The sequence below is a fragment of the Oenanthe melanoleuca genome, chromosome 1 (genome assembly GCF_029582105.1).
Source record: "Oenanthe melanoleuca isolate GR-GAL-2019-014 chromosome 1, OMel1.0, whole genome shotgun sequence".
NCBI classification, from domain to species: domain Eukaryota; kingdom Metazoa; phylum Chordata; class Aves; order Passeriformes; family Muscicapidae; genus Oenanthe; species Oenanthe melanoleuca.
The window spans coordinates 83,298,028-83,362,531 of NC_079333.1; the positions used below are offsets into that span (position 1 = coordinate 83,298,028).

The 64,504-nt window shown below is 39.7% G+C and overlaps 2 protein-coding genes across 3 annotated transcripts; both read left to right on the forward strand.

The window, feature by feature from the left end:
- The first annotated feature begins 713 nt into the window (after positions 1-713).
- IL18RAP (interleukin 18 receptor accessory protein) lies at positions 714-14,331 on the forward strand. 2 transcript variants are annotated; one of them, XM_056502844.1, is made up of 10 exons: positions 714-1,460; positions 2,507-2,774; positions 2,889-3,063; positions 4,271-4,445; positions 6,107-6,175; positions 6,334-6,454; positions 8,192-8,346; positions 9,225-9,362; positions 12,813-12,983; positions 13,610-14,331. In XM_056502844.1, the coding sequence occupies exons 1-10, from the start codon at positions 1,337-1,339 to the stop codon at positions 13,978-13,980; spliced, it is 1,767 nt and encodes a 588-aa protein (XP_056358819.1). In that variant the 5' UTR covers positions 714-1,336; the 3' UTR covers positions 13,981-14,331. The 2 variants fall into 2 exon arrangements, with proteins under 2 accessions (XP_056358819.1, XP_056358826.1); XM_056502851.1 differs by lacking the exon at positions 12,813-12,983.
- A 1,887-nt stretch (positions 14,332-16,218) lies between these two features.
- SLC9A4 (solute carrier family 9 member A4) lies at positions 16,219-50,786 on the forward strand. Its single transcript, XM_056489400.1, has 12 exons — positions 16,219-16,740; positions 18,870-19,333; positions 24,406-24,665; positions 28,540-28,757; positions 30,728-30,930; positions 32,055-32,141; positions 33,317-33,387; positions 35,649-35,810; positions 41,424-41,520; positions 43,221-43,352; positions 44,046-44,133; positions 47,453-50,786. Exons 1-12 carry the CDS (start codon positions 16,464-16,466, stop codon positions 47,749-47,751), a joined length of 2,358 nt encoding a protein of 785 aa, XP_056345375.1. The 5' UTR covers positions 16,219-16,463; the 3' UTR covers positions 47,752-50,786.
- The last annotated feature ends 13,718 nt before the right edge of the window (positions 50,787-64,504 follow it).

The following is a 64,504-nucleotide window of genomic DNA, read 5'->3' on the forward strand; positions in this document are numbered from 1 at the left end:
CTCTCTCTAGCTCAGAGTGCCCTGGATGCTCTGCTGATGGTAGCCAGTATGAGTAGTGTGATTTGCATGAGGTGCCAGCAGACAAGGGACCAGTCTTTGCCCAAGCTCTCTGCTTTTCCCTGGGCTGACTCTGTGCCTCTCTGACAGCACTGCAAATGCAGAATCACTTTGCCAAAGGAAAGGGAAAAAACCCCTAAAGGCTCTGTTGCACAGTGCACAGCTGCACAAATTGAGCAGCAGCCGAGTACATGCCCTTTACTCCTGAACCAGGCACTCCATAGGATATGTCCTTACTAAATACCCAGGGTAAGCCATGGCTGTTGAGTATGCACACAGGGCAGCCTGCAGCTGAGAAGACTATGGGATGCAGGTCAGACTTCTTAGTAGAAGAGGGAAAAAATAACAATATGGTTTGGGGCTCCACCTTGTACAGGGTACTGTCATACAGGGGTCTGGATGCACCTGAGTGCTTTGTGGACCTGCCCCAAATCCCCTGGGTGTTCCCAGTCTCAGCTGAGAGAGAGCAGCCCACAGGGCTGGTCCCTTCTTGTGGTGTGGGTGTTATCCTGCTCAGCAGGGCTCTGCCATGCTTGTCCAAGCAGTGCAGAGCAGCATTGTAGTGAAAAGGTGAGGTCTGCACACCCAGGTACACCATGGAGGAGGAGAAGGGGCCCTAGCAGACATCCTAAGCATGTCCATTTGCTGGTACCAAAGCCCTCTGGGAGCATGTCCCTTGGATGAGAGGGAACCAAAGACTGGTGCTCACACAGAACAAGCTTTGAGGGCTTTGCTTCTGCAGAGTTCTCCAGCCTCAGGGGCTCAGTGCTGTTTGCAGCTGCAGCACATCTTCAGATTTGGTTTAATCCCAAAGAAATCAAATCAACTCACTCTGGGCCTATTGACCTTCAAGCTACAGCAGAGCTCCATGGATTTTGGGTGCCATTTATGCCTGTCTCAGTCTCTTGCTGATAAGGATCATGAGCTGAAGGCTGATAATATTTGGTGTCTTACCTCTCATCTTAGAGATCATGCTCCTATCAAGGAAGGAAGGATCTGCATTTCCACTCCAGAGGTGGAGTTCTGCATTGCTGTGGGTATGACCTGGAAATCCATCTGTAAGAAATTCTATGCAAGGTGTATTTAGAGAGACTGTTGAATAATCTTGTGTGTTATCCATCCTGTATTTCTGTGAAATAGTGTGAGCAGGAAAAGCACAATATGCAGGAAATAGTGTTTGCAAACTTTTATAGAGGTACATGATGAAATATGCAATTACCTGTTTTATTGGATTCTTATTTACCAAAAAAACCCATTTTCCTCTTCTACAGAAAGCAAGATGATTCCTAATGAAAATTTCTCAGAATGTCAACCAATATTGATACAGAAAGTAATGCTCATTTTGTGCTGGATACTAACACTACTTATCAGTGGGGTAGAAGTTAGAGAGATTAACTTGTCAGGTAAGAATGTGCTCCAGTGGTGTTTGGTATTTGTGCTTCTTTCTGAAAACTCAGAAAAGATCTTCATTTTTCCTTGCTCTTGTGAGTTTTTCCTGCACAAGTCCATGCTTGTGTCATACAAATAGCCTTTTTGCAACCTTCTGGAGCATTGGTAATACAGTCTACCCTAAATTTGACCCCAAAATCTGTTCCTCAGTAAAAAAGATAAATGCAAAGGAGAATCTCTGAGGCCCAAATGGAACAAACTAATTACTCCTGTGACTGAGGTCTCCAGCATTTGGTCTAGTGAGGCAGGGACTGGGGAGAAGGAAGACAAAGGCAGAAAGAGACAGATTTATCAAAATCTTCCACACACACAACATATCTGGAGGAGTTTGATCCAATTTAGTGTGCAGAGAGAAAATGAAACTGTGAAGAGTTTCCTGGGTGGGCAGGTGAGGAACTGATTTCATGACCTCCCTTCTGCTGGGGTGAAATCCTGCCATGCTTTCAAAAGTCACAACAGCCTGACTGGCAGGAGGGACAGTAGGATAGCTTACCACACTTTTCAGAATAAAACTGTTAGGGATAGTTACTGAAACATGGATAAATAGTTAAAAGCAGCAAGAAAATAATGTTTGTCAGTCTTACCTTAAAGAGGGCGTGTAGTGGGCAGGTTCTGCTTCCTCAGGCTTTTGTCAGTCCCTTCTCCATTAATACAAGGAGACAGAGAAGAGCTGCATCTGCTTTTCTACAGAGTTGAGGTTTAACAGGTCAGCACTCATGCAAAAGTCTACACATCACAAAAACTCTCCACATGAAGCTTTTGAAAAAAGGCCTAATAAGCCTTTGGAAACCTTTGAATAAATTTTCAATAACATTGGCAAATTACATATTCGAGAAAACCTATTTTTTATTAATCCATCTTTTGATCACAAAAAGAAATATTCCACACAAGAAAGGTAAGGTTCTGTTTCTGTAGTGTTCCTAATTTTTATATTTTTTTTTCTCCCCATGACTCTGCATTCTTTCAGATGGTACTGATATCTTGCTGTCCTGCTTTTCAGGATGTTCCCATGTTGAACCTCAGATATGGTATCGTGCAATTAATGGTGAGGAGTTTGTTCTACAATGTGCTTTACCAGGTAGAGATGCTACCAACATTTATAACAGCTCACTTCTAGACCAACATAAGGTGAAATGGTTCTGGCATCAGAAAGACAAAGAGACACTGATGGCTGTCAAGGAAAGCTCAAATCTGACTTTCCAAGGGGATGCACTTTGGTTTAAACCAATAAGGGACAGTGCTTCTGGAGTGTACATCTGTAAGATATGGTAAGTAATGGAGCAAAGGAGCAAAATGTTTCTATTTCTGTAGGAGAATTATTGGTTTGGTTTGGGTTATGTATTAAATGTTTAACTTTTTTTTTTTTTTTTTTCATCATTCAGGGGAAAAATCCCATGTCTCAAAATTGTTTTGGATGTTCAAACAAAGAAGGCAGCAAAATGTTCAGGTTATGACACAAATATGCTATATCTGCTTGCTGGCAGTGGGAATTCTATAACCTGTCCTGGGACTAAATGCTACAGCCACATAAAAAAGCCAGATGTGAAATGGTATAAGGTAAGTACTGAAAACAGCTGAGTGCAGGTGGAGCTTCAGGTCTAGTTAATGTCCATGTCCATGAGCTCTTGAACTCTTCCTTGGCTGGCAATGCAGCCTGAGAAATTCACAAAAAACCACAAAAAACCACAAAAGTAGAAATATTATATGAAACAGAAGCCAAGAAATGCTTTCTCTTCAGCTAAGCAACTGAAGTAATTGAGAATTAAAACAGGTTTTTTACAAAACGGACATGACTGAAATGTAACATTTTAGGTTTTATTTTGACATTTCAAATTTTGAACACATCCAATATAACAAAGTAAAACTGGCTTTGTTAAACACAAAATTATTTTAAAAATAATGTTTCAAATTATTCCTTCCAAGACTCCTGTTTTTAATGAAACTCTATTCTGAACTGCACTGAACCACTACTGACACAGTGTTTGTAAGGATGGTAATACAGCATCCAAGCCTGTATAAACAAGCAAAGGAAAATGACTAAAATTTGCAATTGTGGATCTTCCTGTCTGGTATTATTTACATTATTTTATTCTATCAAGTAGAATTGTGATCTAGTCATAGTCACTCTGCATTTGCTTTAAAATTTTAAATGAGGTTTATCTTTACCTACATCTTGATCTGAAGCCCACTGAAAGGAGCTTCTTCACATTTGTGTTACTGTGTTTTATCAGGAACTTTTTTTAAGGAAAATTCTTACTGGCCTTGATAGTATATGAATATATTAAGCTGAAAAATAGGTGTGCTTTTCAAAAATAGACCATTTTCATGCTTCTAAAAGGAGCAACAGTGTTCTCAACCTCAGGCAATCCAAACTCATGGTTTACTTTCCATAAAATAACTTGAAAATGTTTTCAAAATTATTTCTTTACAAAATAAAAGAAACCTAGTCCATCCAAAAAGTGATACTTTTTGTTGCTCTTTAGTAATATGAGTTTAATTTAGATTAGATTTATGATTTCATATTTTTGCATCAACCATAAATTTTAAGTAGTTTTTAAAAAGTCAAGTTTATTCACATATTTTTTAGTACAACTGAAAATGTCCTCAGACTCCTAATACATCCCTTTTTGGGCTTCAGTGGAAACTTTGTTTTAGCTCTACTGCCATGAAAATCCTGTGCAAACATATTAAAATATAATTTAATAACAGCAACAACAGCAAGAAAAAATACTTTAATTATTTGATATTCTTTTACTTTCACTAGGATGGTCACCAGATAAAATACAGGAAAAGCAGACCAAGCCTAAAGCTTAAGCAGAATGAAATCTACTTGAATCCAACCTATGACAAAGATGCTGGAATATATGTGTGTGATTACACTCTGCCTGACAACATTACCAAGTGGACAGTGAGAACAGCAGTAACAGTAGAAGTCACTGGTGAGTAATGTAATAACTCAGAATAAAATACCTGAAGTAAGGTATGTTTTCTTTATTATGTTTATTTCTGTCTTTTGTTCAGGCTCTTGTTCTGAAAAACACATAAACTGAATTAGCTACAGGATCATTAGCATCCTCTTCCAAGTATTCTGAGGGCATCTTTTGACACCAGCTAGAACATCCAATAGTAATAGCAGTAGCTCCTGTAGGGAAGTATAAATCTCTTCTCCATCCTGAACTGCATGGATGCAGTACAGCTGTTTCTGGATGGAAACAGCACAGGACTATTCTCACATCCTGGTGGAAGGGAGGCAACTCTGTGAGAGGGAGAACAAGATTTAGGGAGCAAAAGAAATGTGTCAAGTGAGGCAACCTAGTTCTATGGTCTAGTGAAGAAACCCTCCTCTGAAATTCCATGGTCTAATGAGGATAGTGCTTCTCTGAAATATGTGATCCTTTTTCCCCCAGGTATTTTTCACATTTGGTTCTAAGAATTCAAAGGAAAAATTTATCCATTCCATCAGGACAGGAAACCATGTCTTACCAACCTGTGAATTCTGTGTGGTGGCTTAAAATACCTCTTGCTCTTTCACTCTTTCTTCTGGCTTTATTCCCACAATATTCTCTGGGCAGGCTTGGACTAGCTCTGCTTTTATCTGATTGAGCTGACACGTTGTCCTTCTCAGTTCTTTTCCCTCACTTCCTAGCCCAGTCAGAAAATCACTTAAAAGGTGCCATATGCATCTATACTGCCCCAGAACCTTGCAGACTGAGGGAAGACCTTCCTGCAGTCACAGCTTTCACAGGAGGGGAAGAGAAGGGGCAGGCACTGATCTCTGCTCTGTGGTGACAGTGACAGGACCCAGGGGAATGGCCTGAAGCTATGCCAGGGGAGTTTAGGTTGGATATCAGAAAAGGTTCTTCACCCAGAGGGTGGTTGGGCACTAGAACAGGCTCACCAGGAAAATGTTCACAGCACCAAGGCTGGCAGAGCTCAAGGAGTGTTTGAACAGTGCTCTCAGGCACAGGGTGTGACTCCTGGGGATGGTGCTGTGCAGGGCTGGGTGCTGGATTCGACCTGTGGGTCCCTTCCAACTCAGCTTGTTCTGGGATTCTGTGATGTGTTTCTCTGCTGTGGCTTGGTAAAGAAAAAAACCACCACCAACAACAACAACAAAAAAAAGGTGTTATGTGACACCATTTCCTGCAGTATGGGACTTTCCTTGCATATCAGAGCTGTGGGTTTCATTGTGCAACCTGTGGGTATCATTATCTGTGCCCTTTGGCAGTCTGAGCTTCGAAAACAACACGGTTATTTTGGTACCAGCACCTTGTGAATGAGGTGTGCATGTTCTGTTTGTGGTTACTGGGCATGAAAAGAGGTTTGACAGGGAACTGATATGAGGATTGCACCCTTCAGGGGGTTTTGCAAGGGGGGTGTTCCTAATTTTTTAATCCTAAGTAATTTAAAGCACAAACTGAACTCCCTCAGTAAGAGGACAATGCCTCAGAGTAAATGAGATAGCAGGTGTTTGAGTAGCTACACAAGATTTTCTGTTCTCTTCTTGGACTTAGGTGTCTAAATTAAATTTTAAGCTATTTTCTTTGGTCTTCTGAACTGACAATAACTTTATACTCAATTATATTCTTGTTAATTGCAGCAAAAAACACTATTCATCCACCAAACCTTTTGTATCCTAATGGTGTTGTGATCCTTGAAGTAGAAGTTGGTAAGTTTCAATTCCTCCCCTAAAAGCAAATGAAAATATTTAAATGAGGTGTTGATAGATAATGATGGATCTTGATAAAGCAAACCAGCTTTTCTTTCTAGGCTATTTAAGAGAATAATATTCTACAGGCATGGTTATTTTGTGTTCATTTGTTCCAGGCAAGGCACTTGAATTGCAATGCCGTGTGCAGTTTGGGTTTGAAACAGTTTCTCCAGTGAGGGTAACATGGAAACGAAACAATGAAGAGAATGTAAATGAGAAATTGAATCAGGAAACGAGGTGAGAACCTCCTCCCCCAGCAGCCCAGTGACTGCCCCCACAAGCAACTGGAAAAGTCCTTCTATAACAACTTTACTGAATACATTTTATTGAAAAACCTTTGGAAGGCTTTTTTCCTCTCACCTAGTAATGTGTATGTCCATGACAGACACATCACCTTCATCTGCAGAAGGACATATTGATGGCCATAAAATCAAGAACTCAAACTCTGCACTATCTTACCTCTTTTTCTTAAAACTTTAGCTCATAGACAGCTTCTACATGAAAGGTTCCTGGTTGCCTCTCCCCACATCAGTGGTTTTCAAGTGTCCTTGAAAGCAGAGTCTGTGTTGTGCCTTGCTAGCAATTCACACAATTTGCCTTTGGAAGCTGTGTCTGAGTGGGGAATAAATCAGATCAGCAAAGCAGATCAGTGCTGTGGCCATTGAAAGGAGTTTGTATGTCTCACACTGGGGGTTACAAACCAGGTCTGAGGATTTGTAACACTGAATTTCAGGACACTGAATTTTGGGACTCCTCTCTGGTAAGAACTAACCAGACCCTGCAGAGATGAAACGTGTAGGGGAAAGGTTTCCTGTGACCTGGGGACAACCCCTAGAGTCATCACACTTCCCTTTCCTTCCTATTTTCATTCACTTACTCAGTGCTCAACTTGGGCAAGCAACAGAGTGAGGCAACACAGATAAGTGTCTTTTACCACACAGCTCTGAGTCAAATTTATGGGTAAATTTTCTCTACACTGGGGGAAGAAAAAGACCTGCTGTCACTGCTAAAATCAAGTTCATAATAGGAGTCATATGGAAAAAAAAAAGAATTATTATATCACTCACACACACTCATGCACACACTCATGAGGTAGACTGGGAATTTGCATTTTCTGAACTTTAGAATGTTTAGATTTGGAATATTCCTGTTAACAAGTTTTTACCTTCTTCATGGGTAGAGTTTCTATTTATTTTTAAAAATTCAAACAAATGAAGCATCCCCAACAGGCTTTGGTTGGATCCTTGCCTGTGCTCACTCCCACATATCTTGAGGCTGCAGAGGTGGAGCCGTGGGATACTGTCCTTTTGCAGTGGCATGATGAGAGATGCCTTTTAGGGTGACCCAGAGATGCTTACAGTTGTGGATTTCAAAGGGGAATGCCACAACTCAGAAACCCTGGGTATCTGCAGTGATTACAGACACAGATGTTTCCCATATCCCTCGCTGAACCCTGAAGGGATCCCTCAGTTACCTCTTCATTTCCTATACTTCTGTCCCTTATATTTATATTATTCTGTTTGCCTATCATGTCCTTGGGCTTTTTACCCCTGTGCAAGAGGCTGAGCTGCTCAGTCTTTTGCTCAGCTAGTTCTCTCTTGGGGCTCCTTTTTGTAGGTTCCTTTCTCTGCATTTCTGATGGGAGAATATTTTACATCATAGAAAACCACAAGAAATCTTATAGAAGTAAAGGGACTATATATTGAAAACCAGGGAAGTGGTAAACATTTTGCTGAGTTGATGAATTAAGAATAAACCTTTCAGTATTCAGTATTTTTTTACAATGTTAATTACTATTTTCTTACCATGTATAAACCAAGTGGAAGTTCCAAACCAGAATATTGCACTGCTATTAAAAGTTCAAGATGAATGTTAAGAAGTTGCAAGCTCCTCTATTTTTGTGTGTAAGATATTGGGAAATTGTGTGAATGCACAGCAAAGATATCATGAGGATACACATAATTTTCTCTCTAGTGTCTGTTCAGAAGGTTTGAAGGGGCACACACTTCTTCACATTGCAACTTTGAAAGAAGTTACTGAAAAGGACCTCAGAAGCAACTTCACTTGCTTTGCTGAGAATTCAGTGGGGAATGCCACTGCTGTGATCCAGCTGAAAAGAAAGCAGAGAGGTAAAGCTATCAATTGGTGACTATTTACCCCTGCAGACACATTCTGATTTACTGTGCTGCTACTAATTAATTCCCCATTGACACTGGCTTTTAGCCAGCAGCAGAAGTTTCTTGAACCTGGGTGGGAAAAGTCTGATTCGTCAGATGTCTTAAAGCCCACAGTATTTTGAGGATTACTCAGAAGGACAGGGCTCTCTGGGGATTTACTGCAGGCAGGTGAGCAAGTGGGAGTCAGAGATTAACTGGAAGGAAGAAGAGGAGTGTAACCTCTGAACATTAATAAGCAATATACTAAACTGAAGAAAAGAGGCTGGTAAAAGCAACAGTATTCCCTGATTTTCATAGGATATTTCTGTTCATTTTCCCAGTTATTAGCATGCATGTTTCTGAGAAGTTACCATAACTGATATCAATGTGACAGCCTTTCAAGTTTCTCAAGGCCCAAACCAGAATCAGTGTGGAAATTAAAGTGTTAAACCATAGTTCACAGTGGAGGTTCATCACTGGAGTGCAATAGCAAGCTGCCAGGAGGGCACTGTGTGCAGCTATGTTTGCTCTGATGCAGCTTTTCCATCTCAGGCAATGAGTATTTTCAGCATTGCTGGGTGTACCAGAGACTATTTGCTCAGTGTATTCTGTCAGAGATTGGCTTTTCATAGCACCCAAGAGATGCCATGCAAAAAAGGTCACTGACAGTAGACTGAAATTCTGTGTTAAGGTTTGTGGCTACATGAAACATTGACTTTTCTAAGTTTTGCCAGTGGGATAAGAAAAAAGACTGTATGATGGTTTGCCTCCATTTCTGGACTGAATTTTTAATCTAGGTATCAATATTATTTTGGAAACCTGAGTTATGATAAATTATTTTCTTTCTGCAGTGCTCTTCTTATATATACTATGCAGTGCCATTTCTACTCTATTTGCACTTGTTTTGTGCACTGCCTTTATTTACCAGCACTGGATTGAGATAGTGCTGATGTATCGAAGTTATCTGGTCCACAACAAAAGTACAGAAGGTAAGAAACCTTGTATAATATTAATTTGCTCCAGTTTTTCTACTGCCTTTTGCCACGTGGGGTAATGTGGTATGAATTACTCATTTAATTAAGTTCTTTTAATGACCCTGTTCTTTTTGAGCCAAAACAAAGACTATTAAACCTTGTAAGATGCTCCATGAATGAAGATGGAAAAAAGTCAGATAGTGTGAACGACCAACTGAAGTGTCAGTTAGAATTTTACCTTAATTTACCCATAGAAGATTAGAGTAGGAAGTTGAATTTTGGCAGTCCATTTGCAGGCAATAATTTAGCATCTCCAACATTTCAAAATTGTTCTCTGAAAAAGTTCAACAAAACCTTTGGACGAGAATGAAGTGACTTTACATAACAAAGTGAAGGACTCCAGGGTCTTGTATTTTTCACTTCAAGCCAAAAAGTTTCTCAGAAAAATAAGCAAAAGAGAGAAATATGATTCTAAAGGACACCAACTGACAAATGAAAGTCCTGGAAATATTCATATTTCCTTTCTAAAATATTTGGAAACAACTTGACATTTGCACTTGAGTGATTAGCTTTTGATTTTTCAAGTCTCTGTAGTAGCATTTTCCCATCATCTCAGCTAAACCAGCCCCTGAAATAGTAGACAAGGTAGTAGGAATCACTATGACTACTTCAAATAATTTATCATATGATTTTCATACACGGGTTGAAAGAATTCTGGTAGTTTTTGCCTGAGAAAACTTTCCTAAAAATTCTTGCATCTTGACGCATTTTGAGATAGCGGTGTCTGAGTCTGCTTTTGTGTTTGTAAATGTATTTTAGATGTGAGTATGAAACAACTGTATCTAGATACCTATAAACACATGCACAGTTAGAAAATTAACTGCCCTTTTGGAAAACTTTTTTTGCAAGCCCCGAAGCATTTGGCAAAAGCAGTTTGGGAAATCACTCAAAATTTCCCCTCCATCTGGTAACAGAGTGTTCAAGTGGAAAGTCCCTTTAGAGCACACCCTTTGTGTCAGTAGGACAGAGACAGACCTGCCAAGGGCTGTGCACTGAATTTGGGCTCCACCTTGGCAGCCCCTGTTCCCCTGCCTGTGCCCTGCCTCTCATGCACACAGCACCATCTGCAGAGTGGGAGTACAGGAGTGCAGACCAGAGAGTTTTCTGCCTAAGGAAAATGTTCTCACCTGCAGATTATGTCCTTCTCTCTACATGGATGCATACAAGTCACCTGAGTTCTGACAGGACTTGCTCATAGAGCAGCAAAGCAGAAGTTATGACCTGATTTTTCTGTTTCTTCTCTCATGTCCCTCTCAGCACAGGATCAGACAATTGAAGAATCCCAGATTGGAAGGTGTCTGGGCACCTGCTCAGAGCAGAGCCAGCCTGGATTGTGCAGGACCTTGTGGACAGAGAAACCACAACCCCTCTGGGGTTAATTTACCTCCTTAGCCAATTCAGATATATCTCTTTAAAAATCCTGCCTTCTTCCACATGTTGAAAGAAATAATGCAGGAGATTTGATACTAACATTTATAGAACATGTATGCCATCACTTTGCTTAAGTCAGGTATTCTTCATTTCCTACACTTTCAGCATCTTAAATACAGCACCAAAAGTTTCTCAGCTTGTAATTTTCCTGTACAATTATGTGGAAAATGGCCTAATGGTGCTTATTTTGTATTTATTTTTAACTTGCTATTGTAATAATAATATTATAAAGCTGAGTGTTTTATAGTGGTTATTGTCTAATAAGATTGCAGTGACCTCTGTGGGTGAAATGAGGAATATCTGGCTTGTAGTGCAATTTATTGTCATTTAAAATCTGCTCTCAAAGGAGAATCAATTTAGGGTATAGATGAATTGAAGTTCAGCTAAACTAATCTAGTGACTCTCTGGCCCACCTTTAATTCTCACATTACCTACTGCTGGTGATTCACTCTTGTGCCTAAATTGGCTCAGCTTGGCAGAAAAATAACTCAGTAAAGAGTGTGTGGCCAGCAAAGTGAATCATCTTCCTCTATCATCACAAGAGCTTCAGCACCAGCAGAAGGATGTGATGGAAGGTGTGTGGCCAGGAGCAGAGGGGAGGAGCAGAGATGTACCATGTGTTGTCTGGTCACATCCTTGGCCCCCAAACCTAATCTGCACACCTCTGCTTTGCTTTGATGACACAGTTTCTGCTATGTGCTGGTTCTGAATTTAAGTGTCCAGCCCCAGCTCATGCATGTTAGTTTTCTGAATTTGCTTTACATATGGCTTCTTCTAGATCCTGTGGGAACTTGGTGACTCTAGCTTGTGTCTGTGATCCTAACCTTGCATCCAGGGATAGAAACTTGAGGTTAACCCCAAGGCATGTGGGTCATGACACCCAGCACTTGGGTGTCTGTGCTGGATGTAGGAGACTCAGTTCCCAAGTCAATATGGTGAATTCATAGAGATTCACCCTGCTGCAGCACCCTGAGTGGGACTCTGCTCTACACAGGGGAATTTCTTTCTAGTTTCTATTCATTATACTGCCATGTGATTCAATTAGTTGAACATAGGTGTCTGATGTAATTTTGGCTGCCTGAGGATGTCCTGCCATTCTAAAACACTTGAATCTCCAATATTCCAGGTCAAGTCTGGCAGTCTTAGGGTATCTTAAATGGCCCCAAGTAACTGGGAAACTGGACTGAATCCACTGTACCTTTTGCTTTCACCAGAAATTAATTCCTTTTATGTTCCTTCTCCCTCAAGTATAGTTCAAAGTTTATTCAGCAAATAGATACAATTTACTTTTGCCTTGTAGTTAAGAAGGGGCCTAATACAGGGTGTTGGTACCAGGGTGATCAAAGCTAAGAAAAATTCTTTGCTTTTGTTTCATCTGCACTGTACAAACGTTCTTTTAAGGAGGCTTAGGGTTCAATAACTGGTCAGTACTTGATGTCTGAGCTGATATTTTTATCAGACTTCGCTTTTGCTCCTTACAGAAGTCTCTCTGTTTACAAACATAACAGTGTATGGAAACAGCACAACTTCTGCAAGCAACTAATATTCAAGAACACTGTTCCTTTAAGCTTCGTTATATTTTAAAAGAAGATTGGCCATTGACAAGATTTTTTTTTTTAATCAGCATTTGGGCAAATGAGAGAAAAGATTGAGAGTCATTCCCCACCACATAGCCTTTGCCTGGAAGGGACCAGATCCTTAAAATACCTTGCACTAAATATCTCTGGCTTCCTTGTTTGCTTTGGTACCAGATGTCTACAAAATTTGCAAGACAGTGAGGAGCAAGGTTGTCTCTGGTGGCTGGACAGCTGTAATCCATGAACAGGTCATAATTTTAGGTTTGTGCTGTGCCTACTTTAACAGATATAATTGAAAACAGTGCTTTAAGAAACAAGCTGAATGCTTCAGCCAGACTTGTTAATGTATATAAAGTCATTTATTTATTAAATTAATTAATTCATTCATTTATTTTAGATGGCAAGGAATTTGATGCATTTGTGTCCTATGCAAAATTAAACTCTTCTGAAAGTGAGTCTGCTTTAATTAGTGAGGAGAAATTTGCCCTGGAGCTTCTTCCAGATACACTAGAAAATAAATATGGATACAAGTTATGTATTCTTGAAAGAGATATTCTTCCAGGAGGAGGTAAGGTCCCTGGGTAGAAAATCTTCAGTTTTTTATAAAATTGTGTTTCACTTTGCGGAAAAAAAAAAATAAAAAAATAAACCTTTATGCACCAGAGCAACAAGCTGTATAATTAGGCAGTGGAATTTTTGTTCAAATCTCATAATGTTTTGATCTTTGTGTCTGGTCCCTGCACCTGACATATACATACTTTGGAGTGAAGTCACTGTGAGCTACTAGGCTGAGACAAAGCTTTTTGTACAAGAATTTCTTTGCAATCAGACTCCATTCCCTGGAAAGGAGACTTCAAATATTTCAGTAGTTACTTTCTAAGCAACTTTAGGCAGTGCTACCTCAATAGTTGGAAAGCCCTGTGTATCTGTTCTTGGGAAAGACAAAGACAAGTCCAAGTGTCCCTTAAGACCCTGTTGAAGTGTGTGAGCTTCATGTCCTGAGCAGAAAGTTGTGTTCTTCAGTTTTATAAGAACAGCCATGGTACCCTCTGATAGCAAACACATTTCTAGCTGTTATGTATTTACTCAGCATTCCTATTCTTGACTTATTTCTGGGTTTAGCTGTTGATAAAGGAACTGATGAGATAAAAACTCCTTTGCAGAATGCAGTAACTCTCACCATTTCCTCCCCAGCATACACAGATGATGTTGTATCAGCCATGAAACAAAGCAGACGGGTAATAATTATTTTGAGCCCAGCCTATGTCAGTGGACCAAGCATCTTTGAGCTGCAGGCAGCAGTGAACTGTGCATTGGAAGATAAAGGCATCAAACTGGTATTAATAAAGTTCCTAGATTTCCAAGAGCCAGAGACTTTGCCTCCTGTAGTGAAGAAAGCACTTCGGATTTTACCAGTTGTTACCTGGAAATCCTCAAGTTCTGCTGCTCCACACAAGAAGTTCTGGAAATACATGCGGTACCACATGCCAGTGAAAAGTACCAAGAGGCTGGAAAATTGCAGCCTCAAGGGCTTATCCCAAAGGTTATTCAGACTGGTGTATTGATAGGGGAAATTTCCCAGGAGAATGACATCAGGCTCAGGAATGGCAACAGGATTGTCAAAAGCCTTTTCTGTATCATCTGACCACTGTCAATTGTCACTGCAGCCAGCAATAGCTTGCTCTGAAACATCCAAAAGGACTGAAGTGTGACAGTGCACAGCAAAACTGGACCACTGCACACAACTGTAAATGTTTAAAGATTAATTTTCTTTCATTAATTAATATTTTATTACCATTTTTATTTTATTTATTATTCCATTTTGCTCTGAGTTTGTGACATACAATGTTCTTTGCACTGTATTCCTTTCTGGAATATTTTAACACTTATTTTCTAGAAAAAGATTAATAAAAGGGAACTCCAAAAGAAGCTTGCAGTTTAATTTTCTGATGCAGTCTAGTGGGACATATCCAAATTCTTCAAATGAGTCACCTGCTCCAATGGGAAGAAAATACCATGAGAGACTTCTACAGCTGGGTATGGCAAAGGGATTCAGAAAAGAAGGACCACTGTGTAGGCTTATCCCAGGCATGTCCATCCTTCCTTCAATGAGGGGAAGAATTCCATGAGCTGTGAAACATTTCCCACTTAGGGACACCTGCACCTGGTCATTGCTGATCCTGCCTGGTGCTGGTCACTCAATGCCCACTGAACCTGTTGGCACTACAAGTGTGTTGCAAGGGTAAGTCAAAGCCCTGATTGCCACAGCCAGTAGACTTGCAGGGACTCTAAGTCTTTCCTCTGTCTGCCAGCTCTCCAGAGCTCATACCACTCATTCTCAAACTATCTTGTAGTCTGTGTGTGTATGTCTACAGCTGAGTGAAATACAATAGTCAGCATTAAGCAATCTGCTCTGTTGTTCTGCTCACTTCATTTGGCCTTTAAGTTAATTAATCCTTGTTTTATAATGTTAATGGAAGATCTCATCTGTGAGATTCCTTGTTGGAAAGGGATTCCAAGAAATATTGCTATTATATTTTCCAGTATACTGGAAAACAGAACTCTTTTGCAAGCAGGCTGAGCATTATCTCCCTGATGCTGTATTGTGTTCAAAACTGATGTTGCTGTGAGGCTGTCAGAAGACAGTGTTTCATCTAGAAGCAGAAAATCAAAGGGTACTGGCTGTACCACAGAAAATTTTGACATTGCAGTTGCACCTGTATTGGAGATTTAGTACAAATCCTTATAATTTTGATGCAAATTTACCACCAGTCACCATTTGTTGCCTTTTGTTTTGCATTATAGACCATCATAGCTGTACACACTGGATCCCTTCCACAGAAAGTCATGTGGAAGATATTCTCCAATAATGAAGGGACATTCAGCCTGTGAGGCCAGTTGGTTTGAAGGAATCCCCTCCCAAGCACATGCACTGTGGTTTCAGGGTCCTCAGCATTAGTTGTTATGGGGGTATCACATCTGTTCTCACCATCTGCACTGTCTTTTAACACAATCAAATCATTGATGAATTTGAATAATTTGTCAGTAAGTTAAATGCACTCAGTTCTAAGAGAAGTAATGCAGGTTTTAGAAGCTTCTAATCAACAGCACTATGTTTGTACACTCTGTTATCCTTACACTAAACATAGCAGTTTTTGTGGAGGTGAAAATATGCTGGCATTTTAAAAAATGATCCATAAGAGCAGCTGGAGGAGGATAATGTGTTTGCCCAGTAAATGCCTTACTGATATGAGTAAAACAAATGCCAAACACAAGACAGCTCAAGATCCAATTTCAGGCAGGTGGTGTGACTCAGACCTTCCTCTTTATGTTGATACTGCCTGCTAAACACGTACAGGTGTTTAAGAAGGGGAGCCCCTTTCCAAACAAGGCTGTCATTTGCCTGGTGCCCCACCAGATGTCCCTCCCGGGAGCCCTGCACAGTCCCTTTGCACAGTCCCTTATTTACACACCGAGGAGTTTTGTTACCGGTGTGACAGGACCAGGGAGTCGTGCCAGGTGTGGTGCCCGAGGTGCCACTTGCAGTGGGGAGGCAGGAGGGGAAGGCAGGAATCACCCCTGCTGCCTGCCCAGGCTGCCACCACCTCTCCAGGCTGATGCTATTCCCTCCTGCTGTGCTTGTGCTGAACGGTGAGCATTGACAGTTTTTGTTTAGTGGTTGGTGGTAATTTTTTGTTGTTTTTTTTTGTTGTTGTTGTTTTTTTTTGTTTTGTTTTGTTTTTTTTTTGACAGTGGAAAAATCAGAGAGGCTGCATAAGTAATGTAGCTGGAAAGGTCTTTTTATTCCTCAACAGGGTGATGCTGTGGCCAAGGTTTTTCTGGGTCAGAGGAACCTGCACAACCGGTATCTTCATACAAACTCCAGGTCCCTCTGCAGCACAAGGAACGGGACAGGCACAGGATTATAAAATGACCTCTAACAGGCAAATGGAAGAGCCCTGAGAAAGAAGGGCTGTGGGCAGTGTGAATCAGCAGAAGTGACTGTGCCCACCTTCATGCACCCATTATATGCTAAATCTGTAATAAAATGGTCACAGCCCCAGACACGGGCTTGGCCATGCCTGCACGTGCAAAGCTTTCCAAGCTGCTGCTGTTGCTGCTGAGTGTGGAATCCTGTTCTGCTGCTGCTCATGGGGATGAGCCCAGCCTGGGCAAGAGGTCCTTGCTTCACTATGAACGTGATTCCAGTGCTGTTGACTCTTCTCAAGACACAAGGTTGCATGTTTTCACACTGGATTATGACTATGTGCAAATTCCCTATGAAGTTACCCTTTGGATCCTCCTTGCCTCTTTTGCAAAAATAGGTAAGTAGAAAATGTGATCTTGGTGTCTCCTAAATCATAAAGAAGTTTAAAAAGTACAATGTAACCAAGTACCTTTCATTCATTTTGTGGCTGGGATTGATTTTACAGCGTCTATCCTGAAAAGAACAGGTGTGTTCATTAGCACAGCAATGCCAAAATTCCACCTTAGAATGATCCCATCTTACTAAAGTTAACATATGACCTCTGGCCTTCATGTCTCTTGGGCTGTGAGTAGCAAATAGCTACAGAGCCCCTGACACTGTGCTGTCCATTCATTTTCCTAGCCCTTACAGATCACAAGATACTGGAATTTGCAGCTTGACACAGCTGCAGAAATCACTTACACCAGACTGAGACTTCAAGTGTATCAAATTTTGGGGAGAAAGCATAAAACATTCTTTCTTTTTATGAATAAAAGGAAATATTTCACTCTGAGCCTTTGACATATTTTCTCCTTAAAACTGGTGTGAAAAGTAATATCCAGGAGAGAGAATGAGGGTGTGGATCATCAGAGATGTAGGCTAAGTATCTTTTGAATACATAGCAATGCATCTAGCTTCTGTTAGAGCTCCATGTGGTATCTGAAAGGGGAAAAGCAACTCAGGGAGCAATTCCTCATGGAGTAATTGCAGTAGAAACTGTAATTAACAGAGCAAAAAAGGCTCATCATGTCTTATTTTCATGGCTGGGCTGAAATTATTTTGACCATTTAGAATTAATGCGGCTATATCAAATAAATGAAGAAAATAATAATAATGTGAAGAGCTGCAGACATAAAATCTCCCTTTTCTTTTAATCTTTCTATGGGATTCTTAAACTTTTCTGGAGGTGGCCTGAAGGTAAACAGTTTTACTGTCATAGTCATCCTACTGACAAAAATCATTACCATTATCTATGATTTACCAGTTTGATTATAATTGATGCCCTCAATCAGATTCCTATGATTGTCTTCAGTGGTAACATAACAATCAAAATTTTAATAAAAAAAATTGCTATGGCATCAGCAGAGTGCGTTGGTAAGCATATTTACCAAGTTCTTTATTTATCATCTATAAAAGCACAAGACTTGACATATGGCACATCTACACAATATTCTTGTTTTAAACATTAAATAGATACTTTAGAAGAACTGTGTGATGCCTGCCAGGTGGACCTGTTACTTTTACTGTGAGTTTTCAAATCATATTATTTTTGATGAAAAGTGTGGAGCCATTACTTTTTAAATATATTTTGAAAGACAGAGTTAGTCTAAATAATCTGGTTACCCAGGGAAGAAGATTTCCAAACTGTTATAGTTTTCAGTGTTTTCTTCAGGTATTATCTTCTTTCTGGGTTTCAAGATTTAGGGATGGAAAACAGTTCCAAGACCTTGAAAGGCAAAACAATCCCCTTATCTATAAGACTGGCAGAAGACTTGAAAATGTTTTTTTTTTTTTTAATTAAAATGCAGATGAGTAAAGTTATGATATAAACATACCTCTTGGTAAAAAAAGAAAAAAATGTAGTGTCCTAAAAAATATTGAAACTTTCATAAAAATATTTTTATGTTCCTTTGCTTTTGAAGACTGATAATCCAAGGGTCACAGTAATATTGTCATGGCAGAACCTTCTAGAGTTGCAAGATGAAGGCTGACCTAGCTCAAGCACGGAGTCACAGACATTGGATTTAAAGGTTTCTTAGTCAGCCTCATTCTCATTCTTGTAAATTTTTAAAAATCCTGGCATTTTTAGTACAGGCACATCTCATTCACACAGTTCCTTGTATAGTGCCTAGGTGAGCCAGTGGGCAGTAAGAATTCTTGAAAAATATTTTCTTTTCAAATTGTGGAAGATAATTCAAAGAGGTTTCTCCCTTCTCAGAAGTGAGCTTAAACTCAGACATGCTTGCTCAGAAATCAGGAGCTGGACAGCAGGAAGAGAAGACATTCATGGTCAAATTTTTGCCCTGCTTTAGTGAAACAAGTATGGGAATGCTTAGTTTTGAAGGGAACAGTACTGCCTGTTTTTGCCTTCATAATCCTTAGAGTAAAAGCTGGCTGGCTGAAGACAAAGTGTCCAAAGACAGGCAAGACAATTGTCTGACATCAGGTTAACTTTGACTTAAATAATCATCTAATGTTTTATTCAAGGTTTCCATATCTTTCACCGATTACCAAGACTCATGCCTGAAAGCTGCATCCTGATTGCCATTGGAGCACTAGTAGGAGCAATCATCTTTGTTTCCCATCACAAATCTCCACCAGTGATGAACACTAGCATTTACTTCCTGTATCTCCTTCCACCCATTATTCTGGAGGAGGGTTATTTCATGCCAACTCGACCATTTTTTGAAAACCTTGGATCCATCCTGTGGTGGTCTGTTCTGGGAGCTCTGCTAAACTCATTTGGGATTGGCCTCTCCCTCTATGGAATCTGCCAGATCGGAGCCTTTGGCCTGACTGACCTGGACCTGCTGCAGAACTTGCTCTTTGGCAGCATGATTTCAGCAGTGGACCCCGTGGCAGCTCTGGTAGTTTTTGAAGAAGCCTCTGTTAATGAGCAGCTTTACATGATGATCTTTGGGGAGTCATTGCTAAATGATGGCATAACTGTGGTGAGTTTCTTTCTGCTCCTTGTCTTGCCCTCTTTGGACTCTTGTGGCTTATAGGGTTACTGGGCACAGGACAAGAACTGCTCAAAGGAGATCCTAATACATTATTTATTCTATGAAAACTCCACTCAATTACATGCAAGGGATTTTAGTGTATGCAAAAATTATATCTTGTATTACCTCTTTCCAAAGCATGTGTTTTACATACAGGTGAAATGTGCTCTTGCAATCACTGATATGAATGGATAAGCTACAGCTGATTTTCCTGGTCAGATCAATGTAGGACCTTGGAATGTTCTTGACATTGTGCAAGCAAATAAATAGAAAATTGTACTGCTTAAAGACTGAAGGCAGCAAGGGTAAAATACAGGAGACCCTGCTTTGTCTTATACCTGAGAGAGTCCTCTGGGGAAAAAAAAAAAAAAAAAAAAAAAGGCAAACCAGATGTGGATAACCTCTGGAGACCTCACTCTGTCCTCCAGCCCCTTCCAGAAATTTTTCCAGAGACCTTAGACAGGAATTCCAAATGCCACTAAGAACTTTGCATAACTCTGTTTCTATCAGTAAAAATACTGACATCTGACAAACATTTGCCTTTTTTGTCTGTCTTGTCATAAATATCTGGAAGCAATGTTCCCTGAATAAGAGAGATTTGTTTGTTTGTTTGTGTTTTTGTTGTTGCTGGTTTTTTATTTGTAATAGAAGGGTGTTTTTACAAAGCTCCTTGTGCTAATATTTTTTCCCCTTATCTCATTAGTTCTGCTAAAATTGGACCAATCTGAGATTGTAGCTGTAAGCAGAAGTGACAAGAACATTTAAAACGTGTTTCTTAAGGAAGAAACTTCAAGCAGGAAATTTATTGCTCAAAAACCAACAGGACTGCTCATGTGGTACAAGTTAACAGCAGGTTAAGGAATTCCACTAGATAAGATCTTCACAGAATTTAAATCACAGGAATCTAAAACACATAAAAACTATTCAGATACTGCTATACATGAGCCCACTTCGAACTTGTAAAATCTGTACAGAGTTCACTGCTGCAAGGCTCATGGGAAAAGTGCAGTTTATGAGCACTGAGAAAAGAAAAAAGGAACAAACTAACTCCTTGCAGCCACAGCCTGCTGATCATAAATCCTTCCTCTGGGTGATCAGAGATACAGGGCTGATTTAGAACTAATGGACAAGTGTAATTTAATTTACATTCAAGCTACTTGGGTGCTATAGTTGTAACAGAAAAATCCCCAATGCATCAATCTCTTACACTTCTCTTTTTGGTTCCTTCCAGTACTGACCTCAAAAATGTAATACCTCTTTTTCACACTGGAAGAGCTTGTTTCATGGTTTTTTTTATGGGCTCACTACCTTGCCTTGCCTTGCCTTTCCTCCCAGCTATTTATCATGTGGGTCCAACTCCTGATGGTATTTCCCTGACTTTCAGTCAGGATCCTGTTATGGTGTGAATGTGCAGTGACAGAAAGTCTTTAAAGCAGTGGACTTAGGCACTGCTCTGCAGAACTGGGTGTTCACCTGAATAGAGTCCAGTAGGTGACTTTCTTCTCTCTGATATCCCACTTACTTTTTTCCAATACTTTAAAACTGTTTGTCTTGGGTGTCTTCTCTTACCATTTCCTTCTCTCTCTCTCTTAACAGTTTCATTTGAGTTAACTCTAAATGTTTAAAAAAGATAATATCACCAAGATATATTAAGCATACATAATATTTTATTGTTTAAATACAGATATCCCCTGGTTCTCTCCAGCCTGCTTATCAGCTTAAACATTTTTTTCCCCAGCAGGAAAAACTGGTATGAGTTTCGTTGAACTTGTATATTACATTTGGGGCAACAATTACTCTGTCTCCTATATTTAGTTCAACATCCTGGTATATAAAAAGATATTACAAAATAACAGAATTATAATCTAGAAGTTATGACTTCCCATTAAGGGGGTGGAAGAAAAGTTGATGATTTACTCTTTTTACCCATTGATACCTTTTCTTATTTTCCTTGATAGAGCCATGTCTGTGGATGGAAAAAGAAGGCTCCAAGTACTGTTAATTGCTTCTTTCCCCAGTTATTTCTGAGTGGGCTGTTAGCATCAGAATAGTTCAGACAGCAAGAGGGCTGGACTTACAAAACATCATACATTAGTGGAATTTCAAAGCCCTGTTCAATAAAAGTGTAAATCCAGTGCAGCTTATTCAAATCTGAACTCAGGTGGAATACCCTGATTTTGCTGTGAAGTACTTCAGCCAGCTGAAGCTCTGGTCCCATACATACACAGACAATTTTATTTCTAAGCAGGAGCTGAGCACCTGTATGCATCAGGAAGTGAAATATTCCCTGCTTCCTCTCTGAGGCTTGATTTTAGAAAGATTGAGAACACCTATATATCATGGTGTATTCAAAATGGGTGGCACTGGCTGTATTCTCTAATGGAACCCTCTCTTCTTTGTATGCAGCAGAACAGCTAAATCTAATATCTGTTGAAGGCCTAAGTAATTTTGTTCTTTTTTTATTTGAGGAGATTTGAAGTTGCCTCTTTGGTGTCATTGAGAAAGACTTTGGTCACTGGTTTGGATGCTAGAAAGGAGGATAGAGATACTCTGCTCCTGCTGTAAAAGTTGTTCCACTGTGGTCAGAAAGAATTAGCAGGGTGGTAAGAAAGAATTATCAATACAGCCTGTGTTGATGGTTAAGGCAGTCACCTGCAAATCTCTTCTTGCAATGCTTCTGATGTGGATTGTGTGTGCAGTAATTGTACATGGACACCTGGAGCCTGGAGCAGTTCCTGGGGAGTTCCCTGTGGCAGCAGTGTCATGCTCTCTCTATTCCTCTCCCTGTTTCTACGAGCTGCCAGTGGTACAAAATCCTCTCCAAACAGCCCAAAGCATGCTGTTCTCAGAGCTGCTACATGAGACCACTATCAATCCATCCCTTCTTTTTGAGTGAACAAAAGCCTCCTAACCTGATTCAGGCTTTCCTAACACATAAAGAATTGTAGTAATTGATTTACTGGCATGAACACTGCAATGTAACTTAGCTTAGCCTTATTTACATGACACAGTGCAGGTTGTGGTACAGAACAGTTTATTCCCACAAAGAACATAACCCCCCCCCCTAAAAAAAATAGAAATTATGTCATATTTCTATAACTTCCATTTTTATGCCAAATCAGTTGAATCATATAGGTACTTTAGGAACTGAAAAGTGAAAAAAATTCTTAAGTCATTTGCTGAGAACTTTTCATCATTGTCAGCATAGAATCATGCTGTAGTATCATTTATAAAAATTCACAAGTCTTAGGAAGAGCTCAAAGTCTACAAGAAAGGGAAACAGAGAGAAAACAGGCTCTGAAATTAAAAGCTGTAAGGTTGGTAGGGTGAGGTTTGCTTACTGTGAGAACATGAACCCTCTTTTCCTTATCTTGCACTCAACCAAAAAATTTCATACACTGGCTTTAGAAAAAAGAAGTTCTGGGTATTTTCTTAAATGAGATATTTTCCTTGGCTTTGTCTGTCTCCCAGAACTATTAGCAGTGAGCCTCCTGGAGAAGAGACTGTGTGACAGCTCAAGGTTATATGTCCCCAGCAGCAATTTAAGATTGGATAGTAGCTGAGAAGTAATTATTATCCTAATGAGCTTGACTCTTCTACCTGCAAATACCTGCTTTAGTCTTCTTAATAACCTTCTGGAATTAACTGGATGAAGAAGAAAGACCAAAGAAAACCATAAAATGCAAATGACTTTGGTCTATTTATTGTTTTTGAAATAATGCTTTAGTGCAACAGCTTTGAGAGTAGGTGTCTTTAGCTGCTTCTCAAATTCTCTTTAAAACTGAAAGGTGACTTTCATGTGTTACACACTCACTAAACAGATCTGACAGGACTTAATGTTAACTGATTGTCAGCAACCTCTAAGGCCTTTTTATTACTACACCACTCTGGAAATTTTCTATTAGGTTCTAAAAGATGAATGAAAGTGGAATATGCTGAAAATTTTTCATTAAGAGTTTCTGCAGAATAGAACTTATTGGTAATAGAAGCTTGGTAACGTTTTGTGCTCTAAGATATTATCTTTACAGATCAAATTTTATAATAAATTATATAAAATTATAATTTGTGATAAATTGAATCTTTCTTCTAGTCTGATATTTTCTTTTAAATTTTGTAATTTCAGGCTTTCTAGTCAAAATGTGCATATGTGCAAGGTCCGTAAAACATTTAGAATGTCACAACATTTGGTTCATATCTTGAGATTGTTCTCTGAGGAAATGGTTAAGTGGCATCAGACTCCAAATACATGATAATAGAGAGGCTTTTTTGCCTAGCTCGAGAAAATATGAGACTGAGGCTACCATCTTCCCTTCCCAGTGATGTCTTGTGATTTTTATGTTCCAAGTGCTATTGAAAAACATGTAACATTCCCATGTCCATCTAATGAAGTTTGTTGAGTCTACTGACTGATCCTATAGACAAACTAAATTGGATTTAAATTGAAGATGTGGTTCTTAGTCCTTGCCCTGCCCCAACCTGAGTCACAAGGAGAACATGGAGAGTAGAGCCTGGGGTTTTCAATGTACCTGGCTGGGCTTTTAATTTCTGCTACAAAGACCAAAAATTAACTTAACCATCAAACAAACAAAAAAAAGAGAGTGCTTTTAAATTATTCTTGTATTCTATTGTTGTTATTGTAATATTATTGTAATAATGTTATTATTGTAATATTATTATTTTATTTTTATCATATTTTATATTTTATTATTTATGTGTTATTTTATTATTCAGTGGCATGTGGTCCCCAGTAATTTACTTCTCTTCCACAGATATTTACCCTTCTTTTTATTTTATTTTTTCTCTTTTTCAGGATACTTAACAGACTGTTATTTCTGGGATTTGTTAAAAGCCAGCTGAGATTTCAACTGTTCCTTTGCTGATCTGTCTTATCTATCCCAGAAAAAGCAATTTCTGGGATACACAGACACTTAAACACACACACATTTTTTCACCTGTGAGATGAGTAAGCCTGCCAGGTTCAGAAAGATGCTTACTTGCTGTCTTCTTATTTTCACATGTAGGTTTTGTATAACATCTTCATCGCCTTCACGCAGATGCACAGGTACGAAGAAATCGAATCCATCGATGTCTTTGCTGGCTTTGCTCGATTCTTCGTGGTGGGGCTGGGTGGAGTCTTGTTTGGCATCGTGTTTGGATTTGTCTCAGCGTTCATGACTCGCTTCACCCACAACGTCTCTTCAATTGAGCCCCTGCTGGTCTTCATGTTCAGCTACCTCTCATACTTGTCTGCTGAAACCCTTTACATCTCGGGCATTTTGGCGTGAGTACTCCTTAGGGCTTTTTGGGTGGTCTCTTTGAGGAGCTGGCATTGTTCTGTGGTGGTTTGCTCAAGGTTGGTACAAAGGTTGGAGGTCTGTAAAATGCAGTGGTAATTAGGAAAAGCAAACCCACAGTCAATGCAGGCACAGATATGCTAACGAGGAGTGCTGGCAAAAGTACTGCAAGTTGTGGGTAAAGTGGCCAGTGCTGCCACTATCTGTCTGCTGTCTTTGATAAGATCAGCAGTAGGAGAGAATGATTTGATAATACATCAGTTTATCTGTATTTATTTTTAAGCAGCTTCACAATCAGATTATAAAAGAGACGTAAAGCAATGGCTATGGAAAACACAAGAAAGGATGATGGAGGAGGTATGACTGGCACCAAAGAAGGCTTCAAGCACCAGCACTTTGTTGTTCTTCAGTACAACCTTTTATACCATTCATTTTATGTGCATTATACCTGTGTGGCCTCTCTCCCCTTTTGTTTCTTTACCTTCAATACTGTTCACCTGTCCTACACAGCTGTAGCCCATTATGGATGAGGCTCGACTGCAGACACTACAAACTGAGTGCCTACAATTCTCCCTTTCCTTTCTTTTAGATAAATGCCATGTCTGCCATCCTTCTACAGGGTCCTTGCAGAAGAGATAGCAAACATGGTACAAGCATCCCTTGTGTAGATTCCACTAACTCTGGAATTCCTCTGTGTACTGACCTTGATTCATTCCCCAAACCTACATCACATGTCATCACAGTTTTTATACTTACACTTATGGGATAGTAACAAGCACCATCAAAATCTTTATACTTATGCCTATGGAAGTATTATTTCTTATCTATGAAATTTCATACCTATGTCTACAGAATTTTAACAAAGATTAACAGCTGCAATTCATAAGCACAACATATAGGTTTCATATATATGTTCATATATACGTTCATATATATAAACACATTGCATTGAATAATAGAAACACTCTGTCTCTAGCTCCCACTGCTGCTCTAGTAAATGCTCTTTCAGTTCTTCTGTCTGCTGAAGCAATGTCTCTGCTTGCTGCTTTTCTCCCTCTTTCTTTCCAATGCTCCCCCCTTGTACAGTTTGGTAGTCATTTTCATAGCATAACTCCCATCCTAGCTGTGAGGGCAAGGCTGTTCTCTCTCTTTGGTAATTGGCACAGCTGCAATTTATCAGGGGTAAGACTGCCTTCAGCACTATCTCTATCCATCCTCCTACAAAAGGACATCTTTGTGAATATCAGCTCTAACACAATTTACTGGAATTACATTACATTTGAAGAGCATCACTGGGATTGAAACTGGGCAAAAGAGGGAACATCACCTACACATGCATACTTATAATCATGTATATGAATATTGACATTCATATTTTTTTGTGGTCAGGATAACCTGATACTGCTTTAATGCTGGGGACATGTTCCTCAAAGTATGTGGTGGAATGGGTGCCTGCAGGGAGAAAGCTGATAGATTGTTGACTGGAGTAAATGCAGAAAGGGTGAGAATTGTGAGAAGAGGATGACAGCAGGAAAGGAGCTGGAAGAGAAAGGAAGGAATAGGGATAGAAGTGAGAGACTTAAGGAGAAAGCTGCTGGGAAGTGACTTTCAGGGATACCACACCAAAGAGCCCATCTGCAGGGTAAAGCATAAAGAGATGGAGACCTCCTGCTGCTAAATGCTGCAGCTGGGGCTGCTGGCTGCCGTAGGCTCAGGGCACAGCTGGTGGGGAGCAGCAGCTTTGCATGGCCTATACTGGCTCTGAGCTTTATGGTGGGTCTTGGAGGACCTCATGTTCCAGAAAGTGCTTCCCTTTATAGAGGCCAAACCAGCTTAAACTTAACAAATACAGCCACATGGCTGCTGATGTACAGACAGGTGCATTCATTCAACTCAGCTTGTGAAGCTCTGACTTCCTAGAATCACAAAATGGTTTGGGTTGGAAGGGACATTTAAAGGCCATCTAGTCCAGTGCCCTGGCAATGAGCAGAGACATCTTCAGCTAGATCAGGCTGCTCAGAGCCCTGTCCAAACTGGCCTTGAATGTTTTCACAGGTGGGACATCTTCCACCATTCTGGGCAAACCATTACAGTGCTTCACCACTCTCATTGTAAGAGAGTTTTCCCCTGTATCTAGTCTAAATCTACCTAAATCTTTTAGTTTAAAATTATTATCCCCTCTCTTATTGCAGTAGGTGCTACTAAGAGCTTTGTCCCCATCATTCTTATAGGCCTCTTTTAAATGTCAAAATATTTAAATAAGGTGTTCCTAAAACCTACTCTTCTCCAGGCTGAAGAGCCCTGGGTTATTCAGCTTCAAAGCAGAATTGTCTTTATAAAAACAACCTTTGCAGGATGGCCTTGGGAAGCAGTATTTGAATATTTAAACATATTAAATCAGTAGTTCAAGTGGATATAGATTATCTTGAGCAATTAGACAAAGCAGATGGGTCTTGTACTATGTTTTGCATACCCAATACATATGCTCAGATTGAGGTGACTGGCAACTTTAGTTGAGCAGGATTAGCTCTACTATGCAGGCAATAATAATACCATATGGACCTTTTTCTACCTGCACTGCTCAAAATACTGCTTCCCTGCCTATTGTTTGCACTAGACTTCATAGCTTTTTATTTCTTTCACTTCTTATTTTCATTGGATTTCTGAAATTATTAGTAATATAAGAATGTTAATGTAAGTTGGATTTATTATTCTTACTGCTTCATTAAGGAAATTATTGCTTGTTTTAGGGATGGGAATTTATTGTCATCTTTCTGAATTATTGAGGATTCATTCATTTTTCACTTGGATCATGAAAGTCTATTATGTATGTGTATCTGAAAGACAACAGTATTAATCATTAATGCCTAATGGCCTTGTCTTGGAGTGTCCTTGGACATGCTAAATGACTCAGCTCCACCAGGATACCCTTGAGATTTCTTCAGAGGAAATTAAATGAACTGAAACTAGAGGAAGGTTATTTAATGAACAGTCATCATTCTCTGAATTTACAAGTTTGGAAAAATGTCATTACCAGAAGCCTCCAAAGACTAAAATCATATCAATAGAAACTAGATAGGTGATGGAATATGTTACTAGCACAGCACTCAATCTGTGTATTACCCATGGAAAATGCAGAGTGGAAGAGGGAATCCCCTTCAATAGGGCTGATCAAAGACTGCTGCTCCATGTCATTGTCACCAGTGTCTGTGCTGGGTGGCTGCTGATGCCTCTGATGCAGGCTCTAGTCTTCCTTAACAGTGAAGAAGTGGAAAAGGATCCCTTTGTTTCCTTAGGCACACACCTCACCCTAAGTAACTAAAGGGAGAAGGATAACCGAGTTTTCTCCTGCTGTGCCACAATGGGCTGCTGTGGTTGGAGAGTCCTGGCACTGCCAGGGAGCCATGGGAGCCATGGCCCTGGCATGGCACTACCATGATCTGCCACTGCCACCTCAGGGGAGAATGTCACCCAGAGGCAGGTCATGTCTCTCTGACGGATCCACCTGTGGGCTGGTACAAAACCGACCTGCCTACTGTTTGAGACAAATATTTGGTGCTTGGTGGCTCCATGTTAGGCATTCAGGATAAAATGGACTTTGAACTGGTATGTGATACCCTCACTCCCTTGTCAGAAGGGCTGACTAGTTTGCTTCCTTTATCCTGTATGTAAAACAGATTTTTTTTACAAGCCTGAATGAAGATGCTTTTCTATCTAATGTTACTAAAGAAACAAAATGTTTCTTGTTATGATGGAGGTCAGAATCTGGTGAAGGACAGAGGAGGAAGTGATGGCTGATGTTGTCCTTAACTGAAAAGAAGAGCAGGTTGTAGTTGATGTCTGATGTTTTGCTTGATACAGGATGACAGCATGTGCAGTGACGATGAAAAAATACGTGGAGGAGAATGTTTCCCAGAATTCTTATACCACAATAAAATACTTCATGAAGATGCTGAGCAGCATCAGTGAGACCCTGATTTTTGTGTTCATGGGAGTGTCTACAGTGGGGAAAAACCATGAATGGAACTGGGCCTTCATTTGCTTCACTCTGCTCTTCTGCCTCATTTGGAGGACACTAAGTAAGTCAGCTTTTGCACACAATCTTCTCTGCACCTCTGAGAAAAACTCTTTGGTAAAAAGCTGTGTTGGAAAAGTCTGTGGGGACTGGCACAATTGGTTTAACAACAAATTTACTGGGTTTATATAAGTGACAAGCAAATTTCAGAAATCTACACACGGAGAAAAAGGGGAAAAAAGCCCCATGCAAATCTGAATGCCAGTTTCCAAGCATAGATTTTATGTTTAGGTGAAAATGGAATTTTTAAAAGCAAAATAAAAATATTATCAGGATTATGCTTATAGAGATGTTTATATCTTAATTTACTATATGTCCCTTGGGTAAGTGGGCCTCATAATGACTTCACCACACACTGTCATTAACTTACAAATTAGATAATGCACATTATCACACTTCCAGCTATGACAATACAGGTCCTGATCTGGGGAGTGCTGGAGGCATAGGAAAAGAGGGAAGGTGGAAATTAGCATTGATAACTGAACAAGGACTTATATCACCTGTGGGCTAACTGCTCTGTGCTACTAGGTCTCACAAGTCAAGTCTAAAGTTTCAAACTGCTAAAAAGTAGTGCCCATATGAAATTACTCTATTTTTCACGTGGTATGTCCTATACCTAAAAAGGTCTCCTATTCCCTGACCTGTCAGACTGGGATTCCTCTAGCATGGGCAGGGAAGTTTATAGATAATGTCTATAGACAAGTTGTGGGACACAGCTTCTCATCTTCTCCTATTGTTCAGGATGGGTTGAAAGGAATGCTGAAAAGGGGGAAGGAATAAGAAGGCTGGTGGCTGGTGTTCTGGAGGTGGTATCAAAAAGAAAATAATTATGTATTTTCTTGCTATATCTGGACCAAGTACAGCCTCTAAATTTTTTAATTTCAAAATATCCTTCCAGTTAAGACAAAAAGAGTGTTCTCCTTATATAAAAGCTGTTTCCAGCCACATCCATCCTTCTCTCAGACACCAAGGGGAGTGCTAGAGCTTTCCAGAGGAAGGCCAGAATATTTTTTGCTAAATTTGTGTGTTAAAATGATATCATCATTTTCTCTGAAGCTTGAATAAAGTAAAGAGAAGTGGCCTGAGGGTGACAGCTCACACAGGCTGTTTCAGTCTGAGTACCTGATGTCTAGCATAGTTATAAGTAGCCAGAAAAGGTCTTGCATAAAGTGGGATCCAGCAGCCTACATAAGAGGATACTGCTACTGGCTTTACCTCTAATAATCTGAGTGTGCCAGTGATAGCTGTGTAAAAGAACAGCAGTAATTATCAGCATTTTTCAGTATGTCAGTAATTTAACTGTTTCCACATAGAGCATAGGGTACATATTTCTTATGGAAGATGAAGAAGATTGACTAAATCAAAAAAATTGTTAAAAGTACTCTATAAAGACAAGTTGCAGTCCTTACACAGCCATAGATTGTCTTATTAATTTTAAATTTTATTAAAAGTAAAATGAAATTGGAGAAATAAACAAAGAATTAGAGACACAATAAGCCTGAGGATTAAAAATTAAAATGCTATTACTCTTTGTCTTTCAGTGAACCTGTCCACAGGACTTGTTGGTAAAACCCTGTTCAAACACTTTTGGTAGATACTGTGCAGAAATCAGGAAACATTGCAAGGGAAGGCACAGGGAAAACTCTCATCCAGTTGTTTTTCTTTTCTCCAGAACACTTTGGAGAAAACTATGCAACATAAATATAGGAAGTAAATATTTTCCCATAATCTCTCTCCTAAACTGCATTAATAAATTTAAATCCTGAAGCCATTGTGAACCACAGTATTTTGTAGGAGATATTTCACACAAGCCAAGTTTAGCTGTTGGTCAAAGAGAAGCTACAAGAAAAGAAAACTAAAAAAAAACATGGGCTGTCAACACTTCCTCATGCCAAGACATTGTTTTTCTTTTAATATTTAATATTTTCTTTTTCTCCTTGATTAATAATAGCTGTGTTTTTTTCCCCTTCCTAGGTGTATTTGCTCTCTTCTACATCAGTAACAAGTTCAGAACATATCCTTTCACCTTCAAAGACCAGCTCATTATTTCTTACAGTGGCCTTCGAGGAGCCAGCAGCTTTTCTCTGGCATTCCTGCTTCCAAGGAATCTTTTCCCCAGAAAAAACCTGTTCATCACTGCCACTCTTGTGGTTATATATTTCACTGTGTTCATCCAAGTATGTATATTTCCTAATGAAAAACTTTCATGTAATAGGGGTGACTGAAAGCTTCATAGTGAAAATTGCATTGAATTCAGTCTTAGGCTAGGACAAGTTACTGCATTTTAGGGCCAGATTTAGCACTGCACTCTTAATTAGCCTTTTTAGGGCTTTTAGGTAATACAAAAATTCTGTATTGAAAAGGTGTATCTTCTAAAATATTCAGGGGAGAGGGCACTTGGTGTCCAAAATTATTTATGTTCATTCCACGTGCATTTCCTGGCCCTTCCATTCTAAGAAGTATTTTAACTTTACGTTTCAGCACTGATTCATTCTTTATTGGTGATGCATCTCACACTGACCAGAAAACAGTATGTCTGTTCTGTGACAGATTTTGAATTTTGTACTTTTACCTTTGTCTGTCTTGGAGATCAAATAAAAATATTTTGAAATCCTTTGTAAAAGAATATTAAAAAATATAAAGTGAATAAGTCACATTTGTAAGTATAGGTGTCTACTTTAGATATTTGAGTTATTCCACCTGGCTTACTGCTGTACCAGGAAGAACTGAAACTTCTAGAGGACTTGCATCCCGTATTTTGCATTTTCCAATACCAAGGTCCCAGATCCTCTAGGGTGCCAATGGGGCACTATGCACTTGTGATAAATAAGGCACTTACATTCCACCAGAATGTTTCAGAAAATAGTAGTTTGTTTCTATTTCTCCTTTTAAAATGGTTTTCTGTAGCATTGTAGTAAGGAAATGGGAAACTGAAACTGTTTCTAAGTGAAAAAACCCCTGGAATGTTTAAGTCTGAAAATGTTGGAGTAAATGGTTTAAAGATTTCAAGACCTCACAAAGATAATATTTTCTTTCAAATGAATCCTCTTTTGAAGATGATTGCCAATGAGTTAGTTACTTTACATAATTAGAATAAGCTAATAAATAGAATCTCACTTAAAAAAACCTCTTTAAAAAAGTTTTTGATTTTTAATTCTCTTCTGTAGCTTTCCATACAAATAATGGTTAATTTCTGTGCTAAGGCACAGATTTCCTGTCTGATTAAAATTATCCCCTTTTGCTTTCTTTCTATTTTTGCCTAAAAGATAATTAACAAATCAACTCATTATTCCAAATGCAGGGAATCACAATTGGACCGTTGGTCAGATATCTGGATGTTAAAAAGACGAACAAAAAGGAATCTATCAATGAAGAAATTCATGTGCGAGTAAGTTTTTTATATAAGTATCCAAAAAGAAAAGAACAAGTATTCTAAAAGAGCTGGAAAGAGGGAGGCACTTGGAAACCTGGCATCCAGTGGATTTGGATGCTCAGTGCTTTTAAGAATGTATGAGTTAACCCTAGGCATAATTTTCTAAGATATTGCATCTCATTTATATTCATATTTACTATCATATTAGACTATCATCCATGGTGTAGTAGGTCCCTTATTTATTGGTACTTTGACCATGAGAGGACAGGAGCAGAAAGATAATGTTTACAAAGGCACCCACCATCCTTCCTAGCTGGATTAGTCAGAAACATTTAATCCAGTTTTATTAAACTGAGCCGAACTGTTGAACTGCAATCTTAGTTTCAAGTTATTCTGAGTAGTGATCTTTTCTCCTCTCAAAGATTTACTTCACTTCCCAAATTACTATTATATAAAATAACAGGAACTTGTTCAATCTGATTTAACATTATAGAAAAGGTATGTACATTCTTTCATTTCACAATACAGAATACTTTTGAAATTAACACTGTGCCTCAAAATGAAACACACACAGAGACATAGGTTGCAGAGACTTTTGAACTGATTTAGAATTTAAAGTGAATTTAATTCTTGCTATCTGAGCCTTTACACTTAACCTTGATGGGAACTTGCATGTTAAAACACTCCTTATATGTCTGTAAGAATTGGCTTTTTTCTGTCCCTAGACTGTTAGAAATGCACAAAAAATGACCAAAAATAATAGAAGTTAGCAGTGACCAGTCTCATGTCATTCTGCAAAATCTTCAGAGAATTTGCCTATCAAGGAAAAGGTGTTGGTACATGATCCTGTGCCTCACCCAGGAAGGTCACACATAAGGAGGGGAAACTTGGAGGGGAAACAGAACCAAGAATTTATTTTTTGGGTTCAGAAGACAAAAAGGACCCGACAATTTTTTGCCTCCATCAAAATGCTGCCACTGCAGCCAAGCTGCCACAGTGGCATCTTTGCCTTGATTTTTAGAGAAATGTAGTAGAAATTTTAGAGAAGTTTATTAGAAATGCTTTCAGAATTAACTTACATGGTGCAATAAAAAAATAAATCTCAAAATCATAGCAACAAGTGCATGTTAGTGGTAACATTCTTTTTTCATAATGGCCACTTAAAATCTTTCTATGTTTTTTTTCTACAGTTGATGGATCACTTGAAGGCTGGAATTGAGGACATATGTGGACACTGGAGTCATTATCAGCTGAGAGATAAGTAAGTATCTCTTATTGCAGTCTAATATAATAAAATAACTTATCTATAATGTACAATACAGTAAGTAAATAGAATAGGAAATCAAAATGCTGGGCTCATGTGCCATATCTCTTTTTAGAAACTGAACTCCTGAGTAACTATTAACTCTTGAGAGTGCAATGCTCATACATTGCCTGCTAAATTGGATCTGCACAAGCAGAAAATAAGATTTCAGAAAGAAAAACATAACATGGGAACTCATGCTGCAGACATCAGCCTGTGCATAGCCCTTGGTAGAAATCTAAGGTCCTGGAAAATGCTTTTTAAACTTTGGATTTAGAATGTGAGCTACACATGGTGTCAGTGCTTCATTGACTTTTGCTGTGAGTCTCCACTGCAAATAGGATCTCTTGATGGTAGTAGAGAACCACTAATAATTTATCACCTGTTCCTACAGGTCTTTGTATTCAGTAATACCTAAAATAAGAGTATTGAAGGGAATGTTTGGATTTAAATAGCCAGTAGCATAAGCAGATACTCTCAAGCTAGTCTTTGCTCAGAAATGCAGGGTCTGTATTGTCCCTTCCATAAGCAGGATGAGGTGGTTTGTGAAGCTTTGTGGCTTTTCCAGGCTCTGCCCAGAAGAGATGGATCTGCTGTTGCCTTTCCCTTTTCCCTAAGGGAGTCTTGTGGACATGCTGCCCACCACCACAGCATGTGAAAGGAAGTAGGGAAAAGACTGATTTTTTTATTCCCCCAAACATCCTATTATGATGCCATGGGCTAAAAGTTATCCCTAGTTTTGCCTGGGCTTCTGTCCTGGAATTCTGTCTGACCTTTCAGTACTGGACTCCAGTAATCCAGCCAAGGGTGTCTGCTGGGACACGAGGCAAATCCTTTCACGACTGAGCTTCTCCCTGTGGAAACCAGAAATTCACAGTGGGAAGAGGATGTATCCTCTAGTTTACATCCAATTCTTGTCCCAATGGGGAGTATGATATAATGTACTAGGGCAAACCCAGAAACTGTCCTCTTGGCTCTGAGTACAGAGATAGCTTTAGGACATCCATCTGCTGGGACCACACCACTGTCTGTGCAGTCAATGAAGTGAACAAATCTCTGTTGGAGCAGAAAATCCATTGAAATAGCTGCATTTACACATATCTGTGAGTAAATGCTATCCCTTTATCTCACATCTATCTGAATAGCTCTGAAAAGAGAATTTTGCCCAAACTAGTCATAAATGTGGTGTTTTGGTTCATGGACAGATTCAAAAAACACACTGTGTCTGAAGACCTTTAATATAAGAAGATTTTATTAAAAAGTATTCCCTAAACTTGTATTCAACTTTAAATTTCTCAGAATTAATTACCTAAGCAATGACAATCCAGGAGGCTTTCTGTTACACAGAAAAACATAAAGAGCTCTAATCCCCATGCAAACACTTGTGTACCTTCCTTTGCTATTAATGAATAAAAAATGGCCTTTGCTAAGAAAAAACAAAGATACAAATCTTGTAGTGCTTTTCCCAGCATCATAGAGCACCTTGCCTTGCTGTGGTAAAGTGTTTCTTTGAAAGAAACAGAACTGTTGCTCTGTTGAAGATCTGCTGTTGTTCTGCTAAATGTCTGCCTGAAAGCATGTACCTGTTCCAAGGCACCCACACACATTCACATTCAAATTATGCCACACATTAGCGATATTTTACAATCTGCAGCAGGCAAGCACATAGTATTTTGGGGTCCTTTCAATTTCTCTGTTATTCAGAATACAAAGAAATGTATTTTCTCTGCTCTAATTGTCAGGATTCAAAATTATCAGCAATGTAATGGGCCCTAACTACTGTAACTGCTGGGCCACTTAGAGCCTCATTGGTGGCTGGCTGAATAGGCCAGGATTACAGTAAGAGCAGCTGCTGCTGTTATGCCCCACTATAATGCACCATTTGTACAAAGCAGGGAGACTGGCCGTATTCTTTTCTGACAAATGTGGCAGTGTAATATGCAAACATACACGCAGCCCTCTTTTTTGCTCTGATTGCAGCTTGTTTCTTTCTTTTGTCTAGCGGGCTCTGCAATCTCTGTGGACCAGCAGACTATGCCAAATATCCCCCTAAAGGTCTCTGCTCACCAGCCCTTCAGGAGTCCACAGGTGCCTCTAATTTGCATTCAGTTTCCACCACTGAATTGTAGATATATGCATTTGAATGAAGATCAGCTTGTATTACAGAAATGAAAGCATGTTTCCTTTTCTACACTTTGATTTTGGTATCTCTTTTGCAGATTCAAGAAGTTTGACAATAAGTATTTGAAGAAAATTTTAATTCGGGAACACCAGCCGAAATCCAGCCTTGTGTCACTGTACAAAAAGATGGAGATAAAATTGGCCATCGAGATGGCTGAGAGTGGCATGAAAATTTCAAAATCATCCACTCCTTCTTTACAGTGAGTACCAATCTTCTGACCCTTTGCAGAGTAGGGATGAGGACAGGGACAAAAATGAGGAAGTACCCAAGGCATTCCATGACTTAATTGAAATGTAAGAAAAAAGAAGGCAGTTATGAAAAGAGAAGGTGCAATTTGGTGTTCATCATATTTGTGCTTTGCTCAGAGGGTGAAAATTAAAATTAGGACATTTCCTCTATTTCTTTTCCATGATGGGCAATCCTGAAGAGGGATCATGAGACAGGTACAGAAGTCACTCTGGTTGCTTTAAATCACAGTAGTGGCTCAAGACAGATGCACTTATCACTTACCTGGCCAGTGGGTTTTGTTAATCCTGCCAGGTGCTGAGAGACCTGCAGGATGGCTCAGCATACAGTCCTGACTCCATTATCCCAATCATGAGTTTTGCTGAGAGCAGATTTCTTTGTGGCATTTGCAATTTTTGCTGCTCCAGTTTGCAATCCCTCAAACCACCTTGCCATATTTTGATATTTCCAAAACAAATGGATTTGTCCAATTAATTATTGAGAGCAGCCTGCCAAGAAGGACTTGAGGACACTTGTGGTGGAAATGCTGGATATGAACTGTCAGTGTGCACTCACAGCCCAGAAAGAAAACCATATTCTGCATCAAAAGTAGCATGGCTGTGAGTTGCTCCTCTGCCCTTGTGAGACCCTACATGTGTCCATCTCTGGGGTCCTCAGTACAAGAAAGACATGGACCATGTCACAAACATGATCAGAAGGCTGAAGCACCTCTCCTAGGAGACAGAGAAGGCTCTGGGAACACTTGTTTGCAGTTTTTCAGTAGTAAAGAGAGCTTACAAGAAAGATGGGGACAGACTTTTTAGTAGGCTTGTAGCAGTAGGACTAGGAGAAGGTAGATTCAAACTAGGCACAAGAACTTTTTTATGACAAGGTGGTGAAACTCTGGAACAGGTTGCTCTGGGAGGTGGCAGATGCCTCATCCCAGAAACATTCAAGGTTGGGGGTGATGAGGCTCTGAGAAGCCTGACAGAGTTGAGGATGTCCCTGGCTCATTGTGGGGGGTTTGGAACCAGATGCAAGCCATTCTATGATTCTATCAAACAGTAATGCATGTCAGCATCAGAGACCAGGGGACAAAACAGGTGGGATCTCCAGAGGGAGCCGAGGGAACCACCCTCTAGGACGAAAGTGCACAAATCTTCCATCCTGCACACTGTAATTGATATGCATGTATTTATCCTTGCCTTGCAACACACTGTCCAGAGCACAGGTATTGCTGCAGGAACTTATCTCCATAATTTCTTTCCTGAGTTCTTGCTGACCACTGTTGCTGCTATTGCCTGCTCTTTCTTAAACCACTCTCCATTTTGCAACAGCCTCTGGTAGGGTTCAGCATATTACCTTTTTTGAATGATCTCTGCCAATAGCAGAAAATCCAAATATCAACTGGATTTTAAATTAAAATCTTTCTTGAAACTCTGGCTTAATCATGCCAAGATCAATCTGGTTTCTTGTACTGATGTCAGCATGCAGTGTAAGACCTAGCCTGTTTCTCTCTAAATTATTCTTTTCTAAATGGATGATATTTAAAAAGACTACATGTATGTCAGGCTCCTTTCTGTCTGCTGTAATCCCTTAACCATTCTGAGCCAAGAGAAAATGTGCAAGGTTGTTAAGCAATCCATGGCAATCAAGCCACATCCCTCTTCTTTTCCTGAGGGAATAAGAAAATAAGACAAATCGCTCCAGCATAGTTCAGAAATTCTCTCCTGAGCTGAGAATTTAGATTGAAAAATGTTCTTTAATAAACAGCTGATATGATGGACTAATTTTTGCTGTCTCTACTCTGGCTATAATTGAATTTTACTGTGCATCATCCTCTGATGAGAAACCCTTTTTAAAAATGAAGTGTCAACTTCAGAAAAACAGCCTGCGGCTAAAAACCATTCTGATCTTGCAGGCTGTGAGAGTGTTCTAGGAAAATACACATTTTCCCACCTCTGTTCATTGGTGTCTGCTGTTGAGCACTGCAAGAGACAGGATATTGAGCTAGTTTGTGGCTCTTTGGTCTGAGCCAATACAGTAGTTCTTGTTGTCTTTCCACATAGCAATTAAATGAACCTATGTAAAATGTTTCTAAGTATATTTACAAATTGTCTGATTGCTGTTATTGATTCAGTGTGTACCTGAAGCCACTGACTGTAGTGAAGATAAAAAACTCTGGCCATGAACAAAAGGAGATTTGAAATAAAATCCCAGTTTTATGGCATGTGAATCATTATTAGCAGTGCCAGAGTAGTGAGAAAACTCTCACTCACACTTGTGATCAGTTTTTTCAGCCTTTATGCACACAAGGAGATTTACTTTATAAGGATCAAAGCAGAACTCCAGTGCTGTGAATTAGAGAATTACATTTATGCTGGTGTGATTCCTGCAGGTGGAGCGGGTGTCTAATTTACAGTATTTCCAGTGTGGAGTGAAAGAATTTGCCCATTGATTGTGCAACAAAGAATCCACATTAGAATGAAAGCAGAGCATTTGGTTATGGTATTTTGGAGAATATAAGTCATAAATAAGGATGGAAATGGCAAAAGTGGAGTCTAGGAGATGTTACCAAAATTGTGGGTTTGTGGCTGGTTTTTTGTGGGAAATATGACCATTAGAAAGATGGTTTGATACTGACTTTACTTAATGCTAGCTTCATATTGTTGCAATATTGATTTATGGTAAATCTTCAAATATATCAATACAGTACTGGTCAGAACCAATTGTTGTGTTGTCATTTGTGGTGGTACAGTTCTGAGAAAGTTGTGGCAAATAATGTTATTCCTTCACTGGACAAGTGAAGATTAATGGAGAGTTTACAAAGTTCAAAACTTTAGCTATAATATAAAAAAATATTAAACAGATTATGCAAGTATCGATATATTGAGTATCATCTATCCCAATCTTCCAGATCTAAGGAAGAAAGAAATAATGTCATGGCAGTCATTACAGAGAAACAGTTTGCATGGCATATTGTAACTTTTTTCTTTACAAATACTATGCTGCTCTTTGTTGTAATTGTGCTCTTTGTAATGTTGGAAGATTCAATAAGAACAAAGAAATTGTTTCAATAAGGATTACTTTATGGGTTTGGTAACACACTGAACATGTTTGGGTTTTTGAAAGCACTTTCTTAACATATTGAAAAATGCAAAATCAATCTGTTCCCTATGACCATATACATGCACTGTTATCAGTTGGGTAGGGTTATTTCCAATCCTATGAAAAGAATGATGGTTTTTCATTTGTGGTCCAGAACAATATAGGTTATCTTCATACTATTTTTTCTTTTGATGCTCCAGCTCAACTGAGACTCGAGGAGTTTTATTTATTCTGTTTAAATTCACTTTAAGAGCAAAATAATAAGATTTGAAATTACTTAGAACTGGCTACTTCTCTGCTGGCATGTGGAGAAAGTCAGGTATGCAGCTGGAAAAGTAAAGAGATAATCTGATAATCTCCCCATAGGAGTCAAACTTTTCCCTGTTTAGATGCTTTTCCCTACTTATTCCCAACTGTAAGGTATAAAGACCTGTGGATATGTTCAGTGAAGCACAAAGCAGGGAGGCAGTTGCTCCCTGTGATGTCAAAGCCACCTGCAGCAGCTATTCCAGTTCATTTGCATTACACAAATGAGCCAGCCTGTATTTTAGAGACCAATACTTGTTGACAGTCCCCAGGGCTTGTGCTTGTGTATATTATTTTCCAGGTGTACCTAAGGTCTCCCTGTTGTCCAAAGGGACATCAGACAGGGGTTTCTGACAGCAAGGAGTCTGGTTTCCCTGCTGTGGAGGGCAGCACACATGGGCTGTGCCCCACTCTGAGACACACCACACCCAGGAGGGAGAAAAGGTGCAGGGCACCCAAGCCTGGAAAATTGGTAGCACCCCCAGATCTTCTCAGTGAATCTCTGAAAACTGAAAGCAAGTGAAAAAAGGAACCAACCAACCAATGCACTCACCCACTCAGTCAGCCTGGGACTGGGTGATGATGAAGGTCTTTTTTTCCCTTATGGTAAATAATTAACTTTGTTGTTATTGCAGTTGTTAAGAATTGATGAATGTCAATAGAACTTTTGTTGGGAAGGATTTACCAGGGACAAGATAAGATTTCTGGTCAAATCCAGAGAGGGAGTCCTTTTCTGTCACAGCAGCTCAGTGTCAGACTCATGGGTTGCTCAGGCTTCAGTGAGGTCCTTAACCTGTTGTTTATCCCAGTCCTAACTCTAATACTACACCTTAACCTGTTGTCAATTTCTCTCTTTGTTTTTATTTCACAGAAAAAGTCAGATCTCTGTTTTAATTTGATGGCAGAATGAAAAAATATTCCAAACCCCTTGAAATATATCAGGAATTAATTCCTATATTCCAGGGGTTTTGGTCAGGGGCCAGGGCACCAGGGATCACTATCTACTTAATGGTAAGAGGCAGTAAAATATAGAATTCAGGCAGTCCATGTTGGTCCTACAAGTTTTCAAGAAATTCATGGTAGATTATAGAACAAAACAGTGGTAATACTGTTAAACTAGACATAATTGTGAATCCTCACCTTTCTCCTATTACATTTTAATCGCAGTTTAGCTTGAATCCATCTTCCTTTGCAATTAAAATTTTTAATTTATTTTAGAGGAAGTGTGAGATAGATGCACAGAAAACTTTAGCAATAATTTATGTTGATCATCATTGATTTTTTTTAATTGCACAGTTTATGGACAACACTTTAAGGACATCACTTAGCTGAAAAACAGCACTTGCAATCCATTTTTTTGTTTTTTAAGAAGCGAGAAAGGAAAAAATCAGAAACAACAAGATGAGCTCAGACTGATTCATCCTGGATGATCACTATCTGTTTCCCTTTCTTTTCCTGGGAATTCATCTGAACACTAACTCTCACAGTGATTGACTGATTCAGAGAAACCCGATAACATTTCACAGCAGCTCTCCTCTACTGTTTTGCTAGTGAAAAACCAGGCAGCTACAAGTGACTGTGGGCTTGTCAAAGATTTTAAAGACTTAAAGATAACTATCTTTCAGGTGGTTCTTTCATTTCAAATGGAAAAACAGGTTCAGTAGCAAGGAAACTCTATATGTTCTCCTCATCACAGGGCAGGTCTCTCAGACTTCATAATTGACATGCTCATTTGTTCTTAAGGATTTTCTTCATTTTCTCAAAGGACTGAAAACCAGTGGGAAGGCAAGGCCCAGACTGCTAGACCATGATGAAGTCTTCGTTCAGGCAGAGGAGGAAACTTGCAGTGCTTTCCTGAGCTGGTTATGGCCTAATCGAATCCTTAGAAAGGAACTTTCTTACGGAGGTTTAAAATAGAAGAATTTCTGCTGCCAGCTGTATGAGGGCTTAGGGCCAAATTTGACTACTCACTATATGGATAAAACCAATGAAAGAGCAAAATTTGACCTTTTTATTCATCTTATGATGATTTCCAGGTGTTGCTGGTCACCGAAAGGCGCTTACATAGCCTTCTGTTCTAGCGTTAAAAATAGACCATTCATGATTAAATACCAAGGGACTGGTATTTAATCGGCTCGTTAATATCATATTTGATTTCCCCTTTTATTGACAGGAGCGGCAGGAAGCAGCGCGCACACAGGCTGTCCCCGGCAGAGGTGCAGTCCATGAGGGATGTGCTGGCGCACAACCTGTACCGAGTGCGGCAGAGGGTGCGTGAGCAGCGCCGCTCGCCCGGGAGCGCAGCGAGCGCACAGCTGGGCATGGGCATGGGCGGGGAGCAATAAACGAAAGCTGGGTCGGGTTTTTTTTATTTTATTTTTTCATCAGCTTTTCTCCCTAACGACGGAGCGAAAAGGCAGGAAAACCCGTGAGCGAGCTGTAGAGGTCAGGCTTCCCTCGCCGCACGGCTGCGGGCTGGGAGCCGCCCGGCTTCCCGGGAGGGACTGCGCCCGGCAGGGGCCGGAGGGGCTGGCAGGGGCTGGCCGGGCTCCTGCAGCACCGAGGGCAGCCGGGCAGAGGGAGGCAGGGGCTGGCCGGGCTCCTGCAGCACCGAGCTCCGCTGCGGGGGCGGCGGGCAGCGCCCGCAAACACCGCGCTGCCTGCGTGGGAGCGGCATCTACCCGCGCCGCTGCAGGAGAATAAAAAACATTTACACGTCCTCCGAGCTTTCATTTTACACATTTAAGCGCTTCCCCCCACCCCTCGTAAGGGTGGTGTGATAATACCACAGCGGGGATCTGTTTTGCAGAAATTCCCAGGGTATGGTATCTGCTTAACCCAGTCTCGGGCGCTGAATAGACAATTGAGAGCTCGCCCACAGCAATGAGTGGTAGAGGATACATTACAGTAACCTTGAAATTAGCCTTGTTTATCAGCCTAACTAGTGTAACACACGTGTACTAGAAAATGCTAGGGCCTGCTCATTTAAATGTGACATCATTAATGTGTTTTTCATTCCTAACGTTGTTTCATTTGCCATGGCTAATTATCCTTATGATATTAATTTCTTATCTTACCATCAACAATTTGCATATGTATTTATCTCTTAGCTTACTGAAATGAACTTTTTCTCCTCAAAATCAATTACAGTAATGACTATTTGGACAGTAATTTCCTATGTAGTATTGAGAATGGTGTGCTTTAGGAAATGAAAGATTGGAAGGAAAAGAATGCCACTTCTAATACTTCTTTTCAGCTCTGAAAATCCCTTACTCACCAGACCAATTATACAAGGATCCTTGCAAATGAAACTGAGATCAGATTCTACTTTTTAAGGGCTTATAAACTTCAGTGAATTTTTCTCTTTAAGGCAGACAATTTTTTCCTTCATTTCACTATATGTGATAAACTATAAAGCTTGTCTTAACCGATGCTCAGTTTTAGGGTAATATTAATTTGTAGTTTGTCCAAGTATGGAAAGGAAACTCAGCTGTGCATCTCATTCTGGAGATACATTCTTTGTTCCTGAGTGCATCTGAAGCTTGCTCTAGGCTCAGCAATATTAGTACCAAAGCTCAGAGCTGAGTTAACCAGTTATCTCTTTCTTGGGACTTGCCTTTTCTCTGGAGCTCCCAGCTACCATTGAAGAGATAAGAGATGACAAAGACAGGACAAACCCAGGGATGATAACAACCTTCTTAGGTCGATATATTTTATATACCTGCACTCTGAGCAGGCAAGAGTCTATAAAAAATGGCATCAAAATGCAGCCCTTGAGGTCTGAGACTCTCAGCTGTGTTCGTGCTTCCTCCCATCTTGCTCTGCAGCAGTAAGATTTGTGCATGGCTGCATTTTGCCATGTGATACCAGAGATGTGTGTTGGGTCAGTGACCGAGCTGAGGCAGATGTCCCCTTGGCCTGATTGATCAGACTGATTAACATTGCAAATGAAATGCATTTTCTGTTTCAGGCCCCAGCATACAACCGGCACAATCTTCCTACAAACACAAGTGAGAAACAAGCCCAAGAAATCCTCATCCGTCGGGAGCACAGCCTGAGGCAAAGTTGCAGGAAGGGAAACAGCTTGCCTTGGGGCAGACCGGTACCTGTTATCAGCTGTTTATGTAGAAATGTCTCTGCAAATATGCAGAGACACTAGCTTTAATGTGCTCTTTGCTGTAATTAAAATGAATATTTTCCCGGTGTGCTCATGCAGCACCTAAGAAGAAAGAGCTCCACTTAGCATGTGAGCAGCAAAGTCTTAGTGTCCAATCTCTATACATCAATCAGCTATTGTGGCTCTGTGTACTAAAATAATGTAACTTGCATTGATTTTGCATGTGCAAAGTATAGTGTAACCAAAAAAGGCCTGATGCAAAGCCTCTGGCAAGTTGATGATTTGGGCTCTCCAATTGTGAGATTTGTCTGGCCAAGGGTAGGCATTTAACAGCACAGATATTTATAGCTGAGATAATAATGGTTAAGAAAGAAAAACAAGTTCTTGTTGGATAGATTATTTGCATTCAAAATTTTTACCTGAAATAAGAAAGGTGAATTTTAGAAAAACATGTTTTCCTCTAGTGAGGGTAAAAAACCCTTTGGCTTATTATATCAGACAGACATTCTCACTGGAGCTGACGTTGAGCTCACTCATTCAAACCAAGCATTGATCTTATTCATACGCCTTAAAATTTGGCTGTAAAGCTGCAGCATGTTGCCATACCTCTTTACTGTTTCACCAAGTGCCAAGTGGAGGAAACCACAGGCACTGAATACACTTCTGCCTCCTGCACAGGTGAACACCACAGAAGTACGCTACCTCTCCTTGCCTCAGGGTCCATGCCAGCCCACCAGAAGAAGAGCTAGGCACGTTACTTTTACAGGTAATGGAAGTGCTTCACTCTGTATCCTACTGCAGTGGCCAGAGAAACTTGGCCAGTTGTTTGGTGGATCTACATGCACACCCCATGGAAGTCAACGGCCTCTTTAAATGAGCTACACCCTTCCCTCCCTTCTATTTTATCTATGTTGTTTATATGATCATTCCTGCAGCAGTTTCTGTTTTGTTCCAGCACCTCCTGCTTTTTTCTTTTCCCCTCTTGAACAAATATTCCTGTGATCCCTGCAGTTGCACCTTGCCAAGCTCAAGAACACAAAATATCTGCTTCCTGCAGCCCCACAGACAGAGCTGTATGCAAAAATTATTATGACTCACTGAACCTGTAACCCAGTCAAGGTGGAGCTCCATGCCCCCAGGTCTTGCAGGTACCAAGACTGATCAGGTATTCCCAACACAACAAAATTCATGCATGTGTACACACAGCCAGGCACAGAGAGCAGCACAGACATGGCACAGAGCTCACACAAATGCAAACAGCACCAATGGCCTCATCCTTGTCCCTTCTCTGGCTGATGAGGCTGATAGATTGTTAGTGAAAAATTATAAATACATACATGGCATCTGAATCTTCAGTAGCTGGCCTGAGATCTGGGCTGTGCAGAGTAGCTGGCCCTGGACCTTCCATCTGCACACTTGGTGGCCCTGGGGCATGTGAGCCCCATAGCAGCTGCTGGTACACAGACCTACACACATGCACACAGAGACAAGCTCTTACACTCCGCCTTTGACTTGTAGGACACTCCAGTAGCTGCCTTGGACAGCCAGTCTTCCCTGGAGAAATCTCCTGGATCCCCTGCAAACCAGTCTCTCAGGTATCCAGCCCACATTATGGCCTTACTAGTAGCCAGCCATAGATCCCATGGTCTCTTCAGTCACTGCTCTGGACCTTCTGCTCCCTCCAGTAGTCACCCTACAGACCTTCTGCCCTCCTCAGTCTTTGCTCCAGACTGATGGTGGCTCCAATGGGCAGCTCCCAAGCCTCTTATCCTACTCAGTGGCTACTCTGGCTTGATGACTGCCACCAATTCTGCACTGACAGATGCATCCCAGTCCTTCCAGCTGCTGGCACTCAGGCCTCCACACACACAGGCACACCCTATGGGGAGCTGCTGATAGAGGAACACAGTCAGACGAGAAAACAAAACAAAAAAAAAGACAGACTGTGTTGATCAAGTGCAGGGCATTACTAGATATATGTACTGCCTGGCCCTTTTTATTCTCTTTTTCCTTTATTTTCCTGCACTTGCTTCTCCCTAGATTTCCCAAGTCTCTTCCTTTCACTGTCTTTAGTTCCTTCCCTAAACACTCCATTCAAAGTCCTTTATAGGCACTCATACATGATGACAGCAAAGTGGAATCCCATAGGATCTACTCAGAGGAGAAAATAAATGTTACTCAAAGGGATTTTTTGGTCCTGTTTATCAGGACATCATCACAGGAGATATGTCTCTTTCTAAAAGAGTTAAAGTATTCCACATAGCAGTCTTAGACCTAAAATCACTGCAGACACTTTCAAAGGACCAAATGCTGCTATATGAGGCAGATGTATTACTTCAGTGGAGGGAGAGCTAAACCCTGAAGCAGTGAATGCAAGCACTTTTTTTTTTTTAAATTTTTTTTTTTTTTTAATTAGATAGGCCTGAATTTAAGCCCTGCCTTGTAATCTGTTCAAATAAATAAACTCTTTGGTCCAACCTCTGGCCCCACTTTAAGCCCATCATGTGACATTAACACCACTTTAAGTGTCTTCAGCAGGAAAAAGCCACCCTAAAGTCCTCTCATAAACTGTTGGGATGAGATGAATTGCACTTGGAAACTAAGAAGAGAAGTACTCAGTATTAGAGTGGAATTAGAGTGACAACTTCACACATGCACATATGCATTTCCATAGATAAATGTCATCTCTTCTGTATATGCCTGGAAGACCTTATAGAAAAAACATCTTCCAGCAAGCTTGGTTTAGGTCTTATATATACCATGTGCAGAAAATTTAGAAACTAAAAGGTCAGAAATGACCACAAATAGATCCTTAAGTCACCTATCAGCTCTTTCTGCCACTCATATAAATGAATTGGCCACAGAGGTTGTTATTGCCCAGACAAGATATGGACTCCTCATCCCTGAAGGTGCTCATGAGCAAGTGGATGGAGCTGGCATCCTGGTCTAGTGCAAGGTTCCTTGTTCATGGAGAGGCACTTGGAAGTAAGGGATCTTAAAGGTCCCTTCTAACCCTAACCAGTCTATGATTTTATGAATTGTTTCTTTAGCAGCATATATAATTCATAGTTTGTGGCAGTGATGCTCTCAAAGGGCTAGGTAGAAGCCCTGGAAATCTGAGAAATCGTGTCCTGCTTAGGGTGTAGTATGTCTATGTGGCCTATGAGCAGCAGTGCTTTACTGTGCTAACTGTGAAATAAACATTGGCTAAAAATAATTTAATAGTTATGGATCTGCAATAATTTTCAAATTTTGACACCATGACCGTAGTCAATACATGTGTGATTTAATTGTAGAAGAATTTGGACTAATTTTACTGTTCAGAGACCTTTGTGCTTACATCTCAGAACCTCCTAGCTTAGGTTGTTAGGAGTTGTTTCTTACATTAACTACTTTGCTACTGTGTAATTAGACTACAAGTGGCTTTAGGAAAGTGAAAAAGTATATTCTATAAACTCAGCAGGATGAGAATGCCAGCTACTGATCTTTTACAAACTAATTTTTACAATGCACTTGTGGCAAAGCAAGCTGGTAGGAGCAGATCTGACACACCCAAAGTAATCAAAGCACCCCTGGTTTCAGGTGAAACTGTTCTCTTCCCACCTGTTAGTCACAGGTCACTGGCAAACTTGATTTTTGATGGACCAGAATTTTCTGCTTTGTCACATTTTTGTTTTGGGCTGTGTGTTTAAAAATGCTTTTGAACCATGGTACTAGCTACACTTGTGAAATTTGAGGAAAACTCAAATTACGTAAAGGAACACTCTTGCATTTCACTCTTGCCCTTCACCCTTGCAGTGAAGGCACTGGGCAGGTCTGTGAGACACCAAAAGGTAGAAGAATTGGCCTATCTTCTGGGGTTTCAGAGCTGAGATAAGGTAAATAAAATATTTCAAACATCTACTTTGAGATGAAAATTAAAAATTAGGGCTATTTTTAGTTCTTGACTGCTTCCCTATTCTACAGTAATTATTTAAAATGCTTCAGTTCTGTGGTATTGTGTTGTATTGAATAGGCTTTATCTCTCCTATACCATATCATTTCTTTTCCCTTCTTTAACAAATGAATTATTTGTCTGTGTTTAGATCAGCACAGAAGTGACTCTGATGCTGCATTCCCATTAACGTTGAGATCCCAGCCCCGACCACGGCCACGCGAAGCAAAGCATCACCAAGAGCTGATTCCAATGGCAGCCTTGGGCAGAGGAGCAGGTCCCTCCAACCTGCCAGGGCGAAGAGGAAACTCAACCATCCGTCCTCGTTTCACCAGAGCAGACAATCTAGCTCCAGTGCCAAAGGCTGGGCTCACTGTCAGAGAAGTAGAGGAGTATGAGTCAGAAGAAGAGACAGAAACAATGGCACCAGCCAGGCCATTAGTTATATGAGGAGCAGAGAAGATCAGTGTTTGCATCTCTAGGGCTCCTGGTGCACTGCTTCAAAAGAAATAACAAAGCTTTTATATGAACCAAACTGATTTTCCTCTGGGGACCAGTGTACTGGTTCTCGTATCACTTTCAGGAGTTGCATTAAGGTACTTAGTGGCTCAGAGAAGACTCAAATTCTTATGTGCTTATATCAAGCTTTCTTTCCAACAAAACACTGCAGGAAAGAGGAGAACATGATATTTGTAGGGGTTTGGCCTTGGATTTAAACAGCAGTAGTTGGGTGCATGTAATGGTATGGGTGGAAGCTGACACTGCCTTTGTTTCATACTATGGTCTGCATCCAGAGGATAGAAATATATAAAAGCATCTTTGACATGTGAATGCACAGATTACCTCAACTTGCATAGAGTTTTTGATTTCAGAGTAGCTGCATTCTGGGAAAGAGTTAAAAGCAGAAAGGCATTTTTTAGGGCATGTAAATGTCACTGAAGATGCCTAAGCAAGACCTTAAGTCAAAAGGACTTTCGGTGGACATTTTCAGCACTTTGTAACCTCTTGGCAACTCAGGTTTTGGCTCTGCAAAAGTGTGTTAAGTCATCTACTGTGATGATCCATGACTCTAGCGACTTAAATCAATTTCAGTATGTAGGTTCCTATTACTCACCTACTGCTGTTTTCGATGAATAAAGCATGTATCCTTGTACATACAAATCCAGAGGAGTTTTCAGGCAGGAGTGCTGTCAGGATTTTATTTCTGAGCATGGAATGGCAAGAACACACACAATATTTTTGTGATTCAGAGAGAAGGAAGTTTCCTTGTGAAGAATCTAACTTCTCCATTCCCACTCCCACCTTGTATGCCCAGAAACATGCATCATTTTTCACACTACTACTGCACCAGCAATGCAGATAGGAAGCAGGAAACTGGGATTAAGGGTAGAGGGAGCCTAACCCTGCAGACTGCTGGCTAGCAGGAAAGAGAGGCCCTGTGTTTGTCTCCCAGCTTTTTGTAGTGTGTCTTTCTATATGCTGTACAGAGAAGCTTTTTCTTTAAAAAAAAAAAAAAAGCAGAAATAACCAGAGGGATGGTCACTATAGCACTTGACATCCAAAGTCTATGGACTTCCAAGTTCTATGGAGCTCCCTTCCAAGTGGCTCTGTGTGCCTATGCTCCACTCTCAATGGTGGGTCTCCCTAGCAGCAGGAGAAGCACAAATTATGGTCTTTAATAATTTTAGCTAAGTCCCAGAGACCTAGTTTCTCTGAAGAAGTTCCTTTCTGCAGAATGGAAGCGGCATTGCCACTGTCTTCTGTGTGTTGGCACTGTATCCGAAGTGATGAATTGAGTTCAGAAGTCCATAAACCCACAGCTGCACTAATATCAAATCTATGGTTAAGAAATGCACCAAGTTCAGTCATGTTTTTGACAAGTTTCCTTCTATCTCCTCCACTCAGATCTTGCTTAGCTGCCCAAGCCAAAGTCTGCAAATGCTACTCTAAGGGTCAGAGATTCAAGAGTTAGAGAGAGCAGTGCTACCTGCATGTTTCTTTTTTATATATTGCTGGTGTTGCTTGTATGTATATATACTAATAACTTATTCCTGTAAGTTATGATTTCATATTTCTTACAAAGGGTTTCTGATTCAGAGCAGCTAGAATCTAAACTAACAAACTTGAAAACACCACCAGAGGAAGAAAACCCCACAAGCCCTTTCCCCTATTTTCTCATGCTTGATGCTTTTATGCTTGGCAGGTTATAATGAATCATCTGTACTGAAATTGTACAAAGCTTTATGAAACTTGAGTTCTGTTTGTATTTCCTTATTGTGCCAGAGAAATTATACGACTTCCTTTTATGAAAACAGTGCTACATCATTAAAACAGGGTAGGATTTTTCTTCTGTACCGATACCGATACCGATACCAAATTAGCAATGAAATACGGTACTGTACCTGAAAATCAACAAATAAACCCAGCTCCACCAAAGGAGGAAGTGCACCACAGAGTTTTTAAACAAAAGCCTAGCACCGGATCTCAGTCCTACAGCAAGGTATATTGACATATCATAAATCTAAATTAAAACATGATATGAAGGGAAAGAGTTATCATACAAACTCAGGTCTTAAATTGCACTGTCAGCCACATGGTTGCCACATGATATTTAATTGAGGGCAAAATCAGTACCCATGTGTTGTGGTGTTAGGCCACAGAGGTGCATGGAGTGTGAAGGCAGCAGAAGCGTGAAACCTGCTTCTGCATCACAGAACTGGGGGGGATTGAGATCTCCAAAACTGGCTGGTGGGTGATATGAACTGCTGGCAACCCTTGGGGAGAGAGAGAATGTGGAAATCTGAAAGGAAGGTGAAGAATCTTATCTTCCAAGGGAGATGTTTCATGAGAAACAGCTTTAATGGAGGAATTACTGTGAGCTGCAAATTCAGCATTTCATCTGTAAGAAGATTTAATCAACGAATTGTCTGGGGGAACTGGACAGAGACAAACTCTGTGAGACGAGGATTAATGGGATGTCAGGATGGCATGGGGAGGGACTAGACATTCATAATGGGAAAGTGGAGTCTGTGCATGTTGACCAGTATATGTTTGACAGACATGCTCATAATTGACTCCTAAATTCCTTTAATATTGTAGAAGTTGTAGAGCATTGTGTAATTACCCATCAGAATTTGGGAGCAAAACATTCAGTTTCTAATTATGGGTTTATATTAGGACTAGAGAAAGATAATAAAATACTAAGAGAAATAGTGTATAGATGGAGTCAAATCTCCCTTTGCTTCATTCTTAACCTTCTTGTTGATGAAATCAGTGACCCAGAACTTCAGAGAGTGTAAAGCTGTAGAGCAGATAGAAGTTAATAGAGTGCTTTCAGATTTTGCAGTCTGGCTCCTAAACTTGTAATGTCTATTTTTAGTTTTCTTTCCTAGCAATTAGTAAATAGTACTGGAAGAAAATTTCCTTCTGTGCCATTAGTTGCTGTTAATGGCTTTGCTGGCCATCAGCCAAGAAGCAATGCTGCAGATGCCTATATAAAATATGTTCCAAAATATAATGTTGCACTTCTTTTTTTCTTTAATAGTTATTTCTTACTTGTGGACAAAAAAGTTCTCCTGAAAAAAGCACATTGCTTATATTTTAAAGAGCAATAACTATAGCAGTATTTTATTACAAGTAACTTAATCCATGTCTATAGGTTTTCAGGCCTCACCATAAAGAAAGCTGAAATGGTTTAGGGCATGAATTTAAATTCAGGGTGTGGGCGTTCTTAAACTCTTTAACCAAGGTCACATCCAGGAACCTTGTGCTGATAATTTAGAAAGGCAAATTAATTCAAGATTTTTTTTTTTTTTTTTTTTTTTTTTTTTTTTTTTTGACTGGTATAGTGCTATTTACTCAGGAATTTAAATTCCACACTGATTTAAGGTGAACTGGCACAGGAAACTCATGCCCAGAGGGTGAAGGATATTTTTCAATATCCTGACAGGAAATAAGAGCTCAGAAAATTAAGACTATTTCCTTGGGCAGGAGGATAGAGCAGGACAGGTGAGCTTCAGGAAGGAATAATAATGAATAACCTTTACCTTTCACAGCAGAGAAAATAGGAGATGCAATATGTTGTGGTTTAAGCCCAGCTTGCAACTTAGTCTCATGCAGTTACTCATTCACTCCCCCCCCAGAGGAATGGGGGAGAGAACTGGAGGAAAACCTTGTGGGTTGAGATAAAGACAGTTTAATAAGTAAAGCAAAACTCACACACACAAGCAAAACAAACCAAGAAATTCATTGACCAGTCCCAGTGGACAGGCAGGGGCTCAGACGTCTCCAGGAAAACCAGGCTGCCATAGGTGTTACAGTGACTTGTGAAGGCAAACACCATCACTGACTGTCCTCCCCTTCCTTCCTGTTTCCCCACTTTTATTGCTGAGCATGGCACTGCCCAGTGTGGGATATCCCCTGGTCAGTTGGTCAGCTCTCCTCTCTTGGCATCCCCAGCCTGTTCATTGGTGGGGTGGGGTGAGAGGCAGAGCAGCTCTGTGCTCTGTGCACACAGAACTCTGTGTGGGCACAGCTCAGCAATAACATAAACATCTGTTATCAACACTGTTTCCAGCACAAATCTCAAATACAAAATCCAATATGAGTTACTATGAAGAAAATTAACTCTATCCCAGCCTAAACCAGCTCACATCTGAACAGAACTTGTTAATCAATAGAAAAATAAGACAATAACAGTCATAATGAGAACATATTTCAGTAGAAAAAGCAACAATGGTTAAACAGAATATTGCAGAGAAAGGGAGGGATTTATTGAGGTCAGTAATATGTTGTGAGCAGCTGGCAGTACTTTCATGTTTATTGCACAGTGTAATTAACTGTTAGATCTTGTTGCTCTAGTTGCAGCTATTGCTTTGCAATTAATATCCCTGGTGATTAAGAATGTGTAGTAAAAGAAGAATCTTTCCCTTAGAGAACTTAGCAAGAAGGATTCAGCAGCAAGGGGAGTGCCAGCAATCAGGACAAAATAACAGCTTCTGCAGGGAGCATCCAAGTTGTGACCTCTAGACATACAAGTTAACAGGGTGCACTGAAGAAGGCATTGCTGTGGTCTCTCTTCAGGGGACAATGGTGCCCACCCCTGAGCAGCCAGGCTGCTGCCATCTGTACAGCACCCATGGGGAAAACTGCTGGTCACAGGATAATGCCAGCAAGCAGGATAGGGAGGGATGCTGTGAAAGACACAAAAGAGTTTCTGAGGCACACTAGGGGAAGACACTGGCAAAGGATGCAGAACCAGGGGCTGGGGGAGGCAACTCCCCTTTTAGCATGGCTCAAAACTGCAGTGAGTGGGGCAGGCATGTGTCTAACAAAGCCAGAGAGAAGAAGCTGCAACAGATGGAAAAGAACAAGTGTCCTGGCAGGAGCTCTAGGTGGACTGATTTAGTGCTGTGCATGTGCCAAGGAAGCACACTGGCTTGAATGACAAAAGTTCAGATGTGTTCAGAGCAGCAGTTCAAAGGGAAGTTAGATGAGATTCCGGAAAGGAGGTCAGAGTTTCAGGATGGAGAGGCTTGTAGAGATCATGTTTAATGTGAGAAGGATAAAATGCATATGCACGAGAGACATAGTCAAAGAAAGAGGACCAGTGATATCTGTAGCAGAAACCATCAAATTGCTGTGGATGCAAAACACAAATTCAAACTAACAGAAGATGGAAAAAATTGTGAAATGTTCCTTATTTTCTTGCTGGTGTGTCAGTTTTGAGCACTAACACTTTCAAAGTTTTTTCTGCAGCCTGAAAACTAAGATACCAAAACCTCACATTCTATTGTCATGTTAGAGTGGAAACTACTGTATGAAAGTCTGTGGGTGACTGGAAAATGGCAACAAATATTTTCAAGCTTCCTTTTTTCATATATACTTTTTAAAAAATTTATATTTGCATATATGCATAAAACACAAACACTGAGAATGGAAAAGCAGATTACCTTCTCTTTATATTTTGTTTGCTTTTTAGGTAAGAGAATTATATTTGCTGTTTTGCCAAACTCACTATACTTAAGAACCTTAAAATTAGAGGTGTTGGGTTATATGAGTAATATTGTGAACCAGTTAAAGTGACTGGAAGTCTATTGAGCTAAGTTGCCTAGTTAATTTCATTTTGAGAAATCTGTCTCAGTGTTAATGACAAGTGAAACTCCTTTTTCTTTCCTTCTTTGGTTTCACAGGTATTAAATTTCAAAATTTAGTATAGATTCTTGTTTATTTCTAGTCCACTCATCCTTATGGAAAAATTTGACTACCTTTCAATCATAAGAAAAGTGACATGGACTAAAGAAAACAATGTCAAGTAATTTTCAGGGTTTTGTTTGGCAGGGCAGATTGCAGCCACACCAACAGTGAACAGCTGGTCAGGAGTAGACACCCAAACTGAACATCATACCTTACTTATTTTTCTACCATCCTTGTGGGAGAAATGTAGAAAAGAGAGAAGTATCTGTCAAGAACAGCCACAGTGAGCTGTGGGCACAGGTATTAGTCATCTGCAACATCCCTTTTACATGTGCAAACACAGGTCAGATTGTTAGACACCTGCTCAATGCTTTCTCATCAGTACCCTCTTCTGCTAAATATAAAATTATAATAAAAGATGCTTGAAGTGGAACTGCTGGCACCTGTGCCAGGTACTAATTTAGAGTCATTATTTGGTACTAAGCTTAGCACCATTTTCTCCTTGCTCTAATGAATCATCAGCAGTTATAAAGGGTGAAAATAATGAGTTATGCACAAATGTCAAAATAAAAAGATATCTCGGAATAAACCCTGTAACCCTTTAGATAACTATAATCATGACTTTCCTTATGGGAAAATATCCTGGGATGACTTAATGATGCTGAATTTTATCCCCAATTGTCTGTTCTGCTTATTCTGGGTATTGAGTTCTGTGCTTTTAAAACTAGATCTGAGAGAGAAGGAGGGAGAAGGAAAAGTGGTGGAATTTTTTCATGTCTGTTTTTAAAACACAGAGATAAGAGCTTCAGCTCTCTGTCCCTTGGTGTGCATTGTCTGCAGCATGGACAGGGAGAGAACTCTCCTGTGCTTTTAGTCAGTGTTTTAGCTAGCTGAGGCAGAGAAGCTCCCCAGACTGTGGGTTTCCTTTTTCTTTGAACTGTTCAGCCCTGCTCTGGATTGAAAACCCAGAAAACAGCAGGAGTTCACACCTGTGGCCCACCAGGGCCCAGGACGTGGCATTCCAGCACTGGAGGGACTGAGAGACTCAGTGAGCTGAGAAACCCACAGAGGACTCTCTCTGAACTACAGAAGGACTTTCTGAATTTGCCATCTCTTCAGAACAGCAAGAGGTTTTATTGCTTAATATGACTCATTTTAATATTACTAATTTTTAATTATTTTAATTAAAATTTTTAATTTTTATTTAACATTAATTTAATAAATAAACATTTAAATAAACATTTTTTTCTACTTTTCTCGAAGGAGGTTTATCTTCTGAACAGGTGAGGGGAAGGGAGACACTGAATTTTGCCCTTTAGGGAATCACCCCTTTGGAAGTTTCCTTCCAATTTTGTCCCAAACCCAGACAGTAAATTCCCCATCACAGAAACTTGAACTGGGTGAGAAAACAATATACAAATGAAAGTCAGGTACTCACATATATTCAGCTTCAATCTTACATGATGATGAATATTGATAATATTTGCTGTGGTGCACAGTGTCTTCCAGACAAAGCACAGACAGTTCAGTGCCAGGACATCCTGAGATTTATGCCAGTGTTAAAATCCTATGTGTAAGGTAGAGAAACTTGCACAAAAAAATGAGCCATGTGAACACCTAACACAGGAACAGTGCCAGGAACAAGAGACATTGGTTCCTGGACCCCAAGTCTACCTTTACTTCCCTTTGGCTTTCAGGTGACTGAAACCTACAGAAAGGAACAAAAGAACAGGCTGAAATTTTTCATTCATCTCACACCACAAAAAAGGAAACAATTCACACAGAAATTGTTTGTGCACTGCTTCCAGCCATCAGACCTTGCTGCTTACAAACACCCAGTGTCCTAAAACATAAAATATTGCCATACTTAAAATGCACGTAATGTAAAAAAAATTAATTTCCACTATTTTTTCCTTGTGCATTGACTGTTGCTCCTTTCAAAAAACTATATGTGCTCTGCATGTTTTGCTTAGTTCCAAAATCTGGTGACATGATAGGAAGTGAATATACTATGGCAAACACATTTTTTTCTTGGAAAATGGAACAGAAACTCTTGGAGGGTGCTCCTCTTCCATTTTGGTCTGATGGGGATGGGAAGCTGGAGATGTTTAGCACAGGTGTTAGAACTAGGATAAATCTCTTAGGGCTAAAGACACTCAGGGCTAAGTCTAAAATGCCACAAGCCATCTGAGTTGCCATGTTTGGCAGAGGAACCACAGAAGCTCTTTGCTCCCTGGATCAGCAGCCAGAGCTTAGAGGCACCTTTAGGGCAGCTGGACAGAAACCTGGGGCTGAAATTGCTGGAGATAAATTGATTGAACTTGTTGAACCTTGGCTACCTTGCAGTGACCTGATAAACAGCTTTGCCTCCACTGACTCCAATGACAATCTACCCCATGTTCACCTTAGTGGTGAATATATGAATGCAGCTTTCTGTGCCTGAATTAGTATTCCACTGACCTGATCCTTTTTGTTATCTTAGAGACAAACCTCCTTTTCCTCCTTAATAAATTAAGCTATTTCTACATGTACACATAAAGCACATATACACAGATATAAATATACATACACACATATATACATCTTTAACAATGTCTTACTGTGTGCAACTCCCATGTAATCTTAAGTTCTAAAAGACTCCCTGCAAGTGTATTTGGCTCTGTCAGCTGCAATGGCTTTAGTGATAGAAAATTGCAAGGCTCACATTACTGCAGCCTCAGATGGACCCTTTGGCTTGAATTCCACTTAATGATAAATAATCCAAAATCATTCCTCATCATTTTCATAAGTATGCAAACATAGATTTAAATGAAAGTGATGACTGCTGAGAAATATCTTAGCAATTTAAAGGAGCTTTTTCAGGAGCTTTATTCTTATTTTTCCATAGTGTAGAAATGATACTGATTTACCAAGAACTGCAGTGCAGATAGAACAGCTGGTGCCAAGATCAGATTTACATGTCTTGTTCCTAGGTAATGAAAAGAAAGATAGATGTAGTGACCAAGCTCAAAACTTCATATAAACAAGTTTGCATGAATTAGGTTAAGTTCCAAAGCTCAAACAAGCTCATTTTACTATTGTTGTTATTGGTGGGGTTTTATTTTAGTTTATTTTGATTTGTTGGGTTTTAGCCTTCCATATATGCAAATTTTCCTGTACTAATTTTTCTGTCTCTAAAACGATGGATAAACTAAACTTCTGCTAGATAACAGCATTAATTATGCTTTATCAGCTGGAAGAGGAATGCTTTCACCACAGAGCAAAGGAGCTGCAGTGACCTCTGTTGATGGAATTAAGCAATGTGTGTAAAGAGCCAAAAAGGAAAGGTGACACATTCAAATCCTCTGCTGTAAATCAATAGAACAGAAAGCAAGTTGTGCTAAGAAGAAACAACTTTCTTTCAGGCTAAATATGAAAATCTGACAGCCACACTAAACACCCACTGAAATCAGAAACCTTATCAGTGTATTTGCCTTTTAAAAATGATTTTTGGAAACTTTTTTTTTTGGATGGGATTAAAAACCATTGGCATAAAGATAGAGGACTCAATACAGAAGGGAGTTTTTTACAGTGCTGTAGTGCATTCCAGGAGTTTATATCACCAAAAGAAAACATCGTACTTCCATGTATTACGTGATCTGAATTTAGTGACCAGTACCCCATGCCAGACTGACACTCAGTATTCTTGAAGTTTTGAGGCAAAGAAGCTTTCCAGCTGGCAGGCTGCCTGTGGCAGAAAGAAATATCTAGGAACTGTCATGCCTTTATGACCAAGAATTTGGAACTTGTCTTTATGGGCTAGTTCTGATACAGGAAAATAATTAAACACGTAAATACCCACAAGGATCTGGACCTTAATGCTTAACTTCAAGGTTGGGAGGAGTCTCATTAGAGCCAAGCATTTAAGGATTCATCTCATGGGAATAAAGTTATTAAAATCAATAAGAAAGCTTCCATTAAGAGCTAAGTACTTTGTGGAAATAGGAGTAGAATGTCCTTAATTTTTTCAGACTAGGGCCTTTGCTAAGGATTACTCAGTATTAAACAAAGGCATAAATGCAGGCAGAGATTTGTGCTCTTAGAGTTATTTTATGTTTCCAAACTGCCCAGTAAACAACTGGTACCCACATTATTTGTCTTTTCTGGGTGCCCAGTGATGGAAACTGGTATCATTTTCCTTCAGTGTCAGGTGTTATGGTAGGTCTGATCATGATCACCAAGATGGAATTCTTCCCAGTTCAGGTACTTCAGTTGGATAATGCCTCCACCAGAGCCTGAGAAGTTTTCTTTTTTTTTAGTATACTTTAATTTTATACTTTAGAACCACTGCTGTGCCTAAGACAAATGGATATTGCTAATGACATTTTACTGGTATGTACCACAGAATTCTCATTCAGGATTGGTAGAGAATGAGTTCTGCAAGTGTAAGGAGGGAAAAATACCAAGTTCATTCTGTTTTTTATAAAAAATACTAGAAAATGTACATAAAGAAATATCTTATTTTGATATAGATAAATAAAAACCCCAACATAATAGATCAGTGCACTATGATATGATATCATTAAGTAGATATTAATTGTGTTCTTGGTCTGTCAGTCTAAGAATATCAAGATACAAAAAGTGTAAAGAATTGAAACCTATCCCTGTTTGCATATGTCATAGATGCCATAAATATTACAGTGTCTTTAGACAGATTTCAGAGTAAAGCCAAATATTTATAGCTGCCTCTTTTTATGCTGCCAGGCATGAAGGAAGTATTTATGTATCTTCTATATAGAATTAATTATCCTGGTGAAGATCTTAATTGGCTGCTGGGAAATTATGTCTGGGTATTATGTCTGCATGAGTCTGACAAATTTTTGTGCAGGTATAGCTGGGTGGTAGGTAGGAGCAAATATTTCCTTTCCTCAATACATTATCATTCTACACAGACCTCTACATGTTAAAGGATATCAAATACCCACTCACCATGATAAATACAAACCAAGAAAAGACTATTCCTGGAAGAGTTCATATATTAAGTAAATTAATTCTATGTTAGAATAGCACATAGAACCATTCTATATAAAGAAATTTTTCTTCTACTAATTGTTACCTTCTGGTAAGAAATTTTTTTTTAGATTGCTTGACATAATTATAAAAGGAACTTTTGTAATATTATACATAGCTACAACTTTTGCACTGAGGCTGAAATCAACTATGCTCTGATATCTGAGCTAAAACTGAGCTCCAATTCCACATGTATTAGCTTTGTGGCCCCAGGTATCATTTTAGGAAGCAGGTTGTGACTTGAAAGGAATCAAAATATCTTATTGCTGCTTTCTTCTGTGCGTTCTTATTACCCAGCATACCCAGGATTTATCATTTAGTTCTTTTCCAGTTTAATTTTATAGCGCATTTATGAACAAGTTCCTGAGCTGTTATTTATGTACCAGTCCTTAGAGGTCATCTCTTTTGGCTTATCTTATAGAAGAGAAAGGAAAAAGTCAGCAGTTATCTTTTTTTACATCTGCAAAAGTATCTTTTTCATACAATTATAACTGTTTCACAGGAATTTGCTCAAAGTTAATGAATATCTTTGGATAGAGATTAAAAATGGAAAATTACATCTTCAGAGATGTACTTTTCTTTAAATTACTAGTATGTGAAAACTGTTTTGGAACTTTAATTGCTGCTACAGGCTTACTACAAAATAAACTTTGCAATAAACCCTGGCTGATCCTTATCTATAACCAAAAAATCTCCACACTGGTAATAGCATGATGTAGGGTGAAATCATATTTGGATTTTTCCTTGCAACTGAGTTCAAAAAAGCAGGATTTTCTCTTCAAACAGCCCCAAACTTCTCCTCTCTGTATGTAGAGATTATCTGGATCCTGCAGTAATTGCTAGTTTGGTCAATTGCTTGATTTTCTACAGTGAGGAGACTTGCATACTTTCTGGTTTTGGCCTTACCCAGAAGCATTTGGGTATGATTTCTCAGGGTAAACTGGACAGTTCAAACCCAGAATTTGAGTGACCTCCTGAGTTGGAAGCCAACTTCTCTGCTCAGTGCCAGCTCTGAATCATAACAATTATGCCTGTTTCCAAAAACTGCATCTGAACCTGCCATTCTTTTGACCCTTGTGATTTTGGCAATTTGTATCTCTCTGTTCATCCTATTTTAGTGTGACACAGGTGAGAGAATCCTGAGTCTCAATCCCAGGAGGAAAAGCTTCATCTAATGCTCCCAGAGAGGCAACCACCACACAGGTGATGGGTAAAATCCCTTATCATCACAGAATCACAGGATGGTTGAGAAGGGACCTCTGTGGGTCATCTACTCCAAATCCTCATCCATGACTCCTCTCCAATGAATGGTCATTTGGAAAATACCTGGAGAATGGACAGACCTACGAGTTTCTTGACAAGGGTCAAAACTCATATTCCATCCCAACACTGTAAGAAAAGCTTCAGGAAAAAGACATGAAGGAGGAGGCACCCTGCCTAGGCTGGCCTGTGATAGTTTAATGGTAGCTGTGGGGAAATGTGGGATTTGAATCCACCACATTTGTGTTCAGATGTGTGCCCAGCTTATCAAGGCAGGGTGTGTTTGTGCTCAGCTCTAGGAGGCAGCATCTACAGGCAGTGATTATGGGTAGCAACAAGCAGACCTTTTGGAAGTGGCTGCTGTAATCCAGGAGCCCTAAACAGATCCCAAGGTGCCACTGCTACAGGAGAGATGAAGCACCCTAAAAATAAAATTATGATTACATTTTTCTGAGGAGTTGAAGGGGGTCTAAGAGATTTTGGTCTTTTTTAGACCAGCATCTGAACACGTTTTATGTGATGCTAGGGCTGAACTTGAGAGCAGTTTTTAAAAAACATGCTGATACTTTTTACTCTAGTTCTGTACCAGGATACTTTCCTGGGCTCTAAAAAAGCATTGTCTAGAATCAGAGCAGCTGTATCCTGAGCTCCATGCCCGTGTTCATTTAAAAAGCCCATCTATTTTGCCTTAAGAATGCATCTGCTCACATGTGTGTGGTACTGAGCTGGTCTGGATATCCTGCTGCTGGGACTGGACTGGATGCAGGGCAAAAAATTTGTTAGCTCTTCACTACTGGACTTCATATGGCTTTGAGTTTCAAGATATCTGAGTTCTGAGGTAGAAAATACAGAACAGACAGATTCCTCCTTCCTCTCTAAGGTTTTTGTGTTAAACAGCTGCTCTGGTTTATTTCACACACTATGGGATGCTGTTTGCTGCCATTACAGGACTGGCACCAAGAGCTGAGATGAGAACCAAACTGCTTACATGACAACTTCACCACAAGACAAGCAGTGGTTAATCCTCAGAACTGGAATTTCCCAAGGCACCTGCAAATGGAAAAGGGGATTTCCTTATTTCTACTGATCAAGAGGTGATAAACCTTGTTGTAAATTATGTTAGAGATTTTGCTAATTCTGCATTTTGGCAGTGTGTTCCTTCCTCAGAAGGCATAGGCAAAGTGTCACGCAGGAGGAGTTAAAAAAATTCTGGTAGTTAATGGCTGTGAATGTAACTGCTCCACCTTTTTTTTTCCATGACGCAATGTTCCAAGAGAGACTGTTGCATAAGAAAGTAATCAGAGGCAGGTTAAATTACAAGGGAATGGATACAATCTTCTCAATAAAGTAATGCTATCCTAACATGGCTTCTATGAGAATATTTGTTTGTTGCAGGCATTGGACACACTTTCCCATTCCTCTGCACTTTTCTGCTAGTGTACTTATGATGGTTTCCTTTAGGGTGTAGTTTTTTGTTGTTTTGTTTTTTTCTTTTTCTTCCTAAGGTTTTTTATCTGTTTGTTTGTTTGCTGTTTTTTTTCCCTGCTCAGCCTTTTCCCTGATTAAAATGTATGTTCACATTTTGGTGCCCATATGTAATTGTGGGAGCAAATCCTACTGCTTTTTTATGGCTTTTAAATGCTTGCAATTAATTTGAGAAGTCTAACATTCAAGTATCTATGGCTAGCTGAAGTGGTTTATAAATACAGGAGCAGATTCTATTTTCAAGGTTTGCATTAATGAAAAAAGGAAAAAAAATTAGAGTTAATTACATGGAAGATATGTGAAATATAAATAAAATTATACTTATACGTATGGGCATCTGTATGTGTGTTTGTGTGTAAATGTATTGATATGGATACTAAATATATATTAAAGGAAAAGAGGCTGTCTGTTAGTCATTGAAGAAACAGTAAATTTGTTCTCTACCAAACTATTAGCTTTGAGTATAATCAAAACCAGGGTATTGATAGATAAAGAGGATATGAGAGCCAGTAATACTGTGATTACCAAAGGATTGTCAATACTGAAAATGTTCATCAGAAAGTTAACTGAAGTAATTTCACTGAGACAAAGAAAATCTGACACCTTCCTCATTATGCCCATGTATCCAGTTTGTTTCTATACCAGTGAGAAATCATTAGTTTGTTAATAAAATTTTTCCACTCTTCTCAAAGATTTCCAAAGGAGTGTCCACATTTTCCGTTCCTGAAAGCTCCTGTGTGCATCTTCCCAGTTTAAAAAGCCATATAAATTCTTTGAGAAGTTTTATAATATCAGCAACTTTTGCTATTAATTTTCTTTTTTTTTTCGTTTGGAAAGCTCTGATAATGAAAATGTACTTTTGTTTTTATAGTCTTTTGTACTGTTAAATGAATCATAGTGTTCAATTATACCATCTTTGAATGATGATAAGGCTCTTTCTAGGAAAACAAAAAGAGATTTTGGTGCCTGGTTGCTGCATGCTCTAAGCACTGCAACTTTGCTCTCTTAGCCCCACACACTGATGCCATTCCACTTTGGAAATGCTAAAATCCAGGCTGTAGGCTGGGGAGGGTTTCCTGTGCAGCTGAGTGTCATACCCTTTATCTCTGGAGTGCAGAGGCAGAATTTAACATCTGTAGTCTTCTTGACTCTAAATTTAGGGTGTCTTCAAGTCAGAGGCTTTCTTCTAACTCTCACAGCCTCACTGACTATTCTGCCAAAAAAACCTCCTCTGTAAGAAGCAGTGGGAAGGATGGACTTTCCCATGATGTGTCTTCTTGAATGAATGAATGATTTCCTTTAATTTCTTACCTGATTGTTTTGTGCTAACTTTCCCAAGGATAGGATTATGTGAAGAGGTGAAGAACATTTATTGTTACACATGAATCATAGGAACAATGGACTGAACTAATTTTTATTGAGAACAAACCACACATAACATTCTGTGTGGAATTTAAAGCCAGACTTCACCAAGTCAAGTGGAAAACCTATGTTCACACTAGCTGCCTATTGGTCATAGAGCCAAGCAGCTGAAATAAACACTTAAAGATTCTGCAAGGGTTTATGAACCTTCTGCAGTGAAAATATAGAGACATAAGAGATACAATGACTAATTGACTTCAGCGGGTTGGCTGGATAAAGAGAAATAAATAATGGAAAACTGAGTAGAGACAAACTAAACACAAGCCAGTGAAAAGAATTAATCAACTCTTGAAATGCACCTTTCTGAATCCTAACAGAAACTATATACAGTCTATCAAAATTAATTCCTCTTCTAGGTTAATTCTTTTTCTAGATAACATATACTTACTATTTTAATCCTGCATACACAATATTAGTGTACAGACACTTACTTCTCTGGCTGACCACTGCAATTCACAAACTACCTTTCAGTGCAATTCAAACTGCAAAACACCTTCTTTGTATTGGGGCTACTTCAGCTGTCAGGAGCACCACCCTGGCTTCAGTGGGATACATCCAGCATCACTCAACACAGAGTCAGCTTTGAGGTAGAGAATCTGAGGTAGTTTTTTATGCCTTTGCTAAGGATGGCTCCTTGTAGCAAGTGATGACCTGAGGGAGCACTGGGTGCATTTATTTGTGTATTGTAGGTGGGTTCTTGGGATAAGGAGGAGAAACATGAGAGTGTCAGAAACAAGGTACAGATGTGAAAGGGGTGTGGGATGAACAGCTCCCTATGCCACATATTAGTGCTGTTCCAGCTACTGTTATCAACTGGCCTTCATCACTGCCACAGGATGGCATTCTGCGGGCATCCCAGAAAACTTTTCTAGACTCCTGCCTAAGATCTGAGCCTTCTTAGAAAAGTCCTTATCAGGGGCCTAAATGTGACCTACTATACCTGTTCAAACCAGCCTGTGTCACTGAAAGGGGAAGCAGAGATTAGGTTGTGCTTAACTGAGAGTAAGTTGATTTTCTATGAGACAGAAAACAGCCTGGACACATTTTTGCTCGTTTCAGAACTGCTTGGGAAGCATTGTAGCATTTATTTTTAAATGAAACTTTTTCAGGGAAAAAATCCACAACCCCTCAGCGTTTTTAAAGCAACATTTGTTCAACACACTTGTGCCATTAATCTAGTGGCAGAGAGGGAGTTGGAAATGCAGCTTAGGAGGACTGGGTCACTCTTTACCTTGCCCTTTGCAAACAGAGGTTACACCTCTATGCTTCAAAGGTTGTCAGAGTTGTAAATATGGGTTACAGCACTAAAGGAATCACCTCAGCCTCCAATTTCAACACTTGAACTCATTGGAAAGCGTTAAGAAATATGTTTATAGTATCTGCCATAATCTATCAAACTCTGCTTTCAAAGGGAAATTCTCGTTGCTGTTGATGGCATTGTAAGGTTAAAACTGGAGGTGTTCTTTTAGTCATTAACTTTTTTTGCCCCCAAAGTTAAACATTTAAATTAGTATTTCTGTATTCATGGCAGTGACAGGTGCTAAGCTTGAGAACAGTGGCTGCTTTTGACAGCCAGCATGGGGACACAGTCTCAGAAATCATTCAATGACTAAGCGTCCTGGTGCAGAGTGAGCTAAAGAGGGGATTTACTGTTTAAACATTAAACATGTTGCTTAGTTATTAAACAATTAGATTGTTCTAAGCCTTAAGAGAAGTAGGCCAGCCTGTCATCTTGAATTCTAGATTTTCAGCAAATATGCCCAACAATGTAACTTTTCCATGATATCCAGAT

Coding starts and splice junctions, on each gene's coding strand:
- IL18RAP (XM_056502844.1), top strand. CDS start 1,337: ATGATTCCTAATGAAAATTTCTCAGAATGTCAACCAATATTGATACAG. Junction 6,176..6,333: donor GATCCTTGAAGTAGAAGTTG/GTAAGTTTCAAT, acceptor CATTTGTTCCAG/GCAAGGCACTTGAATTGCAA. Junction 8,347..9,224: donor GCTGAAAAGAAAGCAGAGAG/GTAAAGCTATCA, acceptor TTCTTTCTGCAG/TGCTCTTCTTATATATACTA.
- SLC9A4 (XM_056489400.1), top strand. CDS start 16,464: ATGGTCACAGCCCCAGACACGGGCTTGGCCATGCCTGCACGTGCAAAG. Junction 32,142..33,316: donor ATGAAGAAATTCATGTGCGA/GTAAGTTTTTTA, acceptor TTTTTTCTACAG/TTGATGGATCACTTGAAGGC. Junction 41,521..43,220: donor TGTACCGAGTGCGGCAGAGG/GTGCGTGAGCAG, acceptor TTTCTGTTTCAG/GCCCCAGCATACAACCGGCA.